The sequence below is a fragment of the Epinephelus fuscoguttatus genome, linkage group LG21, assembly GCF_011397635.1.
Source record: "Epinephelus fuscoguttatus linkage group LG21, E.fuscoguttatus.final_Chr_v1".
In the NCBI taxonomy this organism is placed as follows: domain Eukaryota; kingdom Metazoa; phylum Chordata; class Actinopteri; order Perciformes; family Serranidae; genus Epinephelus; species Epinephelus fuscoguttatus.
The window spans coordinates 1,576,810-1,648,898 of record NC_064772.1 but is presented as its reverse complement, the minus strand read 5'-3'; the positions used below and the strand labels follow the sequence as shown (position 1 = coordinate 1,648,898).

Genomic DNA, 72,089 nt, shown 5'->3' with positions numbered 1-72,089 from the left:
GACTTTTCGTTAAAAAAACAGACGGTGACCTCTTTTAAAGAGGATGGGACAGATAAAAGGGAGGTTGAGTGCCCTTTCCAGAAAAGAGAGGTGAGAGTAATAATTAGATTCAGTGCTTCCCCACATTCTACTAGCTTTCAATTCAAAATCAGTAAAATTAATCTTGTGTTACCTAAAAACAGAGCTTTAGTTCATCTGAAGGTGATGGCTCCGCTGATGAATGGAAACCCACACAGCAGGAATCGGAGAATGATTCTGAAGAAGAGGAGGAAGAAGTCCTACAAAGGGTTCCCAAGGTGGCCAAAAGAAAGAGATCTAAGAGGGCTGTTATGCAAAGAGAGGTGAGATCTATCATCAGTTTAAGTGTTTAAAAGTACTGAAGACCTTCAGAGCTAAATGAGTTAATGAGCTTTAATGAGTTAAAACCACACAGGAGGAATCAGAGGGTGATTCTGAAGAAGAGGATGAACAGATCATATGAAGGGTTCACAAGGTGGCCAAAAGAAAGAGATCTGAGAGCCCTGTCCTGCAAAGAGAGGTGAGTCATTATCAGTGTAAATGCTTCGGAAAATACTAAAAGCTTTCAGTCCAAATGAACAAATTATTTTTGCCTTTCATAAAACCAGCTGAGGAGCTCATCTGAAGTTGAGCGGGTTGGTTCAAAGGTCCGTGCACTGAGAGTAACAGAAAAGGAATCAGAGGAGGAGTGTACGAGAGGAGAGAGTCCATGTCTGCCTGAGAAAGAAGGGGAAGCCCTGTCAAAAGGAAATATGGGGGAAAGTGGTGAGGAAGATGTGTTGCAGAATGAGGTAAGTGAAGTGGCAAGTACATCAAACAAGCAATAATCATATCACAAAAAGCTAAAGTCTGACCACATTCGCAAAATAAAAACTTGAAACTAGGCTTTTAAAACCCACACTGGTCTATTTCATTTGTTCTTTAATTCATATTGCTAAATTAACAGGATACACATGCATTGATGAGCCAATCTCCAGACCTAAAACTGAATACAGCCCTGGTTTCACTGAGTCCTGTCACTCTCAAGACACCTGTAGTAAGTGTAATGTCAACATATACCACCATATACCACATATAACACAAACAAGAAAAGCTGTTACTTATGTCAGAAAAAGTATTTTACAGTAAACAGACTTGTTTAGACATCAGGTCCATTCTTTACAATAAAGGGACTCTTACATAAATGTTGGATCTTTGCCATTGTGTGTAGGTGATAAAATCTGTTTCTATGAGGCCAACAAATCAAAATGATAACTTCTGACTGTGAAGTAGATCTTCTCGCTTTTTGTTAATAATTAGTGGCTTTCTAAAGTGTTTACAACATGCTTTGATGAGCTACATGATCTAGAAAATTTTTTAACATCTTATTTATTTTTGTTTTTTTAGACGCAGCAGGCTTTTGTAAGCCCAGGAACAGCAAAGATTTTGACAACTCACTCAACAAAAACTGTGTGTGACCGAGTCAATATGGTGAATAAGATGATTTTCCACCAGTCATCTTTCTTTGAAGTCATCATGCCAATATCTGGTAATTATGGGAAAATATGACAAAGTGAAGTAATAGAGCCTGGACAAGAAAAATTGCATGTTATCATACATTTATGTATTTATTATACACTTTTAAGGCGACAACATTGAACACCAGGCTGGATCCACAGTTGGACAGATGATTCCCTCAGGTAAATACATAGTACAGTGCAAAGGATAAATACTGGTACAGTTTTCAATAGTAACCAATCATTATTTACTTAACATAAAGGATCCATGGGGGAAACTGTGTCCAAAGAGTGGCTGTTGGAGAATGAAGTCTCAGTGGGAGACACAACATTGCACAAGAGCCTGCCTGAAGAAAGACCGGGAGATTATGAAGGACAAGAAAAAGAAGGTGAAGTGGATGAGGGCTATTTGGAGATGTCAAAGATTGAAGGTGAAGACAGAAATAAGACAGAAGATAAGCTAAAAGAAGGACAAAAGACAGAGAAAGAGACACAGGAAGAGACTTTGGAGAAGATGGACAGTGATGGTGAAGAAGGACAAAAGGCAGAGGAAAAGATCCACAGTGATGGTGGAGAAGGACAAAAGACAGACGAAAAGAGACAGGAAGAGACTTTGGAGAAGATGGAGAGTAAGAGTGAAAAGGGAAAGAAGAGAGAAACAAAGATTCAAGAGAAGACTTTGGAGAAGATGGAGGGTAAGAGTGAAAGCGGAAAGAAGAGAGAAACAAAGATTCAAGAGAAGACTTTGGAGAACATGGAGGGTAAGAGTGAAAAGGGAAAGAAGAGAGAAACAAAGATTCAAGAGAAGACTTTGGAGAACATGGAGAGTAAGAGTGAAAGAGGAAAGAAGAGGCGGGAGGAGCATGACATTTTGGAGAAGGTAAGCTTGACTCCAAAGTTTGAAGTCTTGAGAAGAGTTGTTGGGTTTTAAGATAAGATAAGATATCCCTGTATTCGTCCCGCAGAGGGGAAATTTTCAGTTGTTGCAGCAGCAAAGAGGATAGAAGAAAAATAAGTATGTATACAATATATACAGTATAAACAGAAAAAAACAACAATGACATACAGCGACATATGGTAATAAAACAACAGCAAGAAAATGACAAGACAATGACAACTGTAACACAGTGGATAATTAAAACTCTACATGTTTGAATAGCTATTGCACATAACTGTTTTTATTCAGCCCGTATGGATGTGGATGTGTGGTCGACTGAGAGCAGTGCTGGTTGAACAGTTTGACAGACACCAGTCCACAAAGTCCTTGGTCAGTTCTCTGTACTCCCTGTCATTGTCCTCTGAGATGAGGCCGACAATGGCAGAGTCGTCAGAAAACTTCTGGAGATGGCAGGTGGCTGAACTGTGTCTGAAGTCTGCAGTGTACAGGGTAAACAGGAAAGGAGCCAAAACTGTTCCCTGTGGAGCCCCTGTGCTGCAGACCACCATGTCTGAGACACAGTCCTTTGACCTCACATACTGTGGATGGTTGGTGAGATAGTCTGTAATCCAGGATGTGAGGTGACGATTGACTCCTGTGAGCTCCAGCTTGTCCCTCAGAAGCACAGGCTGGATGGTGTTGAAAGCACTGGAGAAATCGAAGAACATGATCCTCACAGGTGAGAAAGAGCTCTATGTTGGAGGAAGATGCCAGGCTGTTGAACGAACTGTAGCGGGTCCATTGATGGTTCCACCAGGGGGCGGAGATGGACGAGGACCAGCTGCTCCAATGTCTTCATCAGGTGCGATGTCAGCACCACTGGCCTATAGCTGTTGAGGTCCTTCGGGTGCAGCGCCTTTAGCACCGGTACCACACAGGATGTTTTCCACAGCTGTGGAACTCTCCCCAGCTTCAGGCTCAGGTTGAAGACGTGCTCCACGACCCAGCACAGCTGGTCTGCACAGGATTTGAGGAGCCTGGAACTGATGCTGTCTGGACCCGCAGCCTTTCTCACCTTTATCTGCCTGAGCTCTTTTCTCACCTGGTCTGTGGAGAGGGACAGATTGGAGCCAGGGGGCTGTATGTTTGAAGGTGTGAGAAGAGGAGGTGTGGGAGAAGGTATAAGGCCCGTTTCCACCAAAGAAGTTCCTGGTACTTTTTGGGGGCAGGAACTACTACAGGAACGTCCTCTCGCTCGGCCCTCTCAACTGCGTGTGTCTCCACAGAGAGCGGAGTGGGAGGAAGGTTCCTGTAAATTTCCCGGGCTCTGGATGTGACATAATCGTTGCGCGACCATTTTGACCGGAGCGACGCGGTGGCAAAGAAACAGAAGAAGAACAACAACAAAGAAGAAGAAGCAGAAGTACGAGGCAGAAGTAAGAACAAGATAGCAGAAAAAGAAAGATGATTATCAGCATGGAAGGAGCTGAGGTGGTTGCTGGTTTGCTGGCATGTCTCTTCGTTTACATGGTGGTGGAAGCTATGAACGAGAGGAGAAGACGTCTCGAAGAAGAATTCGACAGGGCTGAAATGGTCAGAGAGGAAACAAGACAACGAATAGTCAGAAGAATTGCTTTGTTGGACGTTTTCTTAACAGAGGATGGACTTCGGCATCGCAGACTCATCAGACGAAGGGTAAGCTAACATTGCTTTTAATGACACAAACTACTAACGTTACACTGCTCTGCTTTACTCTGTTGCACTGTACTGTATTCTACTGTACTCTATTTTACTAGTCTGATGTACTCTACTTTTCTATTACTCCACTTTATTATTTTATTAGTCTATTGTTCTTCTACTCTATTGTATTGTAGTGTACCCTACTCCACTGTGTATTTACTCTACTGCACTCTACAGTACAATACTGTACAATAGAAGAATAGTAAGGTACTCCACTGTTCTTTTACTCTGTACTCTACTGTTCTTCTATACTGTACTCTACTTTACAATTCTTCTGCTACTCTACTACTCTTCTACTGTACTCTATGGTCGTGTTTTTTGTTAATGTGAAAACAGTTTTGTAATATATCACTTTGTCCTGCAGCATTTCATTAAGGCTTCATATCATGTTCATTTCACTTTGGTTACCAACAGTGTTTTGATAAAATGAGAGTTAACGTTACTGCAATTTATTGTGTTACAGATTCTTCTACAACATGCACGGTGTACTGCTCCCATTGTTTGGACCCTCAAGAGAAGTGAGGAATGGTGGAAAGTAGTTGTGCCGACTTTCTCTGATGAGCAGTGGGTGCAGAATTTCCGCATGTCGAAGGAAACTTTCACGTATCTCTGTCAGCGGGTGCAACCGGCGATGGAGAAGCAGGACACAAATTATCGCCTGTGTGTTCTCCTCCGGCAAAGGGTTGCCATAGCAGTCTGGAAACTTGCAACAAATGCAGACTATAGGAGTGTTGTGCACCTGTTTGGGGTAAGCCGTTCGACTGCCTGCAAGTGTTTGAAGGCCTTCTGTTCTGCTGTGGAGGATATACTGTGGCCGGAAGCCATCCAGTTTCCAAATGTGGACACACTTCAGGAAATGGCGAACTATTTTGAAAACAGGTGGGGGGTGCCACAATGTGTTGGAGCCATAGACGGTTCTCACATTCCAATCTTGGCACTGCAGGAGTACCACACTGAATACTTCAACAGGAAAGGTTGGTACTCTATTGTCCTGCAGGCAGTGGTGGATGGGAAAGGACTTTTTTGGAATGTGTTCACTGGGCTGCCAGGAAGCATGCATGACGCCAGAGTTCTTCGTAGATCCGGACTCTGGAATATGGCTGACAGGATCTTCGCAGGACAGCATTGCGTCATTGAGGGCCATGACATGGGCTACTACATCTTGGGCGATGCTGCGTATCCTCAGACGAGCTGGCTCATGAAACCTTTCATGGATAATGGCCGCCTAACTGACGAGCAGACCAACTACAACGTCAAGCTCAGTAGAGCTAGGGTGGTGGAAGAGAATGCTTTTGGGCGACTGAAGGGAAGATGGCGATGTCTGCTCAAAAGAAATGACTGCAACTTAGACACAGGGCTCGGGCTGGGACTGGGGCTTAAAGATCATCCCCAACATGTCCAAAAGTCAATCACAGCCAGCCCCCGTCTTTCTTCTTACCGCTCTCCTGTGTCCTGTCCGCGTGCTGCAAATTAAATCCCTCCAGAGAAATGGTTGTGTCCGGTGTTAATGAGTTCAGCCATGTCTCCATAAACGTCATGATGCTGCACTCCCGATATTCCCTCTGGTGCTGGGTCAGCGCCGTTAACTCGTCCATCTTGTTGGGAAGAGATCTCACATTCCCCGTAATGATGGACGGAAGGACGGGTCAGAAGCGACTCTTCCTACCGCGTTGAATTCCGGCACGGGTCCCCCGTCTCCTCTTCTTCAACTCACAGGGAACGTCAGGTCTATCCTGGGGCAGCACCGCTGTGTTACGGAGGGCTAACAGCTGATCCCGACTGTAAACAATAGGAACGTGGCTGGGCATGGGCCCTCCGGTCACGGAAAGTGCAAAAAACAAAAAAAGGACCAGAGCAAACACAGCAGCTTTGGTATCCATAGGTGCACCGTTGTAACAGAAAATGAACACACAAAAGAAATTAAGAATAGTCACTAAAAACTGCTAAAAAAAAAAGTGAAAGAAACTCAAATTGAGCAGAAGCTGCTGCAACTGCTGCCACTCAGGGGCAGTGCATCTATTTAATTTGAGGCCTGTTGTCAAAGACTTGATCTGTTGCTCCTGTGTCCTCATTTGGATCCTGAAGCAGTAAGATGTTGTAAAGATCAATATATAAATAAATGTATTTATATATCTATTATATTCAGTTACATGATACTATGTGGTTAAAGAGGCCTAGAATCACCGCAGGTGAGCAGCCGACTGACTGAGGCCTAAGAAGTGAGACAAGTCTTATATTTTCTAAATTATACCAACAGACATATTAATATAATGTAATACTAAGTTCTGTTCAATCAAATAGAGGTTTATCAACTCAGTCATTTTTATTGTGAAGCTGAGGTGTTAGTAAACACAAGTACCTATGACATAGTCTGTCTCACTAAACAGGAAATGAAAACAATATAACCTGAGAGGCCCAAAGACAACTGAAGACCATATTATCATGATAGAAATGAAGAAACACCCAACTTATGTATCGATGCCCCTTCAGCCTAAGAATATACTGGATGCTACATGGGGCCTCTGGCCTCGTCCCCTGGTACATAGTTCAAATTTCAGACCTCCATCTGCTTCAGCTGCCAAATGGGGTCAAAAGAGTAACTGGTCTGGGAAGGCTTTTGAAAATACTAAAAGCTTTCAGTCCAAATGAACAAATTATCTTTTTCTTTCATAAAACCAGCTGAGGAGCTTGTCTAAAGTTGAGCGGGTTGGTTCAAGGGTCCGTGCACTGAGAGTAATAGAAAAGGAATCAGAAGAGGAGTGTACGAGAGGAGAGAGTCCATGTCTGCCTGAGAAAGAAGAGGAAGCCCTGTCAAAAGGAAATATGGGGGAAAGTGGTGAAGAAGGGTTGTTGCAGAATGAGGTAAGTGAAGTGGCAAGTACATCAAACAGTCAAGCAGCAAAATAAAAACTTGAAACCTGGCTTTTAAAACCCACACTTGTCTTTCATTTGTTCTTTAATTCATATTGTTAAATTAACAGGATACACATGCATTGATGAGCCAATCTCCAGACCTAAAACTGAATACAGCCCTGGTTTCACTGAGTCCTGTCACTCTCAAGACACCTGTAGTAAGTGTAATGTCAACATATACCACCATATACCACATATAACACAAACAAGAAAAGCTGTTACTCATGTCAGAAAAAGTATTTTACAGTAAACAGACTTGTTTAGACATCAGGTCCATTCTTTACAATAAAGGGACTCTTACATAGATGTTGGATCTTTGCCATTGTGTGTAGGTGATAAAATCTGTTTCTATGAGGCCAACAAATCAAAATGATAACTTCTGACTGTGAAGTAGATCTGCTCGCTTTTTGTTAATAATTAGTGGCTTTCTAAAGTGTTTACAACATGCTTTGACCTTTTCCCACAGAATGACAAGGTGGCAGTCAAAGTCCGTCCTGGTGTAAGAGCACTGCAATAAAACACACCTGAACATCCGAGCTAGACGAACTACACGATCTAGAATATATTTTCACACCTTATTTCTTTTTCTTTTTTTTTAGATGCAGCAGGCTTTTGTAAGCCCAGAAACAGCAAAAATTTTGTCAACTCACTCAAGAAAAACTGTGTGTGACTGAGTCAATATGGTGAATAAGATGATTTTCCACCAGTCATCTTTGTTTGAAGTCATCATGCCAATATCTGGTAATTATGGGAAAATATGACAAAGTGAAGTAATAGAGCCTGGACAAGAAAAGTTGCATGTTGTAATACATTTATGTATTTATTATACACTTTTAAGGTGACAACATTAAACACCAGGCTGGATCCACAGTTTGACAGATGATTCCCTCAGGTAAATACATAGTACAGTGCAAAGGATAAATACTGGTACAGTTTTCAATAGTAACCAATCATTATTTACTTAACATAAAGGATCCATGGGGGAAACTGTGTCCAAAGAGTGGCTGTTGGAGAATGAAGTCTCAGTGGGAGACACAACATTGCACAAGAGCCTGCCTGAAGAAAGACCGGGAGATTATGAAGGACAAGAAAAAGAAGGTGAAGTGGATGAGGGCTATTTGGAGATGTCAAAGATTGAAGGTGAAGACAGAAATAAGACAGAAGATAAGCTAAAAGATAGAGTGAGAGGAAGAAGAGAGAAGCAAGATTCAAGAGAAGACTTTTGGAGAACGCCATGGAGGTAAGAGTGAAAAAAGAAGAGAGTTCAAGAGAAGACTTTGGAGAAGATGGAAAGAGAAACAAAGATTCAAGAGAAGACTTTGGAGAAGATGGAGGGTAAGAGTGAAAGAGGAAAGAAGAGAGAAACAAAGATTCAAGATGAGCCTGTGGTGATGACGAGGAGTAAAGTTAAAGAAGTGCAAAAGAGAAAGATAAAAGAGGAGCATCTGGAGAAGAGTGAGAGGGAAAGTGGAGAAGGATCAAGTGGAGCAGCACAAACCTGGAAGATGCCTTTGAAGAGAAGGAAATTTCAAGAATGACGGGAAGAAAGGAGAAGGCAGGAGGAAATAGAAACTGTTCAAAACGTATGCAACATTAAAATGTTCAGTCACCATACAGAGTTCCTTGAATTTGATGTGTTCAATAGAACTGCTCAACTTGAAAAATAGTGGAATTTATTTTTCCACAGTTCATAAGTCCAGTAATAGAATAGAATAGAATAGAATAGAATAGCCTTTATTCGTCCCACAATGGGGAAATTCTGGTTATTGCAGCAGCAAGAGGATAGGAGAATAATAAATAAATATAACAGTATATACAATATAAACAGGAAAAAGACAAAAAACAACAGTGACATACAGTGACAAACAGAAACAACGGCAAGACAACGGCACGGTGCATAATGGATAATTTAAAAAATCTGCATGTTTGAGTATCTATTGCACATAACAGTTTATTATTGAGTCCGAGTGTATGAGTGGTCTACTTAGAGCAGTGCTAGTTAATCCTAGCATTTAAATCTTTACAGGGTTTAGCTAAACATCTCAGGGATCTCAGGCTGAAAGTTTTGTCAGTTATTCTGCACTCCATGTGGGCCAGTCCTGTGGTGGTTTGAACCCTCTCAGTCTTTCCATCTGCCAGTGAGGTCCATATTTGGCCAAACAGGTCAAAGTTATTCTCGAGCCACCTTTGTTCTTTTAATAAATATAGGGTCTATACTGTAATGTTAGATCTGACCAATAGTGCAGAATCACTGACTAAACATTTCTAAACCAGTTTCTAGAAGTTGGAGGCCCTACTTTATTTCTAAGTTATTTCTCCTAGTTCAAGTTTCAGGCCTCCATCTGCTTTGGTGACCAAATGAAGTCAAAAGAGCAACTGGTCTGGGAAGGCCTCAGTCAGAGTCAAAGGTCATTGGAGATCATCCTTTCATTGTATATATTAAAAAAAATCTGCAACTGCAATTCACAGGACATGGTCCTTGGTGGGCCTAGATAATGTGTATAAACTTTGGTGGATGTAGTCCCAAGGATTCGCTTAACAAGACAATCCAGCACCAACACCTACAGATGGTCTAAGGGACTGGTTAGGGGTTAGGTTAGGGGACTGAACAGGAACCACTAATTTCGTCCCCGAGGTGCACTGTCCACCCTGTGGATGGCCACTCCCCCATCCCCATCTTCTATTGCTTAGGTTTTATGAGCGGTGTATATATTCAATAACGTATTTGTTTTATAATTTAGTATTATTTATCCTTAAAGTAAAATTTATATCAAGTATAATTTCCGCTTCTTTCTTGCTGTTTTTGTATTTTTCCATTTTTTTGGCTTTTTTGTTTTTTTGTTGTTTGGCTTTATGTATTGTTTTTTATGTATGTATAGGGGGTATGTGCCACCCTGGAAATGTGCAGGGATGGCCTTTAAAAGTGTGTGAGCGAAAGGGGAGGTACATTTTCAGAATCCTTGGGCCCCGGCGATGCGAATGGTCATAGCCCTGCACCCAATTTTCTCAAAGCATGATGGGTAAAATGAGAAAAAATCTTTTTTAGTGGCTTTATTGTAGAGTTATGACTTTGAGATTTTGGCTACCCCCCCCCCCCCCCCTGTTTCTCTACGGCTTTCGGTTCCGGAGGTACTGAAAGTATCTCCGGAATGGTAAGGGGTGGAGAGATGGAAGCAAGACTAGCGTGTTCAGGGTTCCTGAATTAGGGGGGGTAGACCCCGGTCTCGAGTCTCTAGCATGTGTGGTTCTGGATTTATAAAGAAAACAAATTTAATGTGAGGTGTGAAAATTTCACTGTCACACCCGAAAAACGTTCCTCCCAAAGTGGTTAGGAGCACGTTTCGGACTATTCTGAGTCGATTGCACATGGTTTCTAATGACATTTTTTTTTCCGCCAGGTGGAATGGGTCCGACGTCACTTTCCAACTTCCCGGTAGGGGGCGCCATAGACTCCATTGGTTAGGTAAATAATAGTTAAGTAAGGTATAAGTATGTTTCTTTTACAGGTGGACTCTTTGGTCTCGCCTCAGTGATCCTAGGACTCCAGAATGGCTCCACCCAGCACAGCATACTCCTGCCTTACCAAACAGGAGTAAGTTATGCTGGGTACAGCCATTCTGGAGACTCCTAGTACCACTGTGGCACGCAAGCCTCCACGCCACGTCAAGGCAGAGTCCTTGTGGAGGTTTTTTTTTTTGCATTTTTGTATTTTTTTTGTTTTTTGTTTTTTGAATGAACACGTGCAGAACCTAATCCTATCCTCTAACGCAAACCTCTATCCCTTATCTCTAATCTCTAACCATAATATAGTTAGCTAGGTACACCATATGAACATATATCCAAAAAAAAATAAAAACTCAAAATCGCTGTTGCCAGGAAAGAAAAATACTGAAGTCTATACAGACACTGACTTCAAACTACTTTTTCTTCATGTCGTACCTCTTCCTCTGGAAGGCATTCTTTGATCGAATGACCATCCCCTGACTGTGGCAAGCCCTCACATACTCTTGGTAGTCAGAGGCCAATGTGCCCTGCGTTTGCACCAAACTCATCTCCTGGGCTGTCCAGGCTTGAGTTGACAATGCCGGGACTGCTAAGCTGGCAGTGCGGCCTGGCTTCTCCTGGTCCTCCTCCCTCTGGAGCTGAACATCCCCCAGGTCTGGGTCAGATGGAAGGAAGTCCACAGCTTGTGGCTCCTTTTCAGCAGGAGGACTGTCAGCTTTTCTTTTTTTGTCATTCACCTTTGTTGGTATGTCATCTGCCAGCATATAGAGGGTACAGTTGCGGCAGATGGTTCGAAAAGTGAACACGGACCGCAGCTTGAGGTCCAACAATCGTTTTTGGCTTACCGGCAGGTGTTTGTGCAGTTCGGACAGGATCACATAGTCACTGAATCCACCCTCCTGCAGTATGGCTATGGCTGATAGATAGACCAAGAGGTCCATCTTTCGGTCTGGTCTCCTTTCAAGTTCTGGTGGGAACCTCTCCAGGACCCGGGTCAGCCAGGGCATCCCCCAATCCTGGTAGCACTGGACATGCCCCTGGCCTGTCAGTTTCCGGTCCAGGATTGCTGTGATGATCCTCTCGGACAGGAATTCCGAGGCAACAGCGCCCGAGACAGGTGCCCCGTCTGGCCTGATCTCAACGAAGTCTTCAAAATTCCAGTTCACCCTCCTGCCCCCACGGTAGTCCCGGTAGCGGAGGGCCGGGAAGTAGCAGAGGCCCAACGAGGCCAAGCCCAGGGCCAGGACTTTTTTGGTGTCTCTGCCCTTCTGCACCAGAAGGTCATTCACCCTTCTAAAGACCTTGGGATATCTGAAGAATGACACGTTGTCCACGACCTTCTGTGCAAGGGCAGAGTACTCCATGGAGTCCTTGGCCCTGATTTTGGTCTCTGTTCCCTGGAGTCTGGCGATTGGGAGCCGTTCATTGCGGTCGTACACATCCTTCAAGAGGACCCGTACGACCTCTCTCCCCAGGACAGAGTCGTTCGCTGCCCAACACTCAGAGAGGGGGAAAACCCTCTCCATCCTGCTCTGCTGTTCAGGGAGGCTCATCCAAATCTAGGCGGGAGGGGGAGTGAGGCCGACACTGGCGGAGGACCACGGCGCGAGGGCCAGGAAGGCATGCTCCCTCGTGCGGCTGTCAACATGAACAGATGACGTGCCCAGGCTGATGCTGAAGGGAGCATGGCCACTGGCCCTGGGCTGGCCGTGGAAAAAGTCCTCTAGTGCCAGCTCGTATTGGAAGGCCTTCCACCCCTCGTCGTAGCCTCCACACAGTTGGGCCTCGGTAAACAGGGTGTCCAGGGTCCCCACCAGGTGCTCCACCACTGCACCCACCACGGTGTGGAGACCCTGGCCACCACTGTTGCGAAAAGGCACCAGCATGGCCTGTTCTTTCAGGAGATCAAGCAGCCTCTCCTCATGGAAGAGGCTGCGTGCCTCCACGACATCCGGAACATCAACCCCCTCCAGCCGGAGGACGGCCTCAATCCTGGCAGCAAGGGGCATTTTTGTCTTGCATGCCAGGTCCCGGAAATGGGCCAGGTAGTCTTTTGCCCGTTTCACCATTGACTTATTGGTCAGTTTATGCAACACCCCGCACATCACAATGACACCACTAACAGGGTGTTTAAAGCATGGTGACTGGTGTCTGTGTGGTGCATCGCAATACAGCTGGAGGAAATTCAGCTGTGGCGCAGGGGACCCTCTCTCTGGCCTGAAAAGCTGCCAGAGCCTCGGGTTGACGTCCATGGGATGGTGGTCGAGGTTGCTCTGAAAGTTGGCAGATTCTCTGATAGACATGTTTGTGTAAATGGACCCCCGGTTCCCGCACAGTCTATTAATTGAGTGGCGGGACCACATGAGGTCCATCTCCTTGTCCTTGGAGGACACCGAACACGCCGCATGGAACGAGGTGGTCTGGGTAGTGGAAAAGCTCCACTACTGAGAGCGGCTGCGGGTTCTTTTGGCCAAGTTGGAGGAGGTAGCGCATAAACCACATGCCTGGTGGGAGGGACACACGGTCAATACATTTATCCAAGATGTGCAGGATAAATGCTTGGTCGGATGGACAGACGAGGAACTTTCGGAGGTCTGATAGTTGGTTTTTCATAACTGATGGTCTGCTGGTGCTGCTGGGGTTGAGCCTTCATAGCTCCCCTCAAAGGCATCAGCGATCTCCCCCAAGAGGTAGTCCATCTTGGATCTGGCTAGGGAATCAGACAAAAACTCTATCTGATCCGGACCGTTCTCATCCGGGACCAGGCATAGCCCTAGGTGCCACCCCCCATCAACATAAGACAGTCTTACCCCGTGGCAACGGATCCAAAGCTTTACAGTCTTGGCTGAAAAGCGTTGCGGGCGAATGTGTTTTTTAAGCACATGCCACTGAGGCTGGGACACGTTTTCACGCAAGAACAGATAATGAGTTCCGGCCTTGAGAGAGTGGAACTGACTTAGTTGTAGAACAGAACCGTCAATGTCATAGGACAGTCTTAGGTCTTTTGGCCTCGGATGAGTGGTAGGGAACATGGGAATGAGTACGTCTTCCTCCCGGAGGAATTTCTCAACATCCCCATTGAAGTGTGAGAACGCTTCCAAAAGGACTGCGGAGTTTTCTTCTGCCACCTCAACAAACTCCATCTTTGTGGATCGTTTAGTAAATGTACAATGCCAAATAAAGTGAGCTTTTGTGTAGTGTGCTGTTTCCAGTAAGAGGTATGTGGGTATAACCGTTCCCAAGTTATAGTTGTTTTAAAATCCACATATAAGTAAATGGGCAGTCAAAATTTGTGTAAATGTCAAACATAAGTAAATGGGGAGTCAAAATTTGCGTGAGTGTCACAGCCCAAAAGTGTCCGCCAGGGGGTGGGTTAGGAGCAGGTTTTAAACCCCCCTGAGTCGATTGGACCCCCCTTATTTTGTCACTTTTTGTCAGGTGTAACTCCTTAAGGAAGGCAGGTGGCGCTATGGGACCTTGACCTACTCCCCCCCCCCCCACCCCCGCCATTTGTGACCCTTCCAAATCCAATGATACCAAGATCGCATCTCTACGACCTACCGTTCCCGAGTTATAGCCGTTTTAATTTTCCCATATGAGTTAATGGTGAAATGAAAATTTGCCTAAGTGTCATAGCAAAAAAGTGTAAGAAAATGCAAAGTGTTGTTGTAGGTGTTATATAAGTAGTACGATGAAAAGGACATCGGAGAGGTAAGACGTACTTTTTTTTCTTGCCAAGTGTTAGCTTGTTAAGCTAGTTGCATGTAAACATTTGGTATTTTAGCTGACTTCATAAAATAAATTATATTTATGTAGAATTTTATGAAGTTATTTGTGTTTAACTATGAAACACTATTGTAAGGCAAAGTTGTTGTATTGTAGTTAGTAGAGATGCCACCACAGGACCCTGAGCGCTGGGACTCGCTCCTCCTCCCTCCCATGGGGTTGTTTGGGTGGTTGCAGGCGCTTTTCGCCGACGAGGAGCTATCGTCGTCGGAGGAGGACGACGATGATGATGAGGCCCAGGTCCCAGCAGTCCCCGTCCTGGGACCGGGTGCCCCTGGAGTAGGGCTGGACCTGCACGGGCAAGAGGACATGGAGGAGGCTGGTCTTTCGTCCTCGCCCGTGTTTGGTCCAGAAGAAAGTGCCCCCCCTCCGTATGAATATTCGGAGGTGGAGTACAGCTTCACCTATGCAGGGCCGGGCATGCCCTACTCCCCTTCTGCCCCACCCTACCCGTCAGATTCTGAGATGGAGGGGGATGACCCTGGCTCTGGCCCCATGTCAGAGGCGAACGAAGGACCGTGTACATGTGCGTACTGTGTTCCAGAGAAGGAGGAGGAGGCACCACCCATGGAATGGCCGGTTGAGGAGGAGGAGGAGCAGGAGGAGGAGTCTGGGTGTCACAGCACTGAACCAGGCACCCCATCCTCCATCTATTTTTCTGCGGTGGAGGATATGGAGGTGTCTGGTTCCTGGTCCCCATCCAGCAGTGACTCTTATGTCACTGCTTGGGACTCCCCTCCTCCTAGCCCCTCGCCTTCCTCAACCGGCAGCACCCTTTCCACCTCTTCCACCCCTTCCACCGTGGTGTGCACGGTTGGATCCGAGAGGCCATCAAGTGGTGCCCCCTCCTCTGATGGATCCAGTTCTGAGAGTGAGTTGAGTTAGTTGGGTGGGTGGGTGATTAGTTGCGTTTGTTTATTATTGTTGAAGTGTGTACTTGATGTTTGTTAATTGTTGTTTTCAGTGCACATTTGATGTTTGTGTATGTGAAAGAAACAATAAAGACAGTTGAGAATGTTAAGCCTGGTTGAGGTTAAGGGGATGAATACCACTGATGGCCCGCGGGCCATCCTCTTTTTTGGGAATATATTTTGATAGGAAGGAGGTAGCGAGCTGACAATAACTTGCCCATAGTGTATCCCCTGGTGTTTGTGGCGTGGATTCAGGGGCTTATAGATGAGGCGGAGGAGTGGTTGTGGTCGTCGGAGGAGGAGGAGGAGGAGGACGATGAGGACCATGCCCCACCAGTCCCTGGCCCGGGACCGGTTGCCCCTGACCCAGGGCCGCCCCTGCAAGGGCAAGAGGTCCCTCTGGACCTTGCACCAGAGCTGCTCGCCCAGGGAGGAGGGCCAGCTGCATCCGGTTTTGACCCTGGCGCCTCTTCATCCACAGTGGCTGAGGAGGTAGGGGACCTGGAGGAGGCCGGTCCCCCCCCCCCCTCACCTATGTTCGAGTTGGACGAAAGCGACCCTCTTTCCTTCGAAGGTGTCCCACCCTACTTACTTTTGTCCGATATGGAGGAGGATGAATTGGATGATGTGGAGGTGGGCGGTTCTCCCCCCTCTCCTGTGTTTGGGGTGGAGGAAAGTCCCCCACCTCCCTACGAAGGTCCCCCACCTCCCTACGAAAGTCCCCCTCCCCCCTACGAAGGTCCCCCACGCAACTTCCTTGTCTCCGATACAGAGGCGGATGACTTGGATGATGTGGAGGTGGGCGGTTCCGCCACCTCTCCTGTGTTTGAGGTGGACGGAAGTCCCCCACCTCCCTACGAAGGTCCCCCACCCTACTGTTTTGTGTACCCAGGACCATGCTCTTGCACGTTCTGCCTTTCTTTTGAGGACCAGGCACCAGCTCTGCCTATGTCATGGTCGGGTGTGGAGGAGGAGGAGGAGGAGTCTGGGCCCTCCAGCGCTGAACCAGGCAGCTCACCCTCCATGTATTTTTCTGCCATGGAGGACATGGAGGTGCCTGGTCCGTCGTCCTCATCCAGCAGTGAGTCATATGTCACTGCTTGGGACTCCCCTCCTCCTAGCCCATGCAGCGATGCCAGCTCTTGTCCTGGATCGAGCCCTGAGACCGAGTCCAGTTACTTGAGTGATTAGTTTTTGTTGTTCATTGTTGTTGAAGTGTGTTTTTTTTTATTCATGCATGTAACATAAAAAAATAAAGAAAGTGCATGTTTCCTGTTCATGTTTGCAACATAAAAAATAAAGAAAGTGTATGTTGTCTGTTCATGTTTGCAACCTAAAAAATAAAGAAAGTTCAAGTGTACATGTGTTGTTCATGTATGGGTTAGGGTTAAGGGGATGAATAACACCGATGGTCCGTGGGTCATCCTCATTTTGGGGAATTTGTTTTGATAGGAAGGTTGTAGCCAGCTGGAAGCAAGCTCGAAAGCAAAGTTTTTGTGTTGTAGTTAGTAGAGATGCCACCAAAAAACTGTGAGGGCAAGAAGTTGCCGAGTGTGCATCCCCCGGCGATTGTGGGGTGGATGGAGGGGCTGTTAGAGGAGGAGGTGGAGGAGGAGGAGGAGGAGGTGGAGGAGGAGTGGTTGTGGTCGTCGGAGGAGGATGACGTTGAGGACCAGGCCCCTGGCCTGGGACCGGCTGGTCCTGATCCAGTGTTGCCCCTGCAAGACGTAGACGTCATTTTGGATCTTGCACCACAGGTGCTTGCCCAGGGAGGAGGGCCAGGTGAATGGGGTTGTGAGCCTGGTGCCCTGTCATTGTCAGTGGCTGAGGACATAGAGGAGCCTGGTCACTCCCCCTCACCTGTATTCGACTCTGATGAAAGTCCGCCTCCACCCTACGAAAGTCCGCCACTGTTTGTGCTTTTGCCCGACGAGGAGGAGGATGAGGTGGAGGTGGGCGGTGTTGCCACCCCTCCTGTGTTTGGGTTGGGTGAAAGTCCGTCACGTGACTACGAAGGTCCCCGATCTTACTTTCCTGTGAACAGAGGATCATGCTCATGCATGTATTGTCGTCAGTTGGAGGACGACGCACTAGACCTGTTGATGTCCTGGCTGAATGTGGTGTTGGAGGAGGAGGAGGAAGAAGAGGAGGAGGGGGAGGAGGAGGAGGAGGAAGAGGAGGATGAGCGTGGGTGGTAGTGGTGAATTATGCTGTCCATCTTCCCCGTCCCCTAACCTAGAGGTGGTGGACATGGAGCTGTGCAGTCCATCATTGTCACCCAGTCCTGAGTTACCTTTGAGTGCTGTGGACTCACCTCCCCCTAGCCCACCCAATCATGTGACATCCCCCATTGGATCGAGCCCTGAGACTGAGTCCAGTTATTTGAGTGACTAGTTGGTGTTGTTAATTGTTGTTCAGTTGCACATTTTTTGTTAATGTATGTAAAAATAAAGTTAAAGACAGTGTTTGGTGTGTGTGATTCATAATATGTTAGGGTCAGGGTTAGGGTTAACCCTAACCCTATGCTATTTACAGAGATAGCACTGGCGATCTGAACCGGTCAGTGGCGAAAAAAAGCACTTTTAATGCGCAAACTTATAGGGGATGCATTTGCCCCCGTTACCGTTTTAGCTCATTTCGCAGCTGCCGGCTGCATCCGCCTCCCTCAATACTGAACCAATTTTAGAACGAGCTGTACCTATGAATCATATGCACACATACACATGGGGAAATAGGGCCCAGGTTGAAAAATACCAAAGTTATCCTTTAACAGTCATCTCATATTTTTTTTAAAATATACAATTAGGCCATGTTCTTTGAAATATTTTATTACTTTTTCAACAATTCACCAGTTAATAAAGTGATCTACAACAATGTGAAGTATAAAACAGCTAAATGACATACGCAAACATGTTAATTTCAATTAAACACAATAAATTAAGCATAAGATACAAAAATAGTAGATACCAGACCTTGATTTCCCATAAAGTGTTTTACCAGTATCCCAAAAATCCTCTCTATGACAGAAAATACACTATAAAATGAAATAAATAAAATCTGTTGTGTTTATCTACACTTATCAGAAGTACCCCTCACCAAATATAAAAGACAGGAAATGGAATATTACAGCTTCATCAGTATGACCAGTGTATAGTAGGAGTGTTCAGTGTTTTTCTGCAGCATAACATGATAAAGAAAGAATGAAATAATGTCTGACATATTCAGACACAGTTTCACAGAAACTAAAGGAAGGATTGATTCCAATGTTTGACAGTGGAATGTTGGACTTTGAGTCCAGTTCAGCTGTACCACGTGTTCCTACAGTGTATGTGTGTGATGGTACACACACTCTATACATCCCTCAGTGGCACTCCTTCTTTTCCACTTTTCAGAGCTTTCTTCCTGCGCTTGCAGCAGACCACTGTGACTGTGATGATGAGGCCTATCAGCAGCAGGATGAGGAAGATGGCAGCAGCGATTACACCCACCGAATATACTGTGGAAGACAAAACAAGACAACATTACGTTAAAGAACTTCACTTTACATTAAAAGACAGTAGAGAAACAAAAGTTAAAATCCCCACTATCAAAACTAAGCTATTCACTACATCCCACAAACTGAAACTCTGTTGGTTCTTAACAAAGATGTAAATCTCAAAGAAACAGCTCAAAAAGTTTGATTTTTCAAGAAGCTCAGTAATTACCTATACCAACTGGACATTAGTTGTTGTTGTTTTTTTTTTCAAACATTACTCAAACAGGAAATAGTCCATTAGTTTGATGGGGTCTAGTTTCAGTGGCGGATTAATCCACATGTGGTGCTCTAGTGCACTGGTTCCCAACCTTGTGGTCCCGAACCCCACTAGGGATTGCGAGGCCTTCTTGATTTTAAGGGATGTAAGAAAACTTGAAAAAATATATTTCAACAGCGGGCCTGTATCGCAGCATTTGATTTATTTCTTTGAAGACAGAAAACGAAATGAAATTATTTTCTCTTTGATTGTCTTTAATAGAACCACAGAGGAAATAGGAGAATGGCCCAGCGTCAGGGAGAAGGTAATACTGAATTTGTCAAAAAAAAAAAAGAAGCCTATTTAGTATGTATAAACGTTAAAAAAAAGAAGCATGGGGCGTCGGTGGCTTGTTGGTAGAGCATGCGCCCCATGTACAAAGCTGTTGCCGCAGCAGCCCGGGTTCAAATCCAGCCTGTGGCCCCTCGCTGCATGCCACTCCCTCTCTCCCTCCCCCCCTCACACTTGTCTGTCCTATCGATTAAAGGCTTAAAAATGCCCAAAAAATATCTTTAAAATTAACCAAACTGGAAGAATCTTGTTTAGTCTGGGAACGAAGTCCAAAATGTATTAGAGGGGCCTCCGCAATGCCAGAGCAAACTATTATTCAGCATTAATAGAAGGAAATACAGTAAGAACAACCCCAGGTTTCTTTTCAGCGCTGTAGCCAGGCTGACTGAGAGTCACAGCTCTATTGAGCCTTGTATTCCTTTAACCCTTACCACTAATGATTTTTGAGCTTTTTTAATGACAAAATTCTAACTATTAGAGGCAAAAGTGCACTGGTTCCCAACCTTGTGGTCCCGAAACCCACTAGGGATTGCGAGGCCTTCTTGATTTTAAGGGATGGAAGAAAACTTTAAAAAATATATTTCAACAGCGGGCCTGTATCTCAGCATTTGATTCATTTGAGATACTTTGACTCAATCGACATACTGACGTATTGCGGTAAGCGAGTTGTGTCATTTCCGGTGTTTCTGTGACAGTGTCTCTGTCCTGCTCTGGTGGATTCTACTAGCCTGCTTTCTCACTTCAGTTGCTTTAACGTTGCTTTAACGTCTACTTCAAGTCTTAACCCACACTGGTTCTGTTTAAGCACTTATAGCTCTCCTTCTTTCTACGACTTTCTCGCTAATCTCTTAGCTGTTGTTTGCACGTTACTAGCCTTGGTAGCTACATTAGCTTTACAGTTAGCGATGGCTTCTCCCTCTGCTCTTTCTTGCTCGGTGTGCCAAATGTTCAGTTATGCCTCTGCCTCCTTTAGCGACAGTGGTAATTGTAATAAGTGTAGCTTATTTGCTGCGTTGGAGGCGAGGCTTAGTGAATTAGAAGCGCGGCTCCGCACCATGGAAAACCATTCAGTAAATGGAAACTCCCGTTCAGCCGGGAGGTTGGGTTACGGTTCGCCAGAAGCACAGCTCCAAGCCGAAGCCCACGGCTCATCACGTTTCCAACCGCTTTTCCCCACTTAGCGACACACCCGCTGAGGAGGTTATTGGCAGCTCTAGTTTTCTCTGGACCCCTCCCAAATCTGACCAGTGATGACATGTTTAGCCGCATGTCATCATTTAATCGCTGGCTGTCCAGGTGGTGTCCAGCAAACAATGTGGGTTTCGTTAATAATTGGCAAACTTTCTGGGGAAAACCTGGTCTTATTAGGAGAGACAGCATTCATCCCACTTTGGATGGAGCTGCTCTCATTTCTAGGAACCTGGCAAACATTATTAGTAATTTAAATCCCTGACAACCCAGAGCTGAGATCAGGACTCAGAGTTGCAGTCCTATACGCCTCTCTGAGCTTCTAGTTCAGTTACCCAGCCATAGTTTTCATAGTTTTATACAAATGGTGTCTGTCCCCCGACCACCTAAATTATTTAAATCTAAAATTAAACAAAGAGGAGGTGTGCATAACAACCTCATAAAAATTAAAACCTCTTCTGTGACAGACAGACAAAACAGGAGAATTAAATGCAGACTGTTAAATATCAGGTCTCTATCATCTAAAGCAGTGTTAGTAAACGAATTAATATCAGATAATCATATTGATTTACTCAGTCTCACTGAAACCTGGCTGTGTCAAGATGAATATGTTAGTCTTAATGAGTCCACTCCTCCCAGTCATAATAATACCCACATTCCTCGAGGCAGCGGCTGAGGAGGGGGAGTTGCAGCCATTTTTAACTCTAGTCTGTTAATCAGCCCTAAACCTAAACTAGATTATAATTCATTTGAAAGCCTCGTTCTTAGTCTTTTACATCTGACCTGGAAAACCTCGCAGCCACTTTTATTTGTTATAGTGTACCGTGCTCCTGGCCTGTATTCTGAATTTGTATCTGAATTCTCAGAGTTTTTACCCAGTTTAGTTCTTAAATCAGATAAAGTTATTATTGTAGGCGATTTTAACATTCATGTTGACGTTGATAATGACTCCCTGGCTACCGCATTTATCTCATTATTGGACTCCATTGGCTTCAGTCAGGGTGTACATGAACCCACTCATTGTTTTAACCATACCCTCGATCTAGTTCTGACGTATGGAATTGAAATTGATAACCTAAAAGTCTTTCCACAGAATCCCTCGCTATCAGATCAGTATCTGATTACTTTTGATTTCTTTTTACTCGATTACACGCCACTCAGCAACAGTTACTATACTAGATGTTTATCAGATAGTGCTGTCGCAAAATTTAAGGAAAAGATTACTCCGTCGTTAAATTCAATGCCAAGTCCCTCAGTAACAGAGGTTTCCTGTACTGACTTTAACCTCTCCCATATTGATCATTTTGTCGATAGCGCCGTAGGCTCGCTGCGAACAACACTTGACTCTGTAGCTCCTCTTAAAAAGAAGTTAAAAAAGCAAAGAAAGTTTGCTCCTTGGTATAACTCTCAAACCCGTAAGTTAACACAAATATCGCAAAAATTTGAAAGGAACTGGCGATTAACCAAACTGGAAGACTCTCGTTTAATCTGGACAGACAGTCTCAAAACTTATAAGAGGGGCCTCCACAATGCCAGAACAAACTATTACTCAGCATTAATCGAAGACAATAAGAACAACCCCAGGTTTCTTTTCAACACTGTAGCCAGGCTGACTGAGAGTCAAAGCTCTGTTGAGCCTTGTATTCCCTTAGCCCTTAGCAGTAATGATTTTATGAGCTTTTTTAATGACAAAATTCTAACTATTAGAGGCAAAATTCATGACCTCCTGTCCTCAGATAGTACCTATCTAACCTCAAACTCAACTGTAAAACCTAATATATATTTAGATTGCTTCTCCCCAATTACTCTTCAAGAATTGACCGCAGGGGCGGCACGGTGGTGTGGTGGTTAGCACTCTCGCCTCACAGCAAGAGGGTTGCCGGTTCGATCCTGGGCGTGGGAGCCCTTCTGTGCGGAGTTTGCATGTTCTCCCCATGTCAGTGTGGGTTCTCTCCGGGCACTCCGGCTTCCTCCCACAGTCCAAAGACATGCAGATTGGGGACTAGGTTAATTGATAACTCTAAATTGTTCATAGGTGTGAATGTGAGCGTGAATGGTTGTTTGTCTCTATGTGTCAGCCCTGCGATAGTCTGGCGACCTGACCAGGGTGTACCCTGCCTCTCGCCCGATGTCAGCTGGGATAGGCTCCAGCCCCCCCGCGACCCTCAAGAGGATGAAGCGGTTAGAAGATGAATGAATGAATGAATTGACCGCAGTGATTTCTTCATCTAAATCATTAACGTGTCTCTTAGACCCCATCCCAACTAGGCTACTTAAGGAGGTCTTTCCTTTAGTTAACACTCATATATTAGATATGATCAATCTATCCTTATTAACAGGCTATGTACCACAGTCTTTTAAGGTAGCTGTAACTAAACCTCTACTAAAAAAGCCCACCCTGGATCCAGAGGTGTTAGCCAACTATAGACCAATATCTAATCTTCCCTTTATGTCAAAGATCCTTGAGAAAGTAGTCGCAGACCAACTGTGTGATTTTCTCCATGATAATAATCTATTTGAGGAATTTCAGTCAGGATTTAGAGTGCATCATAGCACTGAGACAGCACTAGTTAAAATTACAAATGACCTTCTGATTGCTTCAGACAAAGGACTTGTCTCTGTACTTGTTTTATTAGATCTTAGTGCTCCATTTGACACAATTGACCATCAAATTCTACTGCAGAGACTGGAACATTTAATTGGCCTAAAACGTTCTGCACTAAGCTGGTATAAATCTTACTTATCTGATTGTTTTCAGTTCGTTCATGTAAATGATGAATCATCCTTGCATACTAAAGTTTTGAAGTTCCACAAGGTTGTGTGCTCAGACCAATCCTATTCACTCTATAAATGCTTCCCTTAGGTAACATCATTAGAAATCACTCTATAAATTTCCATTGTTATGCGGATGATACACAATTGTATTTATCAATAAAGCCAGAAGAAACTGATCAATTAAAGAAGCAACAGACAGCAATTTGCCTGTACTGTATATGTCATTATGAAAATAATGTGGGTTGCACATGATAGTATACACAGTAAAATCAGACTATCAGCGCTTACATAGGTTACTTAGTGGCTTTGCAATATTTGCAATAAGCTTCTGCCACCAGGGACGAATTTTCATGGAAAAAATCTGCTTTACGGCAGGAAATGCGTCATGTATTGCCAAACTGGTCGGTCAGCCAATGAGGGACTGGAGCTGGTCCATATGAGGAACTGGCCAGGGCATGAGATAGTTGAGTCAGGCGCACAATGGCCGACGGACAAAGTTTGGAGATAAGTGAAAAACGGCCTCCTAAAAGAAAATGAGCTCCTCTGTCTAAGGAGGTGAGGATGCACAAAAAGGAGAGTGATACAAGAAAAGGAAAAACAAGAGTAAACCTCAGTCGGGTGTTCAAGAGATGGAGGGTGCTCCGTCACCAAAGAGGCTTCAAAACCGGTGTCCAGCTAGCTTTCTTTCTAATGGAAGTAACACAGCTAAATGTTAGCTAGCCGAGAGAGGACTGTACTGTACTGGTTGCTAGTTCATTCCTAGCTGGTCAGCATTGCAAATTGCTGCAACCAGGGACCAGGTAGCGAGTGTTGGTCGGCTGACATCCTCGTTGCCATTCTACGGCAGCACTTGGACGGTGATTACCCCCACCCCCCCGCTGCTGCCTTCGCCGCAGCTACTGGGCACCCAGCATCTCCGACTGGGAGAAGTGGAGTAAAATCCTCTCCTCCGCTCCCGTTTGTCTGGTGAACGCCTCTCCTCTGTCAATACACTCTGCCAGCAGTTTAATAACATTGATGCCAGTTGTAACATTTGAATCTTTTAGTAGTAAGCCATGTTCTAAGCGGGATAATGTATAGTGAGCCAGTGACTGTTGAAAAATAACTGCGCTGCGCGTCAGGGTTCCATTCCCCTGTCTGGAGTTATTTTTCAACAGTCACCGGCTCACTATACATTATCCCTTACGTGTCTACTGTTGTTTGTACTGATACTGTACATAATGGTATCATTTACTGTGAGCTGTTTGTACTGGTACTGTGCATTCTGGTATAATTATTTGCATTACTATTTGTTTTTTTCTTCAGATAAATCTGATAATTGTTGCTCGGTCTCTTTATTCATTTATTTAGCATAATGTCCACACACAGGCGGCACTGTGGTGTGGTGGTTAGCACTGTCGCCTCACAGCAAGAGGGTTGCCGGTTCGATCCCGGGTGTGGGAGCCCTTCTGTGCGGCGTTTGCATGTTCTCCAGGTGTCAGCGTGGGTTCTTTCCGGGAACTCCGGCTTCCTCCCACAGTCCAAAGACATGGGGGACTAGGTTAACTGATAACTCTAAATTGTTCATAGGTGTGAATGTGAGCGTAAATGGTTGTCTGTCTCTTTAGCACTACTCGGCTGCCACGCTAACACTCCAACTCCAACTGAGCCGGGAGCCGGGCTCACGGTCTCACGGAGAAGAGTTGGAACGTTAGCATGGCAGCCCATTAGTGCTAACGTCCCCACGCTTCTCCGGCTGGCTCAGTGAGTCGAAGCCAAGAAGCGTGGGGACATTAGCGTTAGCACTAGTTGGCTGCCATACTAACGTTCCAGGAGCCTGCTTCTCGGCTCCGGCAAGCTCTAGTGTGGGGACGTTAGCGTTAGCACTAGTCAGCTGCCATGCTAACGTTCCGGGAGCCTGCTTAAGCGTGGGGACGTTAGCGTTAGCACTAGTTGGCTGCCATGCTAACGTTCCAACTCTTCTCCGTGAGACCGGCTCACGGAGGAGTCTCAGAGGAATGTTAGCGTTAGTCTGGCGACCTGTCCAGGGTGTACCCTGCCTCTCGCCCGATGTCAGCTGGGATAGGCTCCAGCCCCCCCGCGACCCTCAAGAGGATGAAGCGGTTAGAAGATGAATGAATGAATGAGTGTCCACACACCTTCTCATTCTATACTGGTGGCTTTACAGCCTACATTTTATTGATTATCTCTGATCCCCACGGTCAATTTGGTATTTGCAACAGTGCGAGCAACACTGCTAACGCTAGGTGGCGCCAAGCTAAAGAAACCCGAATCCTATGTGTTGCCTCTTTAAATAAACTTCAAAAATGACTTAGAGGAGCAGTAAGCGAAATCGTTTCACCGCTAAGTTTGCTGTTGTGCACTGCCTGTAGAGCAAAAGAAAGTGTGTCATGAGCCACCTCTCCCTCTACCTCTGCTCTCCAACACCCCCCACCCCCCCGTCTTGCCTCATCTGTGCCGGGGAGTACCGCAGCATCTCCACGGACTATCACATCCAGACGGTCCCGGTGTTTCTTCCGCAGGCTCCGCTTCACTCAGCTTCACTCAGCTTCTTTCAGCTGCCCGATATACCCGCTGCTTCTTCCCACATTAAACTGAATAACAAACCAGGGCTCGGTGCTCCGGTTGGATCCAAATGGAGAGCCGCTAGCTGGGAAGCTAGCGGAGGCTAACTGGCTGTGTTAGCAGCTGAGTGAAGTGGAGCAAGGGGAGGAAGCACCGGTTAGCCCCTGCTTTCACTGCAGGCAGATTCACTCGCCACAGGGGCGAGGAAATAAAACCTAAACAGCCAACTTAGTTTAGCAGTTAGCAATGTCTTTCACTCACTCTCGGTCTCTGCTGTGTTTAGCTATTTCCCTGCTTTCCTGTTAGCGTTAGCACTACTCGGCTGCCACGCTAACACTCCAACTCCAACTGAGCCGGGAGCCGGGCTCACGGTTTCACGGAGAAGAGTTGGAACGTTAGCATGGCAGCCCATTAGTGCTAACGTCCCCACGCTTCTCCGGCTGGCTCAGTGAGTCGAAGCCAAGAAGCGTGGGGACATTAGCGTTAGCACTAGTTGGCTGCCATACTAACGTTCCAGGAGCCTGCTTCTCGGCTCCGGCAAGCTCTAGTGTGGGGACGTTAGCGTTAGCACTAGTCAGCTGCCATGCTAACGTTCCGGGAGCCTGCTTAAGCGTGGGGACGTTAGCGTTAGCACTAGTTGGCTGCCATGCTAACGTTCCAACTCTTCTCCGTGAGACCGGCTCACGGAGGAGTCTCAGAGGAATGTTAGCGTTAGCTCCCAGAGTTAGCACTAGAGCTACTATGGCTACTGGAGTAGCTTGCAGCTATGGAGCGCTTCTACCAGCTCTTCTAGTCACTGAGCCTCACCTCCATTTCAGCAAATATATTACATTTATTACAGGTACCATCATCATTTAAGTAGGCAGGGCTACATTTTACAATGCTAATTGCAAATGTTAGCTGGGCTGCCGGGCTACTCACCTAACACAACCGAAACGCCGACCCATTGCTGGGACAGAGCCGCAAATAACTCAAGCTCCGGACATTAACCCATGCTACGATTGTAACATTAAATTTAATTGATGTTTGGCTTAGGGAGAGTAAAATTTCATCATAAACCAATCAGAGGCAGAGTAGGACAGGTATTCACAAGCACACAAGCAGGGTTGTCAGGTCCGCTTATTAGCCGCGACTGTGGGCTTGTTTTTTTTGTAAAGTTGCTTACAAATATTGGTAGTCGCGGGTTGCTTGGGCAGCCCTTTGGGCTTGTTCTCAAAACGTCGCCTTTCTCTATATATCCTAGGGCTGGGCGATAAATCGATTTTATCGATTAATTCGAATTTGCAGTTTAGGCCGATTTGTTTTAATGAAAATCCAGTTTCTATTTAAAATCTGCCACCGCCGCTCCCCGCTGGGCTCCAGTAGTTCAAAGTGGGCTCACCCCTCCCCCCCGTGCGCTTGATACACAAACAACATGGCAGCGAGTGAGGAAGAACTCCTTCTCAAGAAAGGGAACGAGTTTTTCAGCGCTTTTGTGTGCACACCTGTGTCTGTGTCTGTGCTCACCTGTGTGTGTGTGTGTGTGTGTGTGTGTGTGTGTGTGTGTGTGTGTGTGTGCGCGCATCAGGGCCAAACTCCGCCGTGCAAAACACAGAAAGCAGAGGAGGATTTTAGACGCACACCATGTAGGGACACAAATGACATGCCATTGTGTAAATAAGATGAATAAGTGTTACCAATGCCAAGCTGGCAGACCCCCGAACCATAGTTAAGGGACCTCCGAAGACCATTAGCTCCTTTAGCTTGTGTTAGCTCGTTGTGGCAACAACACATAAACAACAGGACTTCGTCTGCGTTAAAGAACTGCACTTTATTTTCAGCACTGCAGGGGTGATGCACACAAATAACTCAAAAACTATAGGAAAGGTAACCTTAAATGGCTTCTGCTGTGATCCAGTATGATGGTAGGGGAAACACTGCCGTATGATAAGAAAGGGGTCCGGTGGAAAGCGATCACAGATGCAGTCGCCATGTATATTGCAAGAGATATGGTGCCCATATATAGGCTACCGTGGAAAAGCTGGGGTTTATTTGCATGCTGAAAGTTTTGGACCCCAGGTATGTGCTACCAGGCTGCAAATATATATATTTTTTAACTAGGAGGGGAAAAAATTGATTTAAATCGTGATTCGGATTTTTTGTGAAAAAATCAGAGATTTTTTTTTTTAGGCCGTATCGCCCAGCCCTAATATATCCGTCTAATAAGTTATTTAAACACATGACGGTATGACTGCAGGATGTTTCCACAGCTTCGCTCCCTCCGCCCCTCTCCTTCAACGCATACACACAGGTGACGGTCAGTCAATCAGACTTTTCACCAGGGGTGTAGCCATCATTTCAGAGGTGAGGGGGACAAATTGTTCAGAGGTCTATTGAGGGATTTGTCATCCTCTCGCATTCAGTTGCACTTCTCCTTAGCGGCTAAAGAGCCACATAACACAGCCACAGCACAGCACCAGGGGACCGACTTCAGTTCTTTAAAATGATATACTATCAAAGTCTAAAGTTTTAGCTGCCAAGCTCTGGTTGATTTGACACAGAATGACCCTCGAGCATCTACAGGGTAAGTAGCCAGATGACTAAGTGCCAAATGACAACACTGAACACGAAAAGTTCAGTAAAACACCATTCCTGTTAACAAGTTATTAGCACACAAAATGGAATGGAAGTGACAGGGTAATAAGCCACATAATTTAATTTAATGGCATGAAGAAAGAAAGTGACACAACACTAAACATATCAACATCGAGATGTATTTTACATTTTAGTCAAATATGACAGCACAGATGTGCAAAATTAATCAAATATTTTTAAAGAGGACATGAAACACTAAACATAGTTATAATAATTTAAAGAGGGTCTCTCACCCTAAAAAGATAATTTTAGTTTAAACACTGAAAATGAAAGGAATCTCAAAATCCTGTCATTTAAGTTCAGCTGTTAAAACAAAGGGCGGCGCCATGTCTGCTGTGTCGCCGGACGTGACGTCAGCGGAGTGGTTGTCCAGCTAGCGATCACAGTGAAGTGAAGACAGTGGAGCATTTCTGAACCAGGTTGAGCGCCACACTTTTTGACAATGGAGGAAGACGAACTGGAGAGGCCTGTTGAGTCTGTGACAAGCCCCATTGCCTACGCATATGAGCCTATAAGGCGTGGGAATCGAGCAGTGGTACGGGAGGAAGAAGTGGTCGAGCCGGTGATTTGGGGTCAAGGGCGTGTCGACAACATTATGTGGTGTCAGTGTCGCTATTGTACGCCGATGCCCACTGTGCCAGAGTCCATTTGCTGCCTGGAGGTTGGTCTGGACCATCTTCTCCATGACCACCCCTGCATCACCATGGTGCGCTCATTCAGCATCCTGTGCCGGGAGGTGGACATGTTGGAGGTAGCGATGCTTTCGCTGAGGGATGTCAGAGCTGAGACGCTGCAGCGTCCCGTCAACAGCAGGTAAGTCAAGCTAGCTGTAACCGCGGGCGAATGACTCTAACCGTATGCAGTAAAGAAAACAAATGCATGCTGTACGATGTTGGCCAGGAATATGAACAATGTTTCCATGTGCTGTTTGTTTACATACAGTTGTTGCCTGACCGAAACATCTTTGTTCATGTCGTTTCTCCGGTACTAATTGCTAGCTAACCCTTAGCGTTAGCTAGTTGACGCTAACAGCTATTAGCTATCAAAACACTGTGACGCAGACAGTTTGATGTCAGACATTCAGACGGGTTCATCCTCAATAACTTTTGAGTGAGATTAGCAATACACAGTTGAAATATATTCTGGAATCTGAAAGGAATGATTCAATATTTTGTACTTTGTATGTGATATAGAATAATACATAGAAGTGGATATGAAGCAAGGCTCAAGTTAACATAAATTACCAAATGGATTTCCACTCTCACACTCTAACAAGTGGACACATATAAAAGAAAAAAGACATCCTGTTATATCTTTCCTGACAACAAACAACTTGTTTATGATCTTAAAAAATTGAGACTGCATGAATAGCAGATAGTTCTGGAGAGGAAATGTATGGAAACATGTGGTTGTACTAACACTATGAAAAAAGGTAACTTCTGCACACTTACTCCAAGCCACAAAAGTATAATAATGACAACGTTTTATCCTACTTGGATCTTCGTCAGGTCACAATGTTCAAAAATGGAAAACATACTTATATTTATACATCATGCATACCAATAGGCTGATAAGATCTATGACGGCAGGTGTGGTAATCCATCCAAACTGCCCAGGGTGATAAACATCCAAAAACAATTAACAATTCATGAAAGTATATAGAAAAAGCAGTAATACAACAGCCTTATTAAAAAAATATCAAACATACATCTTATATCATCTTTCTTAATTTCCCTGAGGGAGTCGTCCCAAGGGATTAATAAAGTTCTATCTAATCTAATCTAATCTAATCTAATCTAATCTTATACATTATATCAGAGTCATCATCCCGTCTATCAGAATGTACATCACCTATGTTCAAATATTGTTTACTAAATCTAACCAATACATTTCTTTTCCATCAGTCTCTTTAGGTTGACTGCCTACAAACAGTTTACCCTCTGGGCCAGGGGCCATTTGGGAAGGAAGAACCGGGTCCCGATTCCAGCCTGTGTGGCCTGGCCTTCCACAGATGTACAGTATGAGTGCTCATTGTTTATGACCTGGTTGGTAAGTATGTCATCTGTCAAAGTGCCTGTGCAAATGTACTGCTTATTGTCTCCCTCTTCTGTATCCTGTTGAAATGGATCGGTCTGGGTGCCGACACTGACTGTCAGGGTGTGCACACTGCTTGTCACCTGCTCTATCTCCTCACTGATGTCAGCCTCTGGGAATTTGCTGCTGGCCACCAGTTGCATACATGCCTGCCTAACCTGTTAACACAAATGTACACATTTTAGGTACCCAAATGATGTTATCAGCCTTAACATGAAAGACTTTGTACTTACATCCTGACTACTGATTTATTAAAGAATCATATACCTAAACACTTTTTGTTGTATTGTTATTCTTTCGATAATCATGCATAGAAAACTATCCAATGTATCCTCTGATTTGTTTCAGTGATGGTTGGGTGTAATTGGTTTTGGCTCAATGTCCATACCAGTTCTGGCTGTAGTGCTTGTTGAATCAGTATAATTATTTGGTGTTTTATTATCATAAGATTAATGTGTGTAAACACTGGGGATGTTTGCTTTGCTTCAGAGGGACATTAAACAAAATTAACAAAATTATAATGTTAATATCACATTTCTTGTAGGAGCCTGGGTACAGAATGTAGCAGCCAGAATCGTATGTCTTAATGTCATCAGTTCTTTTCCTCACTGACTTATCTTCTTTTCTACAGTTCTACTAGTTATTATTTTTTGTGACTCTCAAAAGTATCAATGTACAGTTATTTCTAATGTCCATGGAGAATCATGCATCTCACTACATTAGCAATGTCCTCCTGATTTGTACTAATGTACAATGTGTTTTTACTAGGTGCTATAGTAGGTAATAGTTACTAGTACTAGTAGTAACTAGTAGTACTGATAGTATCTGCCATGAAGTGTCTGTTGTGTGTTACTGCAGTTCAGGACCAATACAAAGTTCCAGTGCTATTTCCCTAAATATCTACAAGGTATGTTCAGTAAAAGGTAAAAACTAGACTAGAATGAAATGCTGAATAACTGCCAAATGCATCAATATATTATTAGGCCTGCCACCGTGACTATTCTTGTTGACTTTTTAGTGTTATGGTAATGTTGGTCATGACTATACATTAGCAGAAGCTAGCGGATAGCGCTAACATCGGCCAATCAAAAATGCTAAGGGTCAACACTTTAGGTTGAAAAAGTAAATTATTGTGCCTTACGTAGTGTCGTGATGGCTCCGACATATATATGTACATGTATATTTATTTTTTAATTTGCCAATTTGCTTGACGCGTGTGACGGCTTTTCGCAGCCAAGCCATGTGAAGGAAAAGCTAGCTAGAAAAAACTTTAGTGCATGCATGGCAAGAGATGGCAAGAGGAATAAAGAGGATGACGGTGAGGAAGATAACGGGATTGGAGTTAATGCATGGATTATTTTATTACGTTTGGATTCCTGACTGACTGCTTTGGAAAACATGGAGTCCTGGTAAGTAGTATTTCTTTAGCGGTTTGCATCAGCTGTGATGACCGCTGACTGGCCCAGATGTTTATATAGGTTGTGGTTCATTTTTAGTTTTGGACAGTAACTTTGGCACATGCACCATGCAGTGTTGCCGACCCTCTCCTGGCTGCCATCCTCGTCCGGAGCAGCTGCCTCCTCCTCCACAAAATTGTGACTTTCCACCCTCCTCCTTGTTACTGGCTCAAAAGCATAGGCCAGTGGGTTTGATGATCGATCAATGTATCTTTCGGCTTCGTCTTCTGACACCTTTTCACTTGGTAAATTTCCTAAACTGCTGCTTCTTCGTCTTCCTCCGTCTACAGACAAGTGTCATGAAACCAACCAACCACTCCGATGACGTAGGCAGTGATGCAAAATAAAGATGGCGCTGAGCACGGCCCAAAACGTATCGTAAAAGCATTTAAAAATTGGATTTTCTCTCAAATAGGCTGACTTTTCCGACTTTTTATTTCGTCAGTATGTCTTAATAATGCACACATCTCCTATGCTGGTGTCTGTTCCGTTGTTTCATGTCCTCTTTAAGCCTTCTCCTTGTGCTACCTATTGCAATACAGACAAGTCAGGTCCACGGTTCCGCGTCCGGGACGAAAACCACATTGCTCCTCCTCAATCTCAGGTTCAACTCTCGACCGGACCCTCTTCTCCAACACTCTGGAGTAGACCTTACCGGATAGGCTGAGGAGTGTGATCCCTCTGTAGTTGGAACACACCCTCTGGTCCCCTTTCGTGAAAATGGGGACCACCAGCCCGGTCTGCCACTCCAGAGGCACTGCCTCCGATGTCCATGCAATGTTGCAGAGGCGTGTCAGCCAGGACAGCCCTACAACATCCAGAGCCTTGAGATATCCAGGGCGAATCTCATCCAACCCTGGGGCTCCGCCGCTGCGGAGTTGCTTCACTACCTTAGCGACTTCTGCCTCCAAAAATTGGACGACCTGCCCCCGAGACCCCCGACTCTGTTTCCTCACTGGAAAACGTGTTGGTGGGATTGAGGAGCTCCTCCAAGTATTCCTTCCACTGCCCGACAATGTCCCCAGTTGACATCAGCAGCTCACAGCGTGAGCAAGTTGCCGCCTTCCCCCCCGAGGCGTTGGACGGTTTGCCAGAACCTCTTCGGAGCCGACTGATAGTCTTTCTCCATGGCCTAACTGAACTCCTCCCACGCCCGAGTTTTTCAGAATCAGAATCAGAAATACTTTATTGATCCCCAAGGGCAAATTATTTGTGTTACAGGTGCTCCTTGCAAGAGAGGAAAGATACGTGAAAATATAGTATATTTACAAATATATAGTGAAAATAAACAGGAATTATTAACAAAAATAAAAAGTAAATATATATATACTACACACACACATATACATATATATTATATGTATACAAATATATATATATATATATATATATATATAGTAACCTAAACAAGATTATTTACACAAACAGAATATATACAGTCAGGGTGAAATGGGGTTATTGCACAAGTTAAATTATTGCACATGTTGACAGTGTGTGAAAAAATCTCAGGGCCACTCACAGGGAGGAGTTGTACAGTTTGATAGCCACAGCAGGCAGGAATGATTTCCTGTGGCGCTCAGTGGTACATTTAGGTGGTATGAGCCTCCCACTGAAAGTACTCTTGTGCCTGACCAGCACATGGTGGAGTGGGTGTGAGACATTGTCCAAGATAGTTTGTAGCTTAGACAGCATCCTCCTCTCTGACACCACCATCAGTCACACTCCGTTACCACAACATCACTGGCCTGCGGATCAGTTTGTTGAGTCTGTTGGTGTCTGCCACCCTCAGCCTGCTGCCCCAGCACACAACAGCAGAGAGGATAGCACTGGCCACCACAGAAAATCCTGAGCGTAGTCCGGAAGATGTTGAAGGACCTCAGTCGCCTCAGAAAATAGAGACGGCTCTGGCCCTTCCTGTAGAGAGCGTTAGTGTTTTTAGCCCAGTCCAGTTTATTGTCAATGTGTACCCCAAGGTACTTATAGTCCTCTGCAATGTCCACACTGACCCCCTGGATGGAAACAGGGGTCACCGGTGTCTTGGTCCTCCTCAGATCCACAGCCAGTTCCTTTGTCTTTGCCACGTTGAGCTGCAGATGGTTCTGCTCATACCATGTGACAAAGTTATCCACAACAGCCCTGTACTCATCCTCATCACCCTTGCTGATACATCCAACTATAGCAGAGTCATCAGAAAACTTGTGAAGATGGCAGGTCTCAGTGCAATAGCTGAAGTCCGTGGTGTAGAGGGTGAAGAGGAAGGGAGAGAGGACAGTCACCTGCGGGGCCCCGGTATTGCTGACCACTCTGTCTGACACACAGCATTGCAAGTGCACATACTGTGGTCTGCCAGTCAAGTAGTCTACAATCCAGGACACCAAGGGGGCATCCACCTGCATTGCTGTCAGTTTGTCACCCAGTAGAGCTGGACGGATGGTGCTGAATGCACTGGAGAAGTCAAAAAACATGACCCTCACAGTGCTCGCCGGCTTGTCCAGGTGGGCGTAGACGCGGTTGAGCAGGTAGATGATGGCGTCCTCAACTCCAAGTCGGGGCTGATCGGCGAACTGGAGGGGGTCCAAAAGTGGCTTGACCATGGGCCGGAGCTGCTCCAAGATGAGTCTCTCCAGGGTCTTCATGATGTGGGAGGTCAATGCCACAGGTCTGTAGTCCTTGGAGCCACTGGGACGCGACGTCTTTGGGACAGGAACGAGGCAGGATGTCTTCCACAGCAAGGGGACCCTCTGGAGACTCAGGCTCATGTTGAAGACATGCTGAAGTACTCCACATAGCTGGGGAGCACAGGCTTTGAGCACCCTAGGGCTGACACCATCAGGGCCTGCAGCCTTATTTGAGTGGAGTCTTATCAGCTGTCTTCTCACATGGTCAGCAGTGAAGCACATTGTGGAGGTGACGACACGTGGGGGAGGGGTGTAGTCCTCATGATGGAGAGTGTAGTCAGTCTCACACCCCAGCAGTGTCAAATCTGTTAAAAAAACAGATTCAGTTCATTGGCCCTGTCCACGCTGCCTTCAACTCCTCCGTGGCTGTTGGTCCTGAAGCCAGTGATGGTCCTCATTCCACTCCAGACCTCTCTCATGTTGTTCTGCTGGAGTTTCCACTCCAGCTTCCTCCTGTACCTCTCTTTAGCCTCCCTGATCTTCATCTTCAGCTCCCCCTGTATTGTTCTCACCTCCTCCCTGTTACCAGCTCTGAAGGCCTTCTTCTTTGTGTTGACAATGGCTTTGATGTCCTTTGTTACCCACGGTTTGTTATTTGGGTAACAATGGACAGTCCTGGCTGGGACAGTGGAGTCCACACAGATGAATGACGTGACATGCTGACGTCGGGTTGGCAGAGGGGGGGATGTAAACAGTTACAATAATGGCATGTGAAAATTCCCTGGGCAATACGGCCTCCGAGACTGCTGCTGCTTGGCTCCGCTTGGCCCACCGATACCCGTCAGCTGCTTCCGGAGACCCACAGACCAACCATGCCCTGTAGGCCTCCCTCTTCAGCCTGACTGCTCCCCTCACCTCTGGTGTCCACCAGCGAGTTCAGGGATTGTCGCCACGACTAGCCCCAGTGGCCTTGCGACCACAGCTCGCAACCGCCACCTCGACGATGGCAGAGCGGAACACGGCCCATTCGGACTCAATGTTCCCCTCTCCCTCGGGACGCAGTCAAAGCTCTCCCGGAGGTGGGAGTTGAAGATCATCTTGACAGGTTCTTCCGCCAGGCGTTCCCAGCAGACCCTCATGCTCGTTTGGGCCTGCCAGGTCTGCGTGGCGTCCTCCCCTGCCATCTGATCCAGCTCATCACCAGGTGGTATACCCGGATAAGCGGAGGACGACGAGTACAATGAGTATGAGTAATTAGTCATCATTTAGCGAACATTATCTACATGCAACAGCATTACTGAACTTACATGGTTTGTTTGGAAGAAACCAGTAGCACACATCTCGTCTGTGCGATTGATTCTGATCACAATACGACAGCATGTGTATGCGCCTGGCGCTGTCTATTCATGGTACATTTAAAGACAGCTCGGAAAAACACGTTACCACATGCTAAAAACAAATTGAGTTATTCTATTAAGTGTCAATTTCATTCATTTAACATTCAAATTAACACAAGAAGTTTGTGCTCTAGAGAAAGGATCAGCACTAAGTGAATAACCTCCTAAGCCCTTTGATAAGCTATTATGGCAAGGCTAAACTATACAGACCAGTGAGCAGTGATAACAGGGGCGGCTGTGGCTCAGAGGTAGAGCGGGTCGTCCACCAATCGAAAGATCAGTGGTTCGATCCCAGGCTCCTCCAGGCTGCATGTCGAAGTATCCTTGAGCAAGATACTGAACCCCAAATTGCTCCCGATGGCTGTTCCATCGGTGTGTGAGTGTGTTAAAACTGAGTAGCAGGTGGCACCTTGTATGGTAGCCTCGGCCACCAGTGTATGAATGTGTGTGTGAATGGGTGAACGTGACTCGTAGTGTAAAAAGCGCTTTGAGTGGTCACTAGATGACTAGAAAGGCGCTATACAAATGCAGGTCCATTTACCATAACTATCATGTCTTTGGGGTCATCAGGTGGGAACCTCCTTTCACCAGTGTTTCCTCTAATTGGTCCCATGACACCTCCAGGAGGCTAGACAGTGATCTCTGGCTCAGAGACACTCCTCTAATGCCAGGTCTCACTGCTCCCCGCACCAACCCAACAACCTCCTTTACTTTACACATGGCTTTCTCAGCCCAAACAGCACCGTCACATTCAACAAACCCAGGCTCCGTACATGCGAGCTCCAGGTAGAAGCAGTGCTGATACTACCTTTCCTAGCACATTCACCATACTCTGTTTCACACGCTACATAGCATAACTCCAATATAAGCTAAAGTTAAGGAGATAGATAAACACACAGGATCAGCAAACACACTCACCTTGCAGCATTGTCTCAAACAAAAGGGATTCAAATAGGCTACTCCCACACTTAAATATACTTCCTCTTCCTGGATTTCCTCCTGAGAGGACTGATTGGTGGATCTCTCCACCTGATCTCAAGGAGTTATGTACCCTGCTTAGTAGTTCCCCCTGCTGGCGCCCAACTGACATTATTTTTTCTCATCCAGATCCACTGACTAGCTCTGGCTGCTTCATCTGACATTTCCCTCACTGTCTTCCTCAAACTCTGTCCCCGCACTCCGAGTTCCCCCAGGAGCGAGACAGCTGATCTTGCTATGAATCCCCTACACCCCACTTCCACTGGACAAATCCTAGTTTTTCATCCTCACTGCTCAGCTTCTGCTCCTATATCTGCATACCTAAGCTTTTTTCTTTCATAGGCTTCTTCCACTGAGTCTTCCCAATGAACTGTCAGCTCAATGAAATACACTATCCATCGACTCACTGACCACAACACTATGTCAGGCCTCTGCTTGGTACAAACTGTTTCCTGGGGAACAACAAGCTTTCCACCTAAATTTACTTGCATTTCCCAATCACGAGCACCTTCTAGGCGGCCACACCTTTGCCTCCTTACTAAGTTACCCCTTCTGTATTTCTCCCCCTCACGGACAAACTGAATTGCTAAACTGCTATTCTTAAAACCTTCTGAATTTACCTGTCTTCGTTTCCCTTCGATGCCTGCAGCTAAACATTTCAACACCTGGTTATGTTGCTAAGTATATAGATAAGATAGCGCTGAAGAGAGCGCTTCAGTTGCCTTCCTTCCAATGCGTATACATGTGTTATGCGTGAGAGAAGGTGTGTGTTTGTGTGCGGGTGTGTCTTTGTGTGTGTGTGTGTGCATGCTCAAAGGGGTTTTTTTGGGGAGTTTTTCCTTATCCGCTGTGAGGGTCTTAAGGACAGAGGGATGTCGTATGCTGTAAAGCCCTGTGAGGCAAATTGTGATTTGTGATATTGGGCTTTATAAATAAAATTGATTGATTGATTGATGTGTGTGGGTGGCATTGGGTTTGGTTTGTTTTGTTTTGCTTGCTTTTATTGTGTAAAGCAGTTTGTGTTACATTTTAATGTATGAAAATATATAATATAAAAATAATATAAAATATATAAATAAAGTCTGATATATATCGGCCTTGTGACAAGCTAACTTTACAGCCTGACAAAATATGCTTTAAGGTTGCGGTACCTGAACACAATGGACATGATGGGTCCCCATTTACCCACAGTTTTAGGTTGTGGGGGGTTGGTAACAGATCATATGTTGCCCCTACCAGGAATCTAATACGATTCTCCTCCATACAGGTCCCTCCAACTAAGCTTCCTCTTCTTTTATCTTGCTTTATTCCGTACCGGTTTGCCTGAACCACACCACAGGTTTGGAACCACACTCCTAACTACCACATCCTTACTCCGAGATAACAAGAGCTCTGTCCTGACCTTGGTACATTTAGATTCCTCTGTTAAACTAGATACTGGCAGCTGAAGTATCCCTTTTCCATACAATGCACCACTACTTAGGCACCTAGGAGCGCCCAACTACTTCCTAATACAGGAGCTAACCGACCTTTCAATTCTCTCCACAACGGACATTGGAATTTCATAAATTGACAATGGCCACATTAACCTAGGATATAGTCCAAATTGCAAACACCACAACTTCAACTTTCCTGGAAGTTCTGATTTATCTATTGTATCCAATCCTTCAGCCACATCTTTTCTAAATTTCACCACCTGTTCCTCATCATTCAACTCCACACTCTACCACCTACCTAAGCTCTTTACTGACTTGAGGTTCTTATTTACCTTATCTAGCAGCCTCTTTGTACATGGCATTGTTGTGGTCACCAGTGTCATGTCATCAATGCAAGCCCTAACTGGTGGAAGATGCAACCTGTTCTGCCGTCTCTCCCCACCTACCACCCACTTAGAAGCCCTGATGATTACTTCCATCGCCGTAGTAAATGCTAATAGAGAAATTGTACACCCTGCCATGATGCCTATTTTTAGCCTCTGCCAACCTGTTGTGAAACCTGCTGTACTTACCCACAACCTAATATCCTGAAAATATGCTTTCACTAAGTTAACAACTACCTGTGGCACTTTGAAGTAGTCAAATGCACTCCAAATGAGGCTATGCGCTACTGAACCAAACGCATTTACAAGATCTAAAAATATTACATGCAGGTCCCTTTTTTTAATCTTCACTGCCTGAATCTGGTGCCAGATCATGCTAATATGCTCTAAACACCCGGCAAAACCTGGTATTCCTGCCTTCTGCACCATAGTATCTATTAAGCTATTCATTTCTAAACAGCTAACTAATCTCTGCGTTACTACACTAAAGAAAATCTTCCCCTCTACATTGAAGAGTGAATTCATATGGCATTGGCTAAGGTCCACAGACTCCCTCTCCTTAGGAATGAGGACACCCCCTGCCCTACGCCATGCTCTTGGGATAATTTGTTTTTCCCAAACTATTCTTAGCTGTTTCCACAAAAATTTAAGGATATCGGGTGCACTTTTATAAACCCAGCAGGGGACTCTAGAAGAAGCCTTTGCATGACGTTATCTCACAGCGCACTCTTCTTCTACGGGTGTTCTTTTGCATTTTATTTTTCATGAGAAGCGCCACCTTCTGCTCGACCTGTTGACTCCCAATACTCGCAAAACAATAATGAATGGAAACGTGCATAAATCCGCATTTTCTTTTGTGCATTTTCACAAAATCCGCTTAAAATTTGCGATACATTTGGATGGAAACCCAGCTAATGCCATGATGGTTTTGTCAATGTTAAGACGACAACTTTCTTAAACAGAACAAACGCTGGTGTCCTTCTGCTCTTTCTTGGTCGGTGTGCCAGATGTTTAGTTATGCCTCTGCCTCCTTTAGCGACAGTGGTAACTGTAACAAGTGTAGCTTATTTGCTGTGTTGGAGGCAAGGCTCAGTGTATTGGAAGCGCGGCTCCACACCATGGAAAATCATACAGTAGCTGCGGTAGTTAGCCAGCCCCCTCTAGCTGGCACGGAGCCACATAGCATAGCCTCTGCTAGCGGTCCCCCGGTAACCCCCAGTGCAGCTGGGAGGCTGGGTAACTGTCCGGGAGAAGCGTAGTTCCAAGCCATAACCCACGGTTCACCACCAGCCTGTTCATGTTTCTAACCACTTTTCCCCACCCAGCGACACACCTGCTGAGGAGAAAACTCTGGTTATTGGCAGCTCTATTTTGAGAAACGTGAAGTTAGCAACACCAGCGGCCATAGTCAAATGTATCCCTGGGGCCAGAGCGGGCGACACTGAGTCAAATTTAAAACTGCTTTAGCTAAGGCTAAACAGAGATTTAATAAGATTGTTATTCACGTCAGCGGCAATGACACCCGGTTACACCAATCGGAGGTCACTAAAATTAATGTTGCCTCTGTGTGTGAATACGCTAAAACTATGTCGGACTCCGTAGTTTTCTCTGGACCCCTCCCAAATCTGACCACTGATGACATGTTTAGCCGCATGTCATCATTTAATAGTTGGCTGTTCAGGTGGTGTCCAGCAACAATGTGGGTTTCGTTAATCACTGGCAAACTTTCTGGGGAAAATCTGATCTGATTAGGAAAGACGGCATTCATCCCACTTTGGATGGAGCTGCTCTCATCTCTAGGAACCTGGCCAAGTTTATTAGTAATTCAAAACCCTGACAACCCAGAGTTGAGACCAGGAATCAGAGTCGCAGTCCTACACGCTTCTCTGAGCTTCTAGTGCAGTTACCCACCCATAGTTTTATACAAATGGTGTCTGTCCCCCGACCACCTAAATTATCTAAATCTGAAATTAAACAAAGAGGAGTTGTGCATAACAACCTCATAAAGCTTAAAACCTCTTCTGTGACAGAAAGACAAAACAGGAGAATTAAATGCAGACTGTAAAATATCAGGTCTCTAACATCTAAAGCAGTGTTAGCAAACGAATAAATATCAGATAATCATATTGATTTACTCAGCCTCACTGAGACCTGGCTGTGTCAAGATGAATTTGTCAGTCTAAATGAATCTACTCCTCCCAGTCATAATAATACCCACATTCCTCGAGGCAGCGACCGAGGAGGGGGTGTTGTAGCCATTTTTAACTCTAGTCTGTTAATCAGCCCTAAACCTAAACTAGATTATAATTCATTTTCATTTTGTTCTTAGTCTTTTACATCTGACCTGGAAAACCTCGCAGCCACTTTTATTTGTTATAGTGTACCATGCTCCTGGCCCGTACTATGAATTTGTATCTGAATTCTCAGAGTTTTTATCCAGTTTAGTTCTTAAATCAGATTAAGTTATTATTGTAGGCGATTTTAACATTCATGTTGACGTTGATAATGACTCCCTGGCTCCTGCGTTTATCTCATTATTGGACTTCATTGGCTTCAGTCAGGGTGTATATAAACCCACTCACTGTTTTAACCATACCTTGTGCTTCTGAGATATAATGTTGAGTAATGGCCAGAAAAGTGAGAGAGAACATTACGATGTCACAGTGAAGTTGACCTTTGACCTTTTGGATATTAAATGTCATAACTTCATGGGACTTCCTGTAGGCGGCAAGATGGAGTAGTCGCACTTTTCCATGCTCCTGACCTGCTAACTTTTAAACCTTCCTAAGAGTTCTGCCGCGACAGCATAACCAGTCATAAACACTCAAATATAATCTCCAGCAGTCTCCCACAGCGGCAATATGTCTACCAGATCTAGGAAAGACAAGCAAAAGAATAAAGACTTGGCGTCCAGCACTGTCACGGCTACACTAACGCCTATGCTAGCAGACCACAAGACAGCGCTCCATACAGTATTCAACGCTGCGTTTTCTAAACTCGAAACGAAGCTGGACAATATCCAGGCCACTTTACTGGATCACCAACAACGTCTCTCTTCGCTGGAAGCAGCTGCCACCACGACCAGCCAGGACATGCGAGCCATGGAGATGAAGCTAACTATGATAACTGAGGAAAACACCACGCTAAGAGCCAAGCTTATCGATCTGGAAAGCAGAAGCCGTCGGCATAATATCAGGATTGTTGGCCTCCCCAAAGACATCAAGGGTCCCCAGCCTACTGCGTTCTTCTTCCAGCTCTTACTCGAGGTCTTTGGGGAACACACTCTGACATCAGCCCTAGATCAGAATTAGATCGGGCCCACCGCACGCCAAACCAGCTAAACCAGGCCCTGTTGGGAAGCCCCGGGCCGTCATGATATGCTTCCACATATTTCAGACCCGGGAGCTGGTGGTGAGCGAAGCCCGAAAGCTGCGAGGCAAGCTGAAATACAAAGGTACTTCGATCCACATATTTGAAGACTATTGTCCTGAAATATTGGAACAACGTTCGGCGTACCGCAACATCATGAAACAGCTCTACAACCTCGGCTTAAAACCGGCTATCCACGGCTAAGCTGCTCATTACGATCACAGAGGGAAAGAGGAGACGGCTCGCCTCCCCCAAGGACGCTCAGGATTTCATCGTGTCTCACTGCCGACACAGCGCCGGATCTACAGAGGGCTGATTTTATTATCGGGTATGTTTGTGTAAAGTGTAGGATTATTATGGAAACCCGGTAATCTATGCTAAAAGGGGGCTAACTTTAGTTGTGTTGTTGTTAGCAACTAGTCGTGACCGGTGTCCGGCTAAACTGAAATGACTAGCCCCCTGACTGACAGATTTGTTTTTCCATTGTGCCATACTACATGTCGTGGGTCAGACTCTGGTCCAGTTGTTTTTAGCAAGTTGCTACACCTAGTGCCAGGCTAACTTGTCATTGCTCCCGTCTAATGAAAAGTCACTAACATTACGGACCATATGTTACACTTCCTATTGAGGAGATTGTGTTTCATTAAGGTAGAGCATTCCTCTGTTAAACTTAAGAGTATTTTTGTTCTTTCTACTTTTCTGCAATATTGCTTCACTGGACTTGCTAACCCCCATCTTATTATTGTTGACCTAGATATCTCTTCTAATTTGAGGAAATCTACCTAGAGGGATTGCACCTGTTTTTTCTGTTTCCTTTGTATAATTTATGAATCATGGTCAGCATAGTAATTCATAAATACTGGGGGTGCTATGCTGTGTTTGTAACTACTGGATTGCTGTTTCGTTTGCACTTGAAACTGTTTTTTAGTTTTGTTTACTTGTTGCTGGATTTTTGGGTTTTTTTCTTTATTATTGAACTCACTGACTATATTGAGATGTGATCAGGCTGGAGCAAGGACTGGAAGAATCATACAGATGCAAGGACAATGCATCATTGTGCAATGGACACCTAAGGCTCTGTTAAAGCACTGTGAAGCACAGGTCCAGGGACTCATGTTAAGTCACTGGCCATGTGGTTCTGTATACGTGGCGTCTATGTACCTGTTTAGTGTGTATGAATGTATTCTATTTTATCTTGTACCCCCCCTTTTTTTCTTTTTTCTTCTTCTACCCTTTCTCTCCTCTCCTCTCCTCCAGCACCTACCACTTCCTTGTTCCCTGCAGCTACCTGCCTCCGCACAACATCCCCCCTTCCCTTCCCTTTTACAGCCCTGTCCCCCTCCTTGGAGATGGTAAGATATGACTGACACAAATGACATACTCAGATTTTCAGATTTGTTTCATCGAATGTGAGGGGAGTAGGGGGTGCCACCAAGACTAGTAGGATCATGGCACACATGCAACAGCTCAAGGGGGACATATTTTTTAGTCAAGAGACCCATCTGTGCAACAGAGAGGTGTCACGGCTTAAAAAACCCTGGGTCAGCCACATATTTCATTCTGAATTTAATCAGAAGGCCAGGGGCATAGCCATCCTGATTCGTAAAAACATACAATTCGAACCTCACAAAACAGTGACAGATCCCGCAAGCCGCTTTGTTATTGTTTCTGGCATACTACATGACGTCCGGGTTATTCTAGCTAATGTCAACGGCCCAAACTGGGATGACAGTTCATTTGTAACCAAACTTTTCACATCCTTCCCAAACACTGACAATTACCATATCATTGTGAGAGGAGATTTCATTTTGGTCCAAGATCTGTCACTCGATAGATCCTCTAACAAGGTGCTGCCTCTAACTAAATCAGCTAAGACTCTAGACACTTTTGCTGAACAACTTGGGCTCTCAGACCCATGGTGATGTAAATTTCCTACTACCAACTACCGACAACAGACTCCTCCCCAACGTCAACTCCTGTGACTATCACAGTACCACGCCCCGACTTCCCTCGACCATTACAAACATTTTCTGCACTCCCAAATTATACTGTTCTTTGACTTGAACAATCTGCCAGAAACCAGAAGAGCAGTATTATGGGAGGCTTGGAAAGCCAATATCAGAGGTCAACTAATTTCTTTTGTTTCAAACCTGAACAAAACTGAAACATCCCATATTACAGAATTGATGCGACAGATAAAAGATGTTGACATCAAATATGCATCCAACCCAGATCCCAACCTTTACAAAGAGCGCCTCAAGCTACAAACAGATTTTGATTTGGCTTCCACTAACAAAGCAAAACTACAAATACTCAAATCTAGACAGCACTTTTTCAAGTCTGGGGATAAGGCCGGGAAGCTTCTGGCTCATCAGGCCAGGGCTGAGGAGTCTTTAAGATTAATCTCGGCCATCAGCTCCGACTTGGGAGAGACTTATACTGAAAATTAATAAAACGTTTGCAAAATTTTCAGATATCTTAGCTCCAGCACTTAGAGACATGTATAATGAGGCGTTTCTTTATGGTCGGCTGCCAGACACCCTGTCAAGGGCCACCATCTCCTTAATTTTAAAAAAAGAGAAGGACCCTTTACTATGCAGTAGTTACAGACTGATCTCTCTTCTAAATGTTGACCTTAAAATCCTCTCAAAAGTTCTCGCTCTCTGTCTCCAACAAGTGTTGCCCGCAATCATCTGATTGGACCAAACAGGTTTTATGCCGGACCGACAGTCCTCCCACAACACCAGACAACTGCTTAACATCATTAACTCGCAGAGCTCTGAGACCCCTGAGATAGTGGTATCCCTCAACGCTGAAAAAGCATTTGACAGTGTGGAGTGGGGGTACCTCTATGAGGTGATCAATAAATTTGGCCTCGACAGCAATTTCATTCTCTGGGTCAAGCTTTTATGTTCTTCTCCCATGGCCTCAGTACAAACAAATGACACGCTGTCACCACCCGTTCCTCTCAAGAGAGGCACGAGACAGGGCTGTCCCTTGTTGCCTCTCTTATTCGCTGTTGCGGTAGAGCCCCTGGCACTTTGGCTGTGCTCAGAGAAAGGTTTTGAGGGTATCACCCAATTAGGCGCAACGCATAAAGTCTCATTATACGCGGACGATTTCCTCCTGTACATTTCAAATCCAGCTAGCTCTTTACCCGTGATTTTTAACATCTTAGAACGGTTCGGTGCACATTCTAGTTACAAAATAAATTACCAAAAAAATGGGAGCTCTTTCCTATCAACTCACTGGCTAAGCAGATCTCGTGCTCTATAACCCCATTCAAATGGGCTGACAATGGTTTTCGCTATTTGGACATTATTATCACAGAGTCCATGTCCGATATGTTCTGTGCTTACTTTCTACCTCTGGTCAAGAAGACCGAGAGAGACTTTGACCACTGGTCTGCCTTACCTTTGTCCCTCGCGGCTAGGATAAATTTGATCAAGATGGTTGTCATGCCCAAATTCCTTTACCTCTTTCAGCACATTCCCATATACATTACCAAATCATTTTTTGACAAAGTAGACAGGATTATATCCAAATTTCTATGGGGAATCAAGCCGACCCAAATTTGAAAGACAATCTTGCAGTCTCTCAAAAAGGACAGAGGTCTTGCAATCCCTAACCTTAGGCGATATTATTGGGCGGCTAATATGCAGAAAAACCTACATTGGATGAATGATGACTGAGATTGCCCTCCCGCCTGGACTCCGTTAGAAAGGGCAGCCTTGTACCTTTCTCTGCGCTCTGTCCTATGTTCCCAGCTTCCCTTCCCTGTAACTCCCCTGGGGGTGAACCCAGTTTTATCAGCCTCTCTGAAAATATGGAGCCAACTCAGGAAGAACCTTGACCTGCAGGGCCCTTCTGTCCACTCTCCACTTCTTAAAAACCACACCTTCAAACCCTCAAACACAGACCCAGCATTCAAAACTTGGCACGATAAGGGTATCATCAGCATCAAGGATCTATACACAGACGGTATTTTTTCATCTTATGCAGAACTCTCCTCCAAATTTCATTTACCAAGCTCCCACCTTTTCTGTTTTTTGTTAAAAAGAATTTTCCCCATTTTCCTAATCACCCCCCTGAAACTCTGATTGACACCCTGCTAGCCGTGGACCCAAAACGAAAAAAATGCATTTCAGTGTAACTCCCTGTGTTCGACCACCTCAGAACCTCTTAATTTGATCAAGACTGCATGGGAGAATGAGATCTTGCCTCCGGAAGAAGAGCGGAAGAGCCCTGGTTTCCGGTTGTAGGCTGTTTGTAGTCCGTGTGATATTGACCAACCACGTTTGAGCCAGCTGCAGTTGTTGCCAGGTTAAACGGTCCGTGCGGTGAACTAACAAGGCAGAGCATAATTGGCGTCACTGCAAACTCTGAATCCATCGCAATGGTTCAGCATATTTACTTAGCTTATATATAAACGGAAGTTGGAAACGGAAATTCGCCTCCTTCGCCCAAATCAAACCGGAATGCCAAAAAATCGGGGGTCTGCCCCCAGGGTCTGCCGGAAGTCAGATGCCAAACACAGCCGATGGGTTCCGAGAATGTGTCCTAGATTGACGACCTTTTGGCAAAGTGCCTTTAATACCATAGGTGGAGCTTATGGTCAAACTATTCCCCCTAACCCAGTATCAGGCATTTTTTGTGTGGGCCTAAGTGTGAGCGTTGCTTGTCCCAGTCTGGTTCGGACCTGAAGTGGGTGGGTTTGTGGGTGGGTGGGACTAGGTTTAGAGGAGTAGTTGACATGCTGCTGTACAGCCATATCTCCTTTCATACTATTTGATTACATTGTATGTCAAGCTATTGAAAAATCCCAATTAAAAGATTTGAAGAAAGAAAAAAAAATGTCATTACTTCATTATTTTATGCTATCAGATATTTGTGTGAAGTTTTGTTATGATTAGCATATGAATTTTTGAGTTATAGCTAAAAACATATTTTGTGAAGTCACACTGACCTTGACCTTTGACCTTCAACCACAAAATTCTACCAGTTTGTTCTTCAGGCAAGGGGAGCTTTGTGTCAAATTTAAAGGCAGTCTCTTAAGGTTTTCCTGAGATGTCATGTTCATGAGAATGAGACAGCTGCTAGGTCACACTAACCTTGACCTTTGAACACTGCAATCCAATCAGTTGGTTGTTAAGACCAAGTGAACATTAAAGAAATTCCCTCCCGGTGTTGTTGAGGAATCACATTCACAAAAATAAGACAAAGTCACAGTAACCTTGACCTTTGACCACAAAATGTAATCATTTCATCATTGTCCAAGTGCCAAGTCCATTTGTGCAAAATTTGAAGAACTTCCCTTGAGGTGTTTTTGAGATATCATGTACACAAGGATGGGACAGATGGACTACCCGAAAACATAATGCCTCGAGCCACCGCTGTCACTGCCGCAGAGACATAAAAATCCAAATCTAACAGCTTGTTTTCAATCTTTTCACACTGTGCACTTTAATTACATTCAGATACAGAAAGCACATGCTATCTGCAGTGCTATTACACTGCAGTGTTATTACTGTTATACGTGTGCACAGATTTTCATCCGTTGCCCAGCTGAGAAATCATGTACATTAATTAAGCCAGTGCATACATTTTGCACAGGAGCAGTCAGACACTAACTTCATAAAATACCACTCAGAAATATCTAAAGGACATCACTGGTGTGCAGAAAGCAACAGAAACACAAGGATTTGGTTCCATGCAAAAATCTTGCAGTTAAATTCTCACTTGGTGTGGAAGTTTCTTTAGTTCACAAATAGATCAGTTTAGCACTAGATTACTGCTGTAAGTGTGTGTCTTGCCATTAAAGTACCTGACGGACAGCTGGTGTGTCTTTACTTGCATGTCTTATGTCAGGACAGTTTGTGCACTGAGGGACACATTTTTCCCATCCGTCTCCTTTCTAAGAATCAGGACACCATACCTTCAAAGATGGATTTGTTGTCATCATTGGAGCACTGGGTCTGGCTCAGCTCTCCCCACTGCTTGTTGGTGCCACGGCTGGGAATGTAGGCTTGGATGTTGAAGCAGTAGCTCTCCCCTCGGTCCAGATTAGTCAGCGCTATCACATTGGTCTTAGAGATGTGCGTTTTCTGCAACAGAAGGAAAGCATGTATTTTGTGTTATATTATTCATGTCTGTTTGAGGCTGAGCTTGTAATGTCTGCTGTTACTTACCTTGCCAGTGCTCTTATTTTTCCGATAGGTGACCATATACTGCAGCTTGTCAGAGAAGATATCCCTTATGTTCAGCTGGCGACCGCCTTTAAATACAGCTGTGAGTGGGTCAGTCACGTACAGGGTAGTCTTCTTTTTGTCTTCACTTACCTCCAGCTTAAAGTCAGGTTTGCCTATTTCACCTGTGAATGAAGTGCAAGAGGATCAGAGGCTGTTTACTGGCAAACAGAGAGTTTATCTGTGCATGTCTCTGAATATCAAGTACTGTTCAGAGACCTCTGAAAATCAATGAAAATCATGACAGTGTAACTTGTGATAACACATTGACTAAGGACCTAAGGGGTAACGGTCCAAAAGTTGAGTGTGGAATGATGGACACTTCTCACCCTTCAACAGTTGCCATCTTTTTGATGTAGCAAACTTCTTAACTTTTGATATAGCAGCTGGGGACAACCAGGAGCTGCCATGTTATACAGATGTAAGTTAAACATGTTTTTTGCACTAAGTTCCAATACTGTTGTCAAACAGAAGCCGTCAGTAATGCTTGTTGGGTCTGTAATGATTTGGTACCGCCAACAATAATGGGAGTGCTAACGTTAGTGTGCTACCCCTGAGGATCTTAGTCAGTGTGTGTCACAAGTTATATTGTCAAGATTAGAAAAATAAAACCTTGGTTGTTTGGTCTAAAGTACCCATTTGCTGCTGTGTAGCAAAAACACAATCTGGCAGCATGAATTAGAAATCCGTGCACATGGATTTAAAAAAACGAGGTAGACCTCATGAGGTACAAAACCATTCACACAGTATGTGGCAATCACAGGGCATGGATTATAAAACCTTGTGCATAGATTTACACATTGAGTTTTTTTATAATTTTATAATTTGAATGTCATTTTAGTTTATTACAACTCAGACCTCATTTTCACAGTTTTGTCCACCATTTCTATTATTATATTGTATTGTATGTTGTACTCATCAACATTAGATCACTACAACAAAGTCAGTGCAGGTCAAAAAACAGGAGTGGTCAGATGACCAGACGGGATGGAAACAAACCAATAGTGTAACCAGATGATCTAAACTACAGCCACAAATCCATTAATCAATTAATATATTGATTAATGGATTTGTCGATTAGGTGATCGGCAGAGTATGATTTGGCAACTTTCTGTGCAACAAGCTCTCGTTTAAAGGCACTATGTGTAACAATTTCAGTTGTTCTTTAAAGGAGCTATATGTAAGAAATCTAAAGCAAATAGTCATAAAATCCTCCTAATATGTCACAGAGACTAAGGAGTAATGTTCATATAACATACTGATCTCACCGACAACAATAGTACAGCCAGAACATTCGCATTTAAAAAAAAAATTTACAGTCCGCAAATCATGTTTATGTTTTGAATTTGTGTTTTGGCCTGTTGCGCCACCCACCGCCGTCTACCGGTCACACAGTCAGTAGAGTCTCAGCATCAGTTACAGTTACGACTGAGCTACAGCAGCACGGCAAGCAGCATTAGCAGTGTCCCGGTACATAGCATTAGCAGTTTCCTCAGCTGTATCCCAGCAGCAGCATTAGCAGTCTCCTCAGCTGTATCCCGGCAGCAGTGTTAGCAGCAGAGAAGCCGGACTTGCTTGAACGGTCCGCTGGAAAACCGAAGATCAAGGATGCGCCGACGCGGCCCTGCCATGGCAGCCGCCCGTGGGCAAACAAATCAGTCTCCAGCGTGCCGCTGTCCAGCAACCTCGAATCTGTAGGGGAGGGGGGGCGGACACGACTCGCGGCAGTATTTTGAATTTGAGTGCAGTAACCGTTTTGGCCACATTCTTACATACAGCGCCTTTAAGACAAACAACTTTTGCAGTCAAAAGTGTGTCCTAGCACATGTGTATTTACCTCCATCAGCGTATCTAAGTATGTCCGTAACCTCCGAAATGATCATTTACATAGACATTGCGACCGGAGTCTCATCATGTACGTGCACCATCTTGAAAATACAGGTATGTAAAGGGACATACTTGAAAAATACGAAATCGCCTTTTGCGTTTTCACTTGTCGGTTTTCGGTTTCCGCCTGCAGGTAGAGTGACGAAAAGCAGCAGCAAACAGGCTAGTCACAAGTGCCGGTGCATTTGAAAACCTCTGCAGGGGTTAAAGCAAGAAAAAATTTTGAAATGTGGAGCACGAAGATTTGTGTGCCTGAAATCTGAAATCTTTCCCGGAGTGGGGGGCTTGGTGTTGAGGTCACAAAATGAATAGAAATGTATGTGTTGCAAAGGAACGTGTTTATTATCAAAACGAACAAAAAGATTATAGCTTTAGTAGTTACTTTTCAGATTAAACTTTTATAGCATAATGAGTTTATAAATAAAGATTAAACTTTAAGTGGTTACCAGACTTTTTGACTTATAGCTCCTACATCTTCTTTTTTGCCTTGGTGCTATTTAGTTTTAGAAGCAAAATCATTTAGGCTGTTTGCAAAATTGTACCGCGCTTGATGTGAATTAAACTGGCAGTTACGTTGAAATTTCGCCTCTGGGCGAGCATGTCATCATTGAAATGGATCATATAATGTTGTGATGGTGACTTTAAAACTTCAGCACAGAGGATTTTTATTGCAACTTTCGTTTCTGTCTGGTTTCTGTTACCTTACCTTCAAAACTACCGCTGGTTTACTGGAGCCTCTCCCACTCCGTCTGTGCTCTGTGTCTCAATGCGACATGATGTGAAAGCATGGACAGGCGTCAGTGTTGACTAGCTATCACTTGTGCCGTGTAACCAATCAGAGGGGGCTGTAGGTGGGGCATTGTCACAAGCCCAGTGCAGTGGGGACTGCTGACAGGGAGGGAGACGGCTGTATCAGAGCCAAATGAGCGAGTTTTAAAATACATTTATTTGATCACTTATCGATGAAAAAACGTCCGATGCCGATTATGGTAAACACTATTTTTTTTTTAATTTTTGTATACTTTATTAATTAATTAAATTAATTTATTAATTAAATTCAATTTTTGACTCTGTCAATCACACACAGGTTTGAACACACACATGCACAAACTGGACCTATACATGCACTAAGTGGAGAGATGTCAGAGTGGGCTGCCCATAACAGGCGCTCCGAGCAGTTGGGGGGTTCGATGCCTTGCTCAGGGGCACCTTGGCAGTGCCCATGAGGTGAACTGACACCTCTCCAGCCACCAGTCCACACTCCATATTTTGGTCCGGACAGGGACTTGAACAGGCGACCCTCTGGTTCCCAACCCAAGTCCCTATGGACTGAGCTACTGCTGCCCCCAAGTTGTTGTGTTTACTCGCACACTGTGCGCCTAAATCATTTTCCTGGTTCGCACATATACAGTATATATTTTTGGGGGCAAATGCGAGTGAAATGCTCACACTTCTGTCCTTGCCGGACAGAAACTTCGCTGAAAATCCGGCGCTGTGTTGGAGAACTTTAATCCCTGCCTCTGGTTTCAGAAGATGGAGGGGGAAGGAGAGATATCTTCCTTTTTGGGAGGAAGATGGGCCGGGAGGGCGGGTGGGCTTCGCGGAGAGGGAGACCCGAGCGGGAGTATGTGCGGGGCCAGGAGGGCAGGCGGCCTCTGCGGAAAGGGAGACCCGAGCAGGAGTATGTGCGGGGCCAGGAGGGCGAGCTCCGCAGAGAGGGAGACCCGAGCGGGCCAGTGGGAGAATGTGTGGGGGGCGTCCGTGTTTGAGACGGGAGCTGGCAGCGGGAAGTCGGACACTCCCAGAGAGGGGAGAGGGAGAAATATAGCTAAATAAGATGAAATAGGAAAAATGTCTCCCTAATTTTATTTTATTAAAAAAAGCTGTCTCACTAGATGAAGTAGTGGTAGTTGACATCCTGCAGCTTCTTGTTTGCTACCGACTACCGTAGTTGCAATTTGAGTTACAGATGTGGTGGCCGCAGAAAGCACTGATGCAGTTTGTTGCAATATACGATCTCAACACTAGATGGGAGAAATTCCTACACAGTGCCCGTTTAACTTTCTCAATTAGCTGTCTGTCCTCATCTGAACATTGTGGTATTAAATATTTTTGCAGTTTGGACTGTTGGTGGAGCATTCAATGTCATCATTTTGGGCTTTAGAAAACTGATTAATTTAATGGGCAACGGTTTTCTTAGGTTATGTGGACCAAACAATTGATCAACAATGGAGAGAATCATTTGCAGTATAAACCCAATGATTACTTGCAGCCAATAGCTAAAGCACTTCATCTAAAACTGAAAGTGGGCACAAGTAAAATGATGCTATTATCACTTAATCACTAGGGAAAGCTGTAAGGCTGTATTTACAGTTAAAGCATAGGGTAAGCAGTAGCACACGATTTATTGTTCAGCATTACATTAACCCTTTGCTATCACTGGATGGGTGTAGCATCCGGGATCAGGCTATCTGATATTTCATCACATTCCCCACAGTGTTTCACTCACTCTGTGATACAGAGGGATAGGCTACACACAAAATGATAAAACAAGAGTTGTTTATATATTAATTCACTATGTTTCTCCATGTCTCATTACTGAACAGGCAACTTCTGCTGTGCAGATGTATTAACATTGTTTTATTCACTGAGAGCTTTTTGATGAGCATGTTTCCAGTGGAGATGTCTCTATTAGATGTGACTAACCCAAAAAAACAAAGAGACCCGCACACCACAAAGGTCCAGTAAGAGGGACTTTAATGCCGTGTAACGTTTAGAGCCCACAGCTCTTCGTCTTTCGTTCCTAAAACTTAGCAATCAATTTGATAAGTTATTAATAATAATTAAGATAGCTAAAACTGTGAGAATAACATGTCAGAAAGTGGAAAAAGCCGGAGAGAGTTAACACTTCCTTCACTGGCTGTGTGTTTGTGTGCGAGTTCTATCAGCTATTTTCCACTGCGGACCTGTCTGAACATGTGTCTGAACTAATTGTATGATACTTTGACTGTGCTGCATAAGTGAAAATTATTTCCAGCACATTAACGAAACAACTCATTGTAGCTGAAGAGCTTACTGTCTTTGTAGGGGCAGAATCGTGGTGAGCTGGTGTGAGGGAACTCGATGAGGTCAGAGGTGGCTCCCAGTGGGGGCTCAGACAGGACATCAGCTGTATAGCAGGCATTCAGGTCAGTTAGAGAGCTGGACAGATCACACACTGTCGCTGAGGACCGGATACAGTGAGCGTTCCTCTGTTTGTCTCCACCAACCCTGCAACAGTGTAAAAATGACATGGATATGACTAATGGATGCAAATAGTCCAAGAAATCTGATGAGCAGTGAAATCACCCCAGACACAAGAAAATGGATTACAGGACAATACAGTATGTCACTGTTAACAAGAACATTTGAAGACAGAGACGTGACTGTCCAAATGCAATAATTAATCCCAGCAGGACACAAAGTATAGATTTGCATATCTTCGGGAGCATCACCACAATTGTTGGCATTTGTAACTTTGTTGGATGTATAAATTTGTGGTGTTTCTGCCTGTTTCATTTTTCTCTTATTCAGGTCTGACTGCTTTAATCTCTCCATTTTAGGTCTCTGCCTAAAATCAGCATTCCAAAACTATCTTTGACTGGATCAGTAATGGGTTCTTTTCATAAAGCCCTGCTGCAATTAATCTTTCCTTCAAAGTCAAGCAAGCACGTCAGAGGGGAGAGTGCACTTCAGTGGTAACACTGACAACCTGAATAAATCAACTGCATGAATAAGCTGGAAATGAAATGTAATTTCTTGAAAGGGCCAACAGGTAAGGGTGTGGATGCAGGTACTTACGCAAAGAACTCCACTGTGTAGGAGTAATCAGCTGATGGTTTGGGCTCCCAGGTCAAAATAGTTTTAAAGTTGGTGGATTTCCAGGTGACATTCTGTGCTCGGGGATAGGAGCCTGAAAATTAAAAAGGTTGCATAAAATGCCAATACTGATCAGGTGTTTAAGGTCCAGTCATTCCATTCACATAAAGTCAATGAAACAATGTATTTTATCTTTACATTGACTTATATATCTAGTCTGTAAGACATTTTGACCCTTCATTTATAAACACTAAACTGCACTTTTCATGGAATAACATCGTAATAAGTGTGATCCCTCACAAAACTATTACACAGGATCACAGTAATGTCTTAGACAGAAAAACACCATGTACTGCAGAACCAGAAATAATTAAACCTAAGCCAGAACTTCATCAGGCTCCCAAGGTCTTAATAAAGTTCTGAGTGAAATGCATTGCTTGTATCAGTGTTAACACAAGATTCTTGGTGATATTGTTTTATGGACTGACTACCACTAGCTAACCATGTAACAATTTGCTTTTAATTTAGCACACTGACTATACACAGTCAAACACTGGGATTTTTACCTAGTCTTGTTGTGACTACAGGTAGGTGTCCCACCCAAAGAACACACAAGAGCAAAGCGTTTTGATAACAGTCTGAGGCTAAGCCTCGTTTTCTCTGTACAGAGGATTTAAAGGCTGCCCAGCCCATATCTGACGATAACAATAGACTTCATGTAGTGAATTATTGCGGGATTGGGTAATCAATTCAGGGCACATTCTGGTGCAAGTTTTGTGATCAATGTCTAAGGTCCTCACATGACAAATTAGATACAGGATTACTGAAAAGTAGGGAAACTGGAAGTCAAAACGAATTTAGTGACCTTGACAGTCCCATATGTAGCAGTTATATACAGTTATATAGATTAAACTTGTGTCGATGAAAACGTGGTGGTAAAAACAGTAATAACCCATACACTGTACAACAATACATCATTATTTATTAAATGATTATATTTTGTATTTTTAATCTAAGTCTTCAAAATAACTAAAGCAGACAAATAAATGTAGCGAAGTAAAAAGTACAATATTTCACTAAGATGTAGAGGAGAAGGCCTGTGTTTAAAGTAGCATAAAATGGAAATACTCAAGTACAAGTATGTCAAAGTTTTCTTAATTTTAATGATTTAATTTTAATGATAGCAGTTGCAAAGTATTCTGTTTCTACTCAATACTTATCACCAACAACTACTAATATATCACAATTCATAATTAATCTCGGGAAAATGTGCTTAAGGGTAAATAAGATGCCAGAGTGCATAAAAACATATCTTGTTCATCAAGACAGGCTACATAGGAGAGGTGAAGCCCCCAATGTCCTCAAATTGTAGAAACGCCCCTGTTGTAAAGGAACCTGTCACCAAAGGCAGAGTGGGACTTGATAACTATACAAAATGACCTCAGTAAACTTAAAAATTGCAATATATCCGCGTTTTTCCTTACTCCGATTGCAACGGTATTCTGCATACAAGAGACACGGGGTAGGCCTATACTATACTGAAAGTGTAGCTACTCATTTCATGTTATTCGCGCTCTCCTCTTCTTATCTCGTCTTTATAATGTAGACTAAACAACATCTCATTTACTCATTCACTCCCATTGACCTTCCTTGGTAAGGCTGCACGGACACTGAATTGATAAGTTGGGCGCGCGGCTTGGACTCACCTGAAGCAGAGCTCGCGGGGAGAAAGAGAACAATAACCAGAGCAGCTGGTAGTCTTATTGTCGACATGTCGGCTGAAATTCCTCCCAGCTAGTGTGGTCCAAACCGACGAATTCTGTCCCCTCTCTCAGTAATAATGTTCCGTATAGAGCCTATGAATCCTTCCGACTTGCTTAAGTCTGACTGCAAAACGCTGGTTACAGCAATCTAGGAGCGCGAGGCTTGGCCAAATAAGGGGCGTCCGGCTGTGGCGTCACCGGGGACAGTTATTATACATGCAGCCGAGTGCGTGCCTGTCCCGCTGAGGTCATTGAGCGGATGCAGTGGGGCTTGGGGTACTCTCCTGGATTACAAGAGTTTCCACCACACTCAAAACTGAACCGCGCGGCAAAGAAGCCATGACGTTTAAACGCAAAGTTACCCATCTATCTTCTGATATGGACCAATAACTTCATCGAAATTAACAAGAAATGAAGATTTGAATTCTACGAGTTGGAATGCTTTCACTTTCTTTCTTTCAGTTTGCCGAATGATTCATTACAATCATTGCTAGAGGAAGTACTCAAATATTCTACTGAAGCAAAATTAGCAGTACTACAGTGTAAAAATGCTCTGTTACAAACTAAAGTCCTGCATTCAAAATGTACTAATAGGCTATGTATTAGCATCAAAATATAGCCTACTCAAGCAACCAAAAGTTACTAATTATGCAGAATGGCCCATTTCAAGTTTAAGCCTACATATTATATTATTGGATTGTAATTACTGGTAATTAATATATTAATCACTTTAATGTTTGCAGCTGGAGCCCATTTTAATGACTTTATATACTATTCTTGTGTTAGAAATGCTCGAGAGTAGTATTCAGTCATACTGCTGCTGGAATAACTGCTACTGCGGCTTTGGCTCAGAGGTAGAGCGGGTCGTCCACCAATCTAAAGATCAGGAGTTCAATCCCGGGCTCCTCCAGGCTGCATGTCGAAGTATCCTTGAGCAAGATACTGAACCCCACATTGCTCTCGATGGCTGTTCCATCGGTGTGTGAGTGTGTTAAAACTGAGTAGCAGGTGGCACGGTACGGTAGCCTTGGCCACCATTGTATGAATGTGTGTGTGAATGGGTGAACGTGACTCGTAGTGTAAAAAGTGCTTTGAGTGGTCACTAGATGACTAGAAAGGCGCTATACAAATGCAGGTCCATTTACCATTTACTGCCCAATATAAAGCACTTTGCTGCTATATATAGTATAATGTATATATGATGAGTGGTTGTCAATACATCACCTCCAGGCTTTTATTCATTTTCTCTCTGGAATCCCTTTGATGCCAAAAGCAGTAATTGACGTCAGTGTCTGAACACCTTTCACAGTAAAGTTACTCATATTACCAGGCATTCTGCAAACTGCAGGCTTTTATTACCTCCACACAATAGACCTTAGATAAAGGTTTCTTTACGCTGTTTTGGTGGGGCACAGGTTTATGAGCCAAGTTTAAACAGTTCACCGGAGCCTCAGTTGTTCACTCTATTATTTCTCAGATACTGTGTACCAACACATTATCTGTCTTTTTCTCAACATTAACAGCTTGGCATAGTGCAACAAACTTCTGGACACATTTCTCTCATTCTTCAGTCAGTCACTTGAATAGTAGTGGTGGTGTAGTCATAGTTTAAAGAATGGATGACAAGCGTCCTAGTGGTATGCTGACCACAGACCATATATACTCTCTGACTCCCGAGAAACCTGGGTGGATCTGACTACTGTGGCAGCATCATCATGGATCTGACAGACACTGCAGCTCAGTGCATGAGTCAGGACATCCACTCAGACAGTCCCAGTGGGTGAAGTGGAGGTCTATTTATAGACTCAAAGGCATGTGTAATCTTTGGACACACAGAAATGAAGTTCCAATTTGGCTAAAAAGTATAACCTTTGGCTTAGTCTGTTTTTATTTTTGCCAAAGTTATTGTTGTATGGTAGTGCAGTGCAGAGTTTAGAAATCAGTCAGCACTCATAACTGCATTATCATGCTTTATAGCGTCAGTAATGTAACAATAAAAGTCTCTGAAAGTTGATTTTCACAAGGAAATTAAATGACACATAAACTAAAACTACCATAACATACTCAGAAAGTGGTAAGGAATCATTTACAGTAAACACTACATGATTTGTAGTAACTGAGGTGAAACAAGCAAAACCACTTGTAGTATAATGTGACAGAGCCCTTTAATGTGGCTTTTGTTTGTCTTAATTTGGAGCTGCCTGGGAGTATCTGTCTGGCATGGTGCCAGACCTTGTCCTTCGCCCCATTATCCCTCCACCTCCCTCCTTGGCAGTGAGGGGCCCATCTGTAGCATGGTCTACTATGGCTTTTAATCCCAAGGAACCCTCTGATGGGAATAACTCAATGCAGACACAATTCTTTTCAGTAGATAAAAGCACAGTGAGAGCCCCCAGCACACTAACACACACACAATGCACAGTGAGAGCCCCCAGCACACTAACACACACACATAAAAACACACACACAGGCACACAGAGCAGAGTAAGGGAAAGTGGGGTAAGATGAGCCAATTTTTACTTGCCCTCTTGGCAAGGAAAAAAACAGAAGTACAAAGAAAACATTTACCCTTATTTGAAGAGGTCTCCTATCAACTGAAATTATAAGACTACATATATGACAAAGGGCCCTGAAAATATGAAGCATGAAAAAAAATGTGTTCCTGTGGCTCAACTTGCCCCAGGTTAGGGGGACATCAATCCAAGGCAGTGGATGAATTGAGCCATCTGACTTTGTATGTAATTGTAAAAATAGATAAATGTAAATTTTAAAACATTTTCTTAACCTAAACAACATAAAACCAACCAAATAATTTAACATTCTGCATCTTTTAACAGTAGCCTTTGTAACCATTGAAAAAAGGTCTGTGAAATGAAGGGAGTCATGCAATTGCATGTAGTTGAAAAAATGTGGCATCTAATCTCGTATAATAAAATATAATAATATGTTAATAATATAATAATATGATATATAAATACGTGTTTGGCAGAAAAAAACAAGTAGAGTCGGTGGTGTGCCATAAAGTTTTTGAATTAATCTCGACCTGAAAAAAATATAACACATTCTACTGTATCTAACTACGTGAGATAGGCTTTGCAGACCTACTAACCCCTTTCATTTCATGCACAGCCTCCCTGATAAAACCCTCTTTTTCCAGGTGTTGTGAGCAGGAATGCTGTTTCTTTACATTTCTAATGTCAGTTGATAGAAATGGAAACAAGCCAGTCTTTTAGATGTTGTCTGCCAGCTGCTTCTCTACAGCACCTCCTCTGTGTAGACCCTCTTCCACTGATTTTATGTGTAAATATGTACTAATAATCCCATGTGCTTCTCTCCATCACAGCCAGATAGAATTGATAGGTGCCTCCTGAATTTATGGTCAAATGACAACAAATGGGAACAGTTGCTCAGAAACAAGGGGTGGGGCAATTTACCCTCAGGCTTACCTTACCCTGCACTCCCCTAGTTGACTTTTCAACAAATATAAAAACACCCTCTAAAATCCTACACAGCTCTCTTGGCTCATTTTTGTATTTTCGGAATTTGATATGCTTTTTGTATTAGAGGAATGACTCACAAAACATTTATATTGGCTGGCTCTTTCAAACTTAGAAATGAATGATAGTAAACTGATCTGAGAAGTGATCTAAAAGCAGTGGATGCTTAGTGTATGGATGGATGCAATGAAAATTAAAAGAGTATAGCAAAAACTCACATTATACTCCACTAACTTTGGTTTGCTTTTCCTATTTTCCCTAATAAATTCTACTGAAAAGCTAATGGAGTGAGGTCCAAGTGCAGTGCTGGTGTAGTCATGTTTGATGGATGACGACATTAAACAAAATGACTGGAAAAAAGCTTTTATTTACCTCTCACAATAAATTCCCAGTCTCATCATATCTTGAGCTGTTATAATGTCATTCCAACAGAGTGATCTACAACTACAATGTTAGGCTGCATTCACTGTTGTCCCTGGCATTATGTAGAGATATACAATGGCATGAGCTCACTGGGCCTCTCTGTCTATTATATCAGACAACGCTACAGTCAGGGTTAATCAGCTCTGCCTGCTGGATTTCTGCCTTAATTACTTTTACAGGGCCATTCCTGGAAAAAAGGAGAGGAGCAACTGTTTGTTGAATAGTCCCACATTAGTGTTCAATGACAGGCGTGAAGTGGGTTCTAGTAAAGACAAAAAAAAAAGACTTGTGGTTAGTCATGGATAGATCCAAAATCCATCTCAGCTTTATTTTCTTTTAAGTCTATGAACAGCACATGGTCATCAGCACTACACAACACTGTGCAATGGTTCAGTTTTTCATTGCAGAGAAAAATGTGGAAATCAGAAAACAGCAGCCAAACTCTCCTTTATGTCTCCTCTCTCTCTGTACCTAATCACCTGGATTCCTTATCTCGAGTTAAAGGGCTGGTTCATCTAACCATGCAAATATTTTTGGTTTTATTTTTCAAGCTTCTCAGACATCTGTCTCTGAGATTTATCAATGTATGTGATCCTCATAGTTTTAGTATTCAAATTCATTCTCAGTCTAGAATAAAATTCTTTGTATGAAACAGAGTCCAAGCAGATGAATCAGTGGGGTTGATATGACTCTAGTGAAGAAAATCATTGATGGAACTGTAAAATCACTGACCTACATCTGCAATTTATCTAAAGTTGTTCCAATATTTAAAGCTGAGGATAAACATCACTTCACCAGTTACAGGCCTGTGTCCTTACTCCCCCAGTTCCCTAAAATATTGGAGACACTTTTTGTTGCAAGGTTGACTGATTTTATTGAAAAGCACAAACTGTTGGCGGACAGTCAATATGGCTTCAGAGAAAAATGGTGGAGCTAATAGAAGAAATAACAATGTATGGATAACAAAAAATATGCAATAGGGGTATTTATTGATTTAAAAAAGGCATTTGATACCATTGATCATGACTTATTAATCAATAAACTGGAAAGATATGGCATCAGAGGGGTTGTGTTGAACTGGCTGAATATATACGGAACTGTCAACAGTTCGTGCAAACTTTACTTGTGGAGTCCCACGGGGATCACTTTTAGGGCCAAAATTGTTTGTTTTGTACATTAACGACATATGTGAAGCATAAGAAATATTGAAATACGTGTTACTTGTGGATGATACGAATATTTTCTTTTCTAGGGACAATTAAGCAGCTTCTGGAGGTGGTCACATCATACTGAATAAATTAAAGATGCGGTTTGACTCAAACAAATAATCATTAAATCTGAGCAAAACCAAACTAATGCTATTTGGAAATCGAATTAATAAGTATTTATTAAGATAGACAATGTTATTATTGAAAGAGTATATGAAAAACAAGTTTCTTCGTGTGATAATAGACCACATAATCTGCTGGAAAACACGTAGCATATGTAAGAACAAAATTGACAAGAGTTTTGCAGTTCTGGGCAAAGCCAGACACATGCTGGATTACAAAGCATTGTATACTCTGTACTGTTCTCTAAAATTACCGTATTTAAATTATGGTGTTGAAGTATGGGGAAACACCTACAAAACCACCCTACAACCATTACTGCAAAAAAAGAGCCATAAGAATTTTACACGATGTTGGATATTGTGAACACACTAATAACCTGTTTTTGAAGCCACATGAATTGAAATTTATGGATCTGATGGATTTGAGGAAATCAAACAAAGCAAAGATATCAGACAGTTTAGAAAGAGGTACAAAGACAGTATCTCACAAGATACAGAAATGATTAGAGACAGTGTAAAGCACACTCAGGGTGATACTGTTGTCGGTATTTTCCAGTCGCATTTTCGAATGTGTTTTATATATGGGGTAATATTAGTTAACAGGTATTACATGCAGTGCTGTAAATGTGTGGTTGATTGATGTTGAGGAGATTTTATCTATGTAATAGTTTGATTAGTTGTGGATTAGTATAGTTTGGAATTCAGGGTAGGGCAAGACAAGCATGTTGCTTCTTCCTACTCCTTACATGAAATGTAAATTTCTGTTTGTCATTGTAAGTCTGTTCAAGATTTATTGTTTGTCTCTGTTTTGAGGTCTCTTGAGGTCGGGGACAGGAGGCTGGTGCATTTACCAGGAATTAGACAAGACAGGTAAGTCAGAAACAGGTAACTCTGCAATCGGAAATCAGTCCACAAAAAAGTGCTAGATAGTCTTGCTCAGTCTAGTTCAAGAGAAAAAGTTCAAGAGAAACTCCACCTGATGTTGTGGACGTCCATCCATTGGCTGGAATGCTGACTCCAAAAAGGTGTTTTTCTTTGCTCCCAAACACAGACAGGAAGGTAGCAAGTGTTTGCACCTCCTGTCACATGCCGGGACGCCCTGAACATAGCATGAGCCAAATCATGGGCTATAACTGCCTGTAGTGTGTAGTATTAGTTTTATAGTTTTATGTAAACACCATTCATTTTAAACTATGTACAAATTAGAAAATCTAAAACTTGAATTATATTCTTTTAACCTTTATTTTGACAAGAAGTTACACTGAGACCAAGGTACTATTGTCTGAATGGGGTCTGTAGTCATAATGACTGTGGGTTCTTTCAAATTTTTTATACTGGAGTCAAAATGACCAAGTTGGTTTTACCATATAAATATAACATGAATCATGTTTACCTATATTACTGAAAACTGAATGATACTAGAATTAAAGAATAGTACATAAGCTTTTAAGTAGGCCTACTAATTTGGACTGTACTTGGGGTAAAAGCTGCACTTTGTATTTAACAATGTATGCAAATTACCGTAAGTTTTCTAAAATAATAAGTATTTGTTTATTTATTTATTTTGTCAGTTGACATTAATTATATTACATTACTAATAATGTTAAGAGAAGAAATAAGTTAGCATGTTGCTATGATGGTTGTTTCTTATAATAGTTTATTCTTGGCACCCTTAGGGACCCCAGCTGGCCTATTAAATATGTTGGTAGGGTGAGGGTTACACTGTGACAGCAGATTTACCTTTAGCTTGTGGTCCTTACACTAATTCATATCTCCCTGGCATTCATGGACAGGGAAGTTAGGAGCTCATTCTCCATGATCTTTTTGAAGTCTTATTTCCAAACCACTTGTGTATTCAACAGCAACTAACATCTCATTGTAAGTCTGGAAATGAATCTGTTTGGAGCTCAGATATTTAATTTCCAGACTTGGATCATAACTGGTCCTAACTTCTGATTCTTTGCCAGTTATGACCTTGTGCCCTTCAGCTTAAACATTTTAAATCATTGCATACAGCTTTCCCCTAGCAGACTGTAGGCCCTTTTACACTGCCAAATTTTCCGTGAATGTTGGGCCGTTTTGCCAGCCAGCAGCGAATGTTTATACACACAGAAGCGGAAAGGTGAATTGATCCGAGGCACCCAATTTTCCGCCTTGTAGGGTAGTGATATCAGCGGAACCCTTTGAGCTCTAGTTTCGCAGACCGGACGCGGCGGGGGCGCAGCGCACCTGCGCTTCACCGACTGGGTGTGGCCAGGTGGATTTTGTAAGTTTGGCACACCGTGCGCCCTGGCGCAGCTACTCCTCTTTCCCACCTCCGTCCCTCCTGCCAGCGCAAGTCGGAAAGAGGGATGAGAGAAGGCGTGGAGTGGGTTTTACACACATCACACCAATCAAATGAGCCCCTCTCCTCACCCTTAAATGCGCCGCACAAAGGCGTAATGAGAGTTTACTCAATTCGCCATTGCAGAGGAGAGCAGCAGCATCAGACAGCCAAACTCCTCCCAGGAGGAAACTTATGTTTTGGTCCGGGAGGTCTGCTCGCAGTGTCCGAATATACGGAACTGCGAGCAGACCTCCACGGGCTGATGACGCAAAGGTAGCCTGGGAGGAGGTCACCACAATTATAAATCAATGTTGTGTTTCTCTTGTGCGCGCGCGCTCTCTCTCTTTCACTCTTGCAGTCTCACTCTGTTTTTTTTTCTTTTGACTTTTCTAAGATGACCGATGCTGAATATATACTCCCTATCTGATGCTGTGGCTGTTTGTGGTTGACTGAGAGGGATGTGAACTCATTAGTTTGCAGCTGTGTTAATCAAATCAGGTTGGGTTTCCATTACGCGTGCCAAACGGTGCCAATCCCCTTTGATCTGACATCAGATGTGACGGGACAGTCGGTAGAGAGATACATTTATGTGCTGATTGCAGATAGTTGCATTGAATAGTGGTTTTTGTGGGAATTTATTGCATCGTTAATGTGCCTGATATTCTGGAAACCTGCCTGTGAGGTTTTGGTGATGTGTGTGCACTGTCCGCCGGTCAGCCAAACTTCAGCTTACACCGGCTGCGCTCCGCCTGCGCTGACAGTAAACCTGGTTTCAGATGGCGAGCTTTTAGCGCACCTTCGGCGAAGCCTTTTGGCACGAAACTGTCACTGCGCCAAGCTGGATCTGTCGACACCTCCCCCTGCTGCGCCGCCACACCCATCTCAGCGCACCTCGGTCTGCCAAGCTACCAAACTGAGCGCGTCTCGGGTTGCGCTGCTCGAAACTAGCTCTGCGCGGGGTTCGCCACCCTGTGCCACCCTGCGCTGCGCCAGGAAACTAGAGCCCTTTAAGTTTAAACAGACTGAGGCAGCCTTCCACAACGGGAGGGGCTGATGAAGACCTGTGGGAGGAGCTGCTGATGACGCCGCACGTGCAAGCCACTGGCGGTGGATAAACAGGAAACAGCTGATAGCAGGAATTAGCGAGCAGCTAGTAGCAAGAGGGAAATGCAAACCTGACAGACACTGTAAAGATGAGCAACTGGGGAGACAAGGAATAGCACGCCCTCCTTGCACTCACAAACAAAGAGGCCATAGAGACAGAGCACAACGCGTAATAATCTGAAAGCCACGCCCCCAAAGGGGAAACGAGGCCTGCTTTCCCCTCCGCTTCTTCGTGCGCTTGTTGTCATTCTGCCTCCGCAGCTGCACCTTCAAGTCTCCACGACTGAATTTCTAGCTAGCTAGCTAAAATTATTAGCTATAGCTAGCTAATGATTAGCTAATAATTAGATGGCAAAGGATTATTTTAGCACGCTATGCCTACCAGAGATGCAAAGGTATATTGACAAGCTTAACATCGCCAGTCAGTGTCCCTTCTCCTTACCTTGCTCGTCTTGGAAAAAACTTGATGTGGAGATTCTTTTTTTAAGAGGATGAGCATTTCAGCATGCTCAGCCATCAGCCTGCTCCTACTACCAGCACACGTTGTTGTTTTGAGACATGCCTCTACATGCTGGTAGAGTGATAGAAGTGCTAGAGCAGACTGCTGGAATGGACTGCTTGAATCGCGGAGCGCTGGGCACAATTTTAAGTTGCATTCATACTGTCAATGCTTTAGCTTAACATACATAAATACAGTGAACTGTTACTCTAAAAAATACAATTTGAGGGTTTGACAAAGTTTCACTGCATACATAGGCATATCCAGTGTCAGGATCCCACAATTTCTTCCCTGTTGAAGCCTCAGGTTTTATTGCCTGTATCCAATTTTGTCGTCTACAAGGTTCCATTTTTCTGCTCGGCAGCTGATAAAAGCTAAGCTCTGGGTTTTTATTGGCCGTGCAGCCCACCACACAGCAACTTTTCGGCATTTGGACTTAGGGAAAACTCAAGAGGCTGGAAACGGAGGGGTAAAGTGTGAGGGGAAAGCAGGCCTCCTTTCCCCTTTGGGGCGTGGCTTTCAGATTATGACGCGTTGCGCTTTGTCTCTATTAACCATCAGATGATGCGGACAGTAAAGAATGGGCCAATTTACGAGAGAATCGCCATCTGACTACTGCCACCTGACTTCCCGGCTTCCCTCCTACGTCACTGTTTACGTCACATGCTGAGCTGCACGTTTTGTTACTTGCTCACGACCCCCATTGCCCCGAAAAAGGTGCATTCTGTATAAACAAAAGTGGGCGGCAACTTTCCGCCCTCCCCGATTTTGTTTTTATACTGCCAATGCTGAAAAAAGACTGATTGGGCTTTCCTGCAAATTTACACAATTCCTATCTAAAAATGGCTTGTGTTTCATGAAACCAGATCATTATCAGATAGTCCCTTTTGTTCATGGGATTTAAATGACTCAGGTGGTCTGGTCTGCACATCAGTGAAAAGAAGTATCATTTTTTCTTCAGTGAAAGTATCCATGTAGAGTCTGTTTTTATGTTAAAAAAATGAGGAAAGGACCTCTTGAGAATGCCTTTGCATGCATCCTTGATTTGTTGATATGTACAGTATAGTAAGCAAAATGTAATAAAACAGCTGGTCAAAGTAAAAACAACTAGAAGATGGAATAAATTCAGCATGTTACTGTAAAAGGAATGTTGCCCATTTAACGGATACACACTTTTTCTTGAGAGACATCAACAGACATTAAGGTTATACTTGCCTAAAGCAAATTTACCAGGAAACAAGTCATTAAACATTGATAAAATGTCAAGACCCATAACTGATACCACACTGAGTTACTGTAAGTCTTGCATGCACAGCTCTGAGGGTCCGTTGTTTTCTTTAGAATTCAAAGTGGGAGTCAGATTTTTTCTAAAGCTGTACCATCTTCACTTCTTTTGTTTGTTTAAAGGTCTGAGGAAAGGGAAATTCCTTCTTGATTCTTGGTGGGTGGGGGTGGGGGATGGGATGGATGGGGAATGGGGGGTGTTTTAAAGACAAAGGACTGTGGGACTGGGCGTCATCCAGCACTTCCTGTTTTGCTAGCTTGTTAGATATGGTATATTTACTGAGAGCCTGAGCCTGCATCATCTACCAGAGTGTGGATATCAGCGTACTGCATGCAGATGAATCTGGAAGTCACTGGTTTTGACTTTAAAGTTAAGCAACATGCTGGATGAGTTGGATACATGTAGCAAGTACCAACATGCAGAGGCTGTATAAATCAGAGATGTCATTAAGGTTTGGTAGGTATTGGGAAACAGTTGCATGAAGAAAATGATGTTTAATTAATTATGCCTCCTCCCTTTGTGACTATCAGTGAAGGAAATTGCTTATTTCATCATTCATTTAATCAACATTATGCTTCTTGGATTAGCCTGTTCATTTAACAGTTCCAGTAATTTAATTCAGGTTTCTACTGCAACTCAACAAACAGGGTAATTAGACTAAGCATGAATTGAAGTATGAAATGAATGGCTTGAGTTTTTAAGACATCACAATACTAATGTATTTCCAAGTCTGGAAGCTGTTATGTCCCATTTAGCAGGACAGAAACACAACATCAACATAAAAAAAACTTCCCTACGTCCCAAGCAGCTACATAGATGAATAACTGAGTAGGAAAATATTAGGTTTATAATGAGATTTGGATGAACATGCTGGGAGCCCAGTCACTTCAAGGTGGGCAAAAGCAAAACAAACCACAAATATAGCCCGGGGGCCAGGGCTTGACAAAGAAGAGCAAAGTCACCTCAGCTGGTTTAATTTAATTTAGTGCAAGAAGTCTCCTCTGAGATTAATCAGGATTGCTCCAGAACAGCTTGTTTCCTAGTATGGCCAGCAGACCATGTGTATTTTTTCACTGATGCTGCTCATTTAGGATTATGTAACTCAGTCCCACAAGGCTGGAAACAACGTTTGGTGCTGATAGAGCCAACATTCAAAAAAGTCTATTCATGTTACTGTTTTTCACATTCGGGGCCCCTGCTGGATCTTACGTGCAATTGTTTATTTAAAAGAGTGAGTGCAGCACTGTGCACTGAATCAGCGGCAAACCCAGCTCAAACCATGTTGTGTCTGAGACGACCTTAACTGGGAGAGTTATTGCAATATGTGCAATTATGACTGATGATAATCATATTTGCCCCTTCCAGCACTGGTGCCCATCGCACAGCACATGATGTGCGTGTCGGTGTGTGGCGCTGCAGGCATTATGCAAATAAGCAAATTGACCTTAATTCAAGAAGCTTTTTTGTAGAGCACACTGACTTTTAGATATGTTTTGAAATTTAAGTCAGCCTGTCAGTTTTTACTTTTTCAGCTGTCAGTTATCAATCAGTTCAATCAATTTTATTTATAAAGCCCAATATCACAAATCACAATTTGCCTCACAGGGCTTTACAGCATACGACATCCCTCTGTCCTTTGGACCCTCACAGCGGATAAGGAAAAACTTCCCCCCAAAAAAAACCCTTTAACGGGGGAAAAAAACAGTAGAAACCTCAGGAAGAGCAACTGAGGAGGGATCCCTCTTCCAGGATGGACAGACGTGCAATAGATGTCATACAGAACAGATCAGCATAATAAATTAACAGTAATCCATATGACACAATGAGACAGAAAAAGAGAGAGAGAGAAACAGTGAGAGAGAGAGATGCAGGACAGACGGTAATGACAGTAGCTTACAACAACATTAATGAAAGTAATAATATTATAGTTATAGTTCTGGCTACTGTGGTACAATATGTTGAAAGTATGTATTAATATCTGGCAGTATACATGTGTGACAATAATCATATGTGTATAATAAAAGTAGAAGTATGACTAATGATGACAGCTGCAGCAGGATGCATCTGGCAGGACCACGGCAGCAGCACAACCACACACATCATGCTGTCCAGGCACCGCTGCGATATGAGTTAACCTGAGAGACAGTGGAGCACAAAGGCTCCGGAGAAGAAGCTGAGTTAGTGAAATACAGTACAGCCGAGTTAGCAAGATGCAGTAACAGGACATGAGAGAGAGAGAGAGAGAGAGAGAGAGAGAGAAGGAGAGAAGGGGCCCGGTGTATTATAGGGGGGTCCTCCGGCAGACTAGGCCTAAGTCAGCCTAACTAGGGGCTGGTACAAGACAAGACTGAGCCAGCCCTAACTATAAGCTTTATCAAAGAGGAAAGTCTTAAGTCTAGTCTTAAATGTGGAGATGGTGTCTGCCTCCCGGACTGTAACAGGAAGATGATTCCACAGGAGAGGAGCCTGATAGCTAAAGGCTCTGGCTCCTGATCTACTTTTGGAGACTTTAGGGATCACGAGTAACCCTGCGTTCTCAAAGCGCAGTGTTCTGGTGGGATAATATGGCACTATGAGCTCTCTAAGATATGACGGAGCTTGACCATTTAGAGCTTTATAAGTTAACAGTAGGATTTTAAATTCAGTTCTGGATTTTACAGGGAGCCAGTGCAGAGAAGCTAAAACAGGAAAAATATGATCTTGTTTCTTAGTTCCTGTTAGTACACGTGCTGCTGCATTCTGAATTAGCTGGAGAGTTTTTAAGGACTTACTAGAGCTACCTGATAATAGAGAGTTACAGTAATCCAGCCTAGAGGTAACAAAAGCATGGACCAATTTTTCTGCATCTTTTCGGGTCAGGATAGGCCTAATTTTCGCAATATTATGCAGATGAAAAAATGCAACGTTATCATGCCAGTATCAGGCTGATTGGGATCAAAGTTGATGTAGAGCATCAGGATATCATTTGCAGTAGTGGTGACATGATTCATGTCTCTAATTCCTTTCAGCTCACAGCAAATTGAGCAAAGGCAAATTATAGCATATAATGCTAAATAGGCCACACCCACATGCTTCAATTAATATGACACGTCAGATCTTGGTTAATACTTGCATCCAGAGCATGTGTTCCATAATTAGCAAATTCTATCCACCTGATTTAAGGTGCACATTAGGGGTATTTGTGTAGTCCCCAACACATGCTGAAGATATCTACCGAGTTTGTGATGACTGGACAAAGCCAATTTACTGCTAAGCCCCGCCCTTTGCATAGGTTTTTGATTCATGGCAGCCATGTTTTTGACCGAACTTGCTCATTTACAGTACTAATGTGTCTCTCAGTCCCACAAGGCCATTTTTCAAATTTTGTGTTATATAGCTGAATTTTTTAAAACATTTTTTTAAAAAAGTATTTTCATATTACTGTTCATATAATGGGCGGCACGGTGGTGTGGTGGTTAGCACTGTCGCCTCACAGCAAGAGGGTTGCTGGTTCGATCCCGGGTGCGGGAGCCCTTCTGTGCGGAGTTTGCATGTTCTCCCTGTGTCAGCGTGGGTTCTCTCCGGGCACTCCGGCTTCCTCCCACAGTCCAAAGACATGCAGACTGGGGATTAGGTTAATTGATAACTCTGATAACTGAATGTGAGCGTGAGTTGTTGTCTGTCTCTATGTGTCAGCCCTGCGATAGTCTGGCGACCTGTCCAGGGTGTACCCTGCCTCTCGCCTGATGTTAGCTGGGATAGGCCCCCGCGACCCTCATGAGGATGAAGCGGTTAGAAGATGAATGAATGAATGAATGTTCATATAATGTAAATTTGAAAAAAGTCCATAATAAGAGAGTTTTGGTCCATAAGGCTTTTTTGGTAGAGCACATTCAGCTGTATATGTGAGTGAAATTTCAAGTAAATTGGACTTGCGGTATGAGGGGCATAAAAAATAACATGATTTTCTAAAATCATGTTATTTTTAAATTTATTTATTTATTTTTTTTTTTTTTTACATTTGACCAAAATCACAATTTTTATTAACAGTAACCAAATGCCTTTTTGGCCTAAAACCACAGACAGGAGGCTGGGTGGCTAGTAGGAAGATGAGGCCTTATAAGCCGAGGCCATCTTAGCTGTCATGTGAGACAGGCTTGAGCTGGTATGAGATTCACCAACGGCTACCTTGTCCTGGCACACATCCATTTGCATATACACACACACAGACTGACACACATTAGGCATACTCATACAGATATATGACACACAGTTGCATCAAAAAATACGACCACAGTCATAACACAGCACACAATGTTTAGTTCACCCAAAGGACCACATACCTAAAATTAACAGAGCAGCAGTGTCCATGCAGTATGTATACAGATGTTGCCATTCAAAAACTACCCATCTATAAAAGCCTGATGACAAAATGGAGGTTTCTGTTGAGAGAGGCTCTAGCCTGCAGCTTTAAAATGAATATATTTTTGTGCTCCATTTATTGATTTTGTTTGACCACGTGTCATTATATTTGTCCTAAAATGTGGGTTAAAAACATCACTGAATGATTAGCCATAAGATCAGTCAGCTGTTTGGATGGGGATGGTGTGTTTCAGCTGTGGAAGGAGACTGTGAGAGCTTAGCCACAAATAGTGTCTACAGTCAGCCTGCTTACCAGCCACCTCAGATGACTGATAAGAGTTAAATACTGGGTTGCATTCCTGTGATAGAAGATAGCTTGGACAAAAGCCACTCATACAGTTAGACAAGCCCCACTTCCTGGTAGTGGAAAACGAGTGTGGTTTTAGTAGTACTGAGTAATTTAGAAATTAGTATAATTCTGTATTATACAATTCAAGGTCAGTGGATGGATAGAATCATTTTAAAATGCTGTAATTAATGCTTCTTGCTCAAGAGACCCCAGTGTGGGGAAACAAGGCTGGGCAGCAGCTAGTCTTTGGCAATAAAAGCGGATGGTACAAGTTTGATGCAGAGTGGGGCTGATTGCCTGCTGTCCCTCTGTATTTTCACTGGCTATTTGCCAAGTATTGTGATCGTTATTGGCTTGTAGTTGGCAAAAGTTAGTATTTCTTTTAAAAGGAGATAGTAACTGTGGACACGATGAATGATGTGGCTTACCCGCAAATGTGCATGACTGCCTTCTGAGAATGAACGAATGCCTTGAAGAATGAATGCCTTGAGAATGAACATCTCTTTGCCAACCAGCTGGAGGATACTGATATAAAGGAAACCACTAGTAAAAAATATAGCAGATTTAAAGTGGAGTGGTCCTTCAGGAAAAAAATAACACTTACTAAAACTACTAGTTTGTCAAAGAAGACACTTTTTGCTTCCTGGGTGTCATATGCCCGGTATTTACTGTGATTCTGGGCACAAAAGATGACGAACGTGGCGATATCTTTGGTCGTAGATCTAAAGCAGTGGTCCTATGTTGCACAATGAAAAAGGTTCAAGGATGGCCGTTGGCACGGTCTTGTGATCAAAAGCACTATTTGGATGGGATTAGTTTTACATGGGCACATGTAAGTGACACCTGTGTGTGTGATCCATTCACTTTGTTGCTTGTGCACGCTGAGGAAGGGTTTCACCCGAAACGTTCGTGTGGCAATAAACACTATAATTGGAGTGCTGTCCTGTACCTTTTGTACACA

At 43.8% G+C, this 72,089-nt stretch overlaps 2 protein-coding genes across 2 annotated transcripts; one reads left to right on the top strand and one right to left on the bottom strand.

Annotated features, from left to right (window-relative positions):
* The first annotated feature begins 1,503 nt into the window (after positions 1-1,503).
* LOC125882132 (serrate RNA effector molecule homolog) lies at positions 1,504-2,617 on the top strand. The gene is made up of 3 exons (XM_049565836.1): positions 1,504-1,546; positions 1,644-1,697; positions 1,778-2,617. The coding sequence occupies exons 1-3, from the start codon at positions 1,534-1,536 to the stop codon at positions 2,443-2,445; spliced, it is 735 nt and encodes a 244-aa protein (XP_049421793.1). The 5' UTR covers positions 1,504-1,533; the 3' UTR covers positions 2,446-2,617.
* A 15,440-nt stretch (positions 2,618-18,057) lies between these two features.
* f3a (coagulation factor IIIa) lies at positions 18,058-56,123 on the bottom strand. Its single transcript, XM_049565832.1, has 6 exons — positions 55,918-56,123; positions 54,194-54,305; positions 53,430-53,623; positions 48,410-48,591; positions 48,157-48,325; positions 18,058-18,741 (listed from the first exon to the last, which is right to left on the bottom strand). Exons 1-6 carry the CDS (start codon positions 55,982-55,984, stop codon positions 18,596-18,598), a joined length of 870 nt encoding a protein of 289 aa, XP_049421789.1. The 5' UTR covers positions 55,985-56,123; the 3' UTR covers positions 18,058-18,595.
* Positions 56,124-72,089: the final 15,966 nt, after the last annotated feature.

Coding starts and splice junctions, on each gene's coding strand:
- LOC125882132 (XM_049565836.1), top strand. Junction 1,698..1,777: donor TGGACAGATGATTCCCTCAG/GTAAATACATAG, acceptor CTTAACATAAAG/GATCCATGGGGGAAACTGTG.
- f3a (XM_049565832.1), bottom strand. CDS start 55,984: ATGTCGACAATAAGACTACCAGCTGCTCTGGTTATTGTTCTCTTTCTC. Junction 54,306..55,917: donor CCCCGCGAGCTCTGCTTCAG/GTGAGTCCAAGC, acceptor TTTAATTTTCAG/GCTCCTATCCCCGAGCACAG. Junction 48,592..53,429: donor ATTCTGCCCCTACAAAGACA/GTAAGCTCTTCA, acceptor CTTCATTCACAG/GTGAAATAGGCAAACCTGAC.